The following is a 72,089-nucleotide window of genomic DNA, read 5'->3' as shown; positions in this document are numbered from 1 at the left end:
CGTTTATAAACGGTTATGGGTATGGATATAACCGTTTAGACAATTACCCAACATGTAAACGGTTATTCGGATATATGAATAAATGGTTATGGATAAATAACCGCGATTACCCGTCCGCCATAACCGTTGCCCATCCCTATACATACCTGTTAACTCAAATCTTGAGAGGGTGAACTTTCTTTCATTCTTTCTGTTGTTATCCATACAAGCTTCTATATGATGCAATTCCAAATTACCAGCATACTTCCCATCAATGAGCATGAAAGGCTTCTTAAAACTCCCATGCACTTGAACAACGTTTCGTCTTCGTCCCGAATCCTAGTATGAAATACTTCATTTAACTTAATAAAAACCCACCTCACATCTGACTGCTGCGGAAGAATCAGAACCTAGAAAACAATTTTATCCTTGGATTTCATGAATCAAAGTCGAGAAGTGGCCTCGTCTCTGTCAACAATAACTTTGTTTGTCGTCGTGGTGTTTGGCGGAGTCGTGAACCTTGTTGAATTTCTTCAATATAGGTGTCAAACTGAAGAAAATTGAGGTTCTACCATAAAATCAATTGGCAATATGGGGAGTTGAGTTGCCCAAGACCATGTATAAACACATAACAAATTTTGTCCTTCACCGATGTGGGATAACTCTTCTTCACATTTCAACTCTCAACACGCCCCTGCACGTGTGGCCTATCACGTGGACAACAAGCTCAACACACTAACTGTGAAAGCCATTTTTAACAAAACAAAATTTTAATACAAAAATATTAAATAGTTCTAACACTTGCAACCAAAATTGTAAAACTTTATTTTTTCAGTTGAAAATGCTTATTTTTTTATTTCCGAGAACTCTGTAGGCTTATTTGTAAGAATCCTATGTGGATTTAACTACTTGTGATAAAGGTGGAATTACATGTGGATAATACAACTTCAATAAGAGTTTGATACGTGGAAAACTAATGTCCTATAATTCAGGAAACACATTCGAAATGTTTGGGATGCAATTGCCCTTCCACTAACCCTTTTTCCACTGAACTTGATACAACGGGACAATAACCAACTCACCCACGATAGATGGGAGTTGGTAGCCATTGTTTCTGTACATGTAGGAGTTCCCTGCTCACCAAGAAGACATTCTTCGACATAGGGTTCTATCACCATAAGGATATAAAGGTCTTAAGTGAGTAGAAGGATTCCTTATGCAACTAACCATGTTTTCTTCAGAGCTTTTGTGTATGATTAACAACCACCATGGCTGCACCATGTAAGTTTTCTCATTATATTTGATCATGACCTAGCAGAGCATGCTAATACGAACTTGGGTTGTTCTTACATTTGGTATTAGAGCCATGTTAGTAAGCCCTAGGTCCGACGAATTAATAAGAAATCCCAATGCTTTTGCACGTATGAAATTCGTATGATGATTGCTACAGTTTTTCTATAGTATGATTAATTGTTCTAATGCCATATGCTGCTACCAAAGTTTTATTCACTGCAGGAAAGGGAATATATGGTTTGAAGATTAGACCACTATAAGCATTGTGCTTTTGTCATTCATGAATTGGTAGTCATGGTTGCTTCAGTTTCACAAACGATGATTGGTATCTGATTGAAATTCGGTATTTGATTGAAATCAGTTTCTTGATATCTATTTGATATTTATGTTGCAACCAATATGCATAAACTTGTAATAGGACATCAATTTTCTCCAAATAGAACTCTTCTTCGAATAACATACCGTCATATCAAACATATCCTCGACCTTGAGATTTATCACTACTAATATATGTAATGAATGGCTGAGAACATACCTACATGTATGCTATTTGCTCCATTCTTTTCGATAAACCCTTTTGAGGGTTTATGATGTTTTTTTGGTTTATGGTGGCAAGTGTTGTTTTTATTCCGATCTTAGAGTTGTGGTTCTCATACTTGATAAACCTTTTTCGAGTCGAAAGTCAATTTCAGGTTTTTTTGAGTTGAAGTACTGTCCCGGTAACATTAATATGGAATCATTGTCTTTGAATCTTCATGAAATTTTGAACTGGAGGGTTCCTTCAGGGAGGGTGATCTTATATCAATGTTTGTTTGAGAGATTTTGATTATGGTCTTTACTAGGAGAACACATATAAAGTATAACATTGATTAGGATCATTATTGAGAGAAATCAGCAGGCTTTAACTGCCTTCGATAAAAGCTCCAAAGTTGATCTGATCACTTTGGATTTTGGAGTCCATTTATCATTAAGCTTAGGAGGGAATATTTTGAGTGGTTTGATTTGTGAATTTGGTCATTGTATCTAATGGAATGTTAAACAAATTCGATTCTTTTAATTATTATTGTCGTTGATTATATTTTGATCCTCGGCATTATAATTCTTCAATTAATGTTTGTGAGTTCTCTATTTTTCTAGGACATTTGTGTTGCACAGTGGTTAATTGAACACAGGCCATTGGTTGAAGGGCGTTGTTGTCTTGAACTGCACCAGCTGCCTTGTACCCGTGGGCTGCTTCCATGAACTCTGTTTTGATGAAGCCAAAAGTTGATGAGCTTGGTTGACGAGTTTGGCAGTAGGGATATTCAATAATCACGCTGCAAACATGGGTGTGGTTGAATCATTTGACTCAGCTGCTGTATGAAAGTAAAGGTTGTTCTTTCATTTTATTTTGCCTTATGCTTTAAATAAAGCATGGACTTATGTGCTGGTGAATTTTACCATGTTAATGGTTCAGGTTTTATTTCAGTTATTGTGTGTATGTACAAATATATGTATGCAGTATATTGAAATATAGTGGATTGATGAAAGATTCAGACCGAATCAGCTTGGTATTATAAGCATTCCATTGCAGCTAAATAAAAGCTTGACAATGGTGGAGCACTCTAATAAGTGGGAGCTTGGAAACAGAGCTTTAAATTTGTTTCAGTATTTGCATAATGCATATTTGACGGTTTGTGTTTCTTGCCCATAGGTGTAACATAAATCTGTGTTGTTTGATGTTGCACTCTTTGCACACAGTTTGAACTTGATGTTGTGTATGTATGTTAAAGCAAAGGGGAGTGGAGATTGGGATTTATGTTGAACTTGAATATGGTTGCAAAATGATGTGAATATTGGTCGACTGCAGTAAAGTCTATGTGGTTTAAAACTCATGAAATGTTCACATTCCTTTCCAAAGAAGGGGATGTATAAATTGTTAGAAGTTTTAATCACTTTATAGCCACGTTTGTTATTGCTGCAATGTTACAACTCACTTTTGAATAGTGGGACTTAAGCTCCTTTTAGTCCTAGTTTGGATTCAACTGCCCTGTTTGAGTCTGTCTATGACTCTCTCCGTGAAATGTGGTGTCGTGCGGATGGAGACCATGGTGAGGATATTGGTCTAGAATATTACTGGGTTGCCTCTGATATTCCGAATTGGTGGACTAATGTACACGACTTCAATGGTTTTCTGGCTAATACTCTTCTTGGTTGTGATTATAATTGTTTGCAATTATAATTTTTCACATAATGCTTTTCTTTGTAAGTCTTGTACAAGAATGATCCCAACGGAAAACAACTAAGGTTGCAACATCTGGAACAAATAATCATGTTATTTAACCATTGGACAAATGTTTATTAAATCTTCACCAAAGTGAGATTTTATGGAAATTTTGGTCTGGGTGCTGTTCTATGTTTGCCAACATATAGGATGGTGGAAAAGGTGATACTGCATGCTTGTGCCGAAACCATTCATGAAGTACGTGATGCCTTTATCTGATTCTTTGGATGTGGCTTTTTTTATTAGCTTTAGCTGATGTTGTTTGGGATTTCATGGGTCACGTACTAAAATCATGCAAGTGTTATATACATTTATGTATGCATGTGTGTAAATATACATGATAATAATTATACGTATCCATTTTGCTTATGTGAAAGATATGATATGTTATTATATAACTGTTGAATATAAACCAAGTTCCCAGAAAAAGTCATTGTTTCCTTGCTCTGCGAAAGTCGTTTCATTTGGTTTGTTTGATAGTAATTTACCAATTCTAGACTTCCTTAACAGTGATATAGTGTAAAAGGAGTGCGGGCAGGAAACATTTCATGAGTCATAGTGATAAATCTATAAATATACATTTGACTTCAGTTGGTCTGCATTCAAATCTGAAATTTTGTCTAATATTTTTTGTTTTGGAATGAACTGTCTATGCAAGTGCTCCAGAGTGTTTTCCAGCAATTCGCATTGCTTTATTGGATTTGTTTTCACACAGGTTGATCCTATAACTATGAATACTAGTGATGAAAGTAAATAATCAATGATTGCTTGCCCAAGTGGGAGAATTAGTGAAAGAAAATTGGGCTTCACACTCATTAATTTATTGACAATAAGTGTATAAAGTCTAGAAAACTTAATGGGAGTTGTTCTTGGTTATTCTAATCATATTGTTTAAAAAGTTTTGTGCATTAGGTTATTAAAGCGTTATTCTATCTTAATCTATTGTGTGATGGCTGTACATTAAAGAGTTAAGGCAGTTTATGTCTCTTGCTCAAAAGTGTGACATAAACATGCATGACCATATGCACTTGTTTTTACGGCCGCTTGAGTTTTGAGGTAATTTTGAGTTAAAGATTGCTTAAGTGGTTTTGACTAAATAATCATTTTGTCATGGATGACTTCTTTACCTAATGTTTCTTGACTTCTTCGGATGGTTGCAATTATAACAATAAAGTCTTTTATGATAATATTTTCTGCACAAACATTTACTTCTTCACGAGAACTTCTTAGCAAGATTTTATAGTGCATACTTGTGTAAAAGATTTTAGGTACTAGATTATGTAAATTATGGTTTTAAAACTCATAACATGTCAATATTCTTTTCCAAAGAGAGGAATGTATGAATGGTTTGAGATGTTTTCAGGATATAACATTTTTAAGAAAATTAAGTTGACCGTTTTCTTGTCCAAAGGCTTGAAATCTTGGTTGTTTTCTTAATCCTTTACATGGTTGTTATACAATAAGGTTACATATCAAATAGTGGAAATGTGGGAGTGAGATCGACATTCTGACATGCATAAGTATTTGTGTTCTTGTTGCTCTTGTTGAATCATGTTTCTTATTTTGTCAACTAAATGCAATGAATGTATTGTACGCATTAATCAATTTCAGTGCTTGATAATGTTGCGATACTTCATCATTATTATATCTTTGGTTCATAAAGATGATTGACAGCAGATTGAAATCTGTTGTTCGAAGTGTCTGTCCAAAGACGATACATGAAGAAACCTGGGTTTTGTATGATTAAATAAAGGCACGATAAATCCATTTATGGTATAAGGAAGCATCATACAGTTTGGGTTTAAATACTTGTGGTTCTGGAGTGCATGACAACTTGGGTTCCGTTGAAGTGTGGGAGTAACAACTTGATATGTGTTTTACTTTTGCTCAGTTTACTTGCTTTGAGTTTGTCATTGTTGAATGTATGAGGTTTTAATTTATGACTTGCAATAAAATGTATGATCTTTGTTTCAAGGAACATTTTATTGAGTTTTATTATGTAGGAAAAAGGAAAAGGAATCCAGTGATTGAAGATGGCAAACCACTTTCAATCAATAAAGGTAAACTAGACAAATGGGAACGAAATGGGGTATGCATCAAGAACCGTGTTTAGAATGTGTATAAATGTATGTCATCATTAGCATTATAAGGTATGAATTTGTGGATTGTGGTTTCAGGGTGAATGCAACATTATTGTGTGCATTATTTCCTGAGATTCGAACTCCAAATGATTACTGGTCAATGTGTATAAGATGCTAGTTGCGTAGAACTCAAGTGATCACTAAGGAATGAAGTTATGTAGTACATGAAATTTCAAAACCATAACTAGTTGGCGTCCATGTGGGAGAATGTAAGAATCCTATGTGGACTTAACTACTTGTGATAAAGGTGGAATTACATGTGGATAATACAACTTCAATAAGGGTTTGATACGGGGAAAACTAACGTCCTATAATTCAGGAAACCCATTCGAAATGTTTGGGATGCAACTGCCTTCTACTAACCCTTTTTCCACTGAACTTGATACAACGGGACAATAACCAACTCACCCACGATAGATGGGAGTTGGCAGCCGTTGTTTCTATACATGTAGGAGTTCCCTGCTCACCAAGAAGACATTCTTCGACATAGGGTTCTATCACCATAAGGATATAAAGGTCTTGAGTGAGTAAAAGGATTCCTTGTGCAACTAACCATGTCTTCTTCAGAGCTCTTGTGTTCAATTAACAACCACCATGGCTGCACCAGGTAAGTTTTCTCATTATATTTGATCGTGACCTAGCAGAGCATGCTAATACGAACTTGGGTTGTTCTTACATTATTAGTTCTGTAGTTTGTTGCTGGTGTTTGAAGGATATAGGCTTATGATTTTAAAGCCCAAAAATATCAACTAGCAAAGTCCAAACAGAAACGACTACATTGGATATGAATTTGTTTGGTTTCTAAAGGGACTTCAGTTGACTTTATGATTTTTGAGTGAATTAGGTCAAACCGTAGCATACCCACCCATACGTATAGTTAGCAAGTAAGCAACAAACATCCACTTAATTTGAAACAAAATATTCCACTTTTTACTGGTAAAATAGATAATCCTAAGCCAAATTCATTTGGATAAATTTTTTAACATTAACCTAACATTATTCATTCAGGTAAAGTAGATCGATACATCTCATAAACTGCCATCCAACTTTGGAATGAAATAGGAACAACGGATATTTTCGTGTGAAGCAACACTTTAGTCATGACGTCGAAACTGCATTTTGAACATGCACCAAAAATAGATCCAACAAAAGTTCTAGGATACTCCAGCTGTTCTAATCGTTAATCTTTAATTACAATGACTGGAAAATCAAAGGGCATGAGAACCCAATGCATGAGTTGGATTTTCTTTGTATAATCCCCTCCAAAAGATATCCTAACAATAGTTCAAATGAAGTTCAAAATTTAAAGCAATTGAAGAGCAAGATAGAGAGATGAAATGGTGTTCATGCTCTTTGCGATGTGGTTTTGACAAAATCCAAACAAGTATAGAATCATACTCGTGAAGTCTAATGATATTCGATAACAAAAAACTCTCAATCTGAAAGTTGATTGCTTCCTTGAAGGAATGAGTTCTGAATCTCTGATTGAGATGTAACCCCAAGAAAATGTTGCAACTACGAACAAAGAAATCAACTTAAACATGAGAACCAAAACCACATAGAAAACCAAGTACAAAAATTTCAAAAAATAAGAAGTGAAGCAATAGAGGCAATGAGTTGAATCACCATTCAAATGTGATTTCAGTTAGGCATTTAATCAAACTTCTTATAGGCGAATACAAGCTTCGCAATTGAAAACCCACAAAGTAAAAATTATGTAAGCACCAAGGATCATATGTACCATCGTATTTCATTTCTTGCGGAGGCGCACTTATTTCAGTCTACCTTACTCTAGATAGTTTTAGAGTAAGCTGGAGGAATATGCAATTCAAACTTCTTCATGTGTAGAAATCCAGATCCATAATGGCCATGTGGTGTAGGATTCGTTTGGGTTCATGAATTTTTTTCTTCTTACTCGATATAGTATGCCCCCATGTCTTTTTCCATTACAAGTTAGTAGTGGAGGAGGACATGTGTGAATTTGCGAGTGACTTTGCTTTTAGCTTGTCAAAGCGGACTTGAATTGGTTGGAACCCTTAGGTTAATCATTAACTTGATCATGATTGTGTATCATGAACTCATAAGTTGTTGCGGCGCGTTATGCGTCGTTTAATATTAGTTCGGGGAAGAACTTGAGGAATTTTGCAGAGGATATGAATGGTAAAACGGCAATAACATTTCCCACATAGCTTGAAATTGAGTTCTGCAAAATTCTACAGAATGTTAACATCCACATATTAACGACGATGTATAAAAAGAAACTTAGTTTGCTTCGAGAAGGTACAATTTAATATGTCAAGTTGGCAGTGCTGTTCCAATGTGTTGCTTGGGTTGGCTTGCCGCCCAGCTGCTTAGCATGCCAGTTTTGGGATTGTTCTGTTTTATGAAAAATTGGAAAAATAAGAATATTGAAGCTCTGCATCATATCTTTCCAAGTGTATATGGCATGTCACTAAGAAGCCTTTGAAATTTTCGCTTGTCCCTAGATGTGCAGTTCTGACAAAAATGCAGTTTTGCCTGTTTTTATTTGAAAAATTGGAAGGATTGATCGTGTAGAAAATTATGACAGTTTGACATTATAATTTTCAGTGTCTTAGCTTTCGTGTCCAACTAGACTTCTGTCCAAATTCGTATGCAAAGTCGATTTTTTGTTAAAAATCATCCAAGAAAGAATGGTGTGATCTATGTTATATCGTGAACCATTCTTGGCGAATAGGCTATGGTGGGGCATTAAGGAGATAAGTTCTCCATGGACGTGTCTACGTGTACACCACGGTGAATATGACAGAATATGCATGTGGCAGAGCATTATCTTTAGTTGTCATTGGTTAAAGTATTTTTAGATGTCTTGAGAGTTCTTGTAGGGAAAGTAATCCTAATTAAATTGGGAGACTATCTATGAGGAAATCTACGATAAGATATTCAATCATCCTAAGATTACGTTGCCTATTTCCCAATATATCCTAATTTGACTTGAATTAGGGTTTTCAAACTTGGTTGGCAAGTAATATCTTCAGTGCGCTTAAGCCTAGTATGTCGGACTAAGAATGTAGGACTATGCTTCATGGGCTACGAGCATTTTGATCATTTTTGCTACCCAGGTGCCATGTGTCATGGTTTCATAAAATTATGGTCCCCCACACTTCAAGTGTTTTTCGATGACTCACTTGCATTTTTACTAAAGATTGATTCCAAAAACATTTACACTAGAAACGCTTTCAACCATTTTAAACAATTGCAAATGAACCCTTAGCATATTTTGGTTAAGGAATCACTAGCTAGTATAATGTGGCCTAAGGCCATTGATTATCTATGGCAACTTTTTGGTCAAAGTCTACTGAGGGTAAGTGTACAGTTTAATTGAATACTCAACATTCAAAAACATTTATTTTCATAAATAGTATATTACATTCATATGTAATTCAACTGCGGAAGAGGCACTAGCCATATTGGCAGTACAAATATAGAGAGACACACACTAATAACATATACAACAAACTCATAACAAGTTGTTGCAACTTATTCCAAATTAGAAGGAGTGAAGTTGAAAAAACTAAAAACAAGCCCCACAACATTCATCATTTGAAGTTACACTTGATAGAGAAAATCAGTGTCTCCAACATTATTGGCCAAAATATTTGAACTTCCTTTGCGCTTATTGAGGAAATTTTTGAACCAATAGGTCGAAAGTTTTGGGTGCCTTTGGAGTTCGTCAAAATCCACATAGTTAATACCAAATCGAACTGTGTAACCTTCACTCCATTGAAAGTTGTCTAAAATTGCCCATGCAAAGTATCCTTTCACATTACTACCCTTCCTGCACCACAAAATAAATAAATTATGACTTGATATCACTATAAAATGCAATATAGTCCTAAATAGTATTTCAACAAGCACTTACTTGATTGCTGCTTGAAGGTAACAGAGGTGGCGATTGTAGTAGTCAGTCCTATTGGGATCATGGAGGGCTTCCTCTAGTGATAAGGTGGAATCATTGAACTCATCAACGCCTGCAATATAATTCATTACCTATGTATTTAGTACTTTCTCTCAAAAAGAGAGATGTAGTTGGTTTTAAATTTAGATTTGGAATTACTCATCTGTATTTTGCATCAATATATACATATATATGTCAAAAATTAAAAAGTGAAATTAAGTGAGGCTTAAAAGCGTCAATTACCATTCTCAGTAATGTAAATGATTGGATCACCATACTTATTCTTCGTGTAGAGTACAAAATCGTGAATTCCTTTTGGATAAACATATAACCAGTCCGAAGCAGCCTGTAATACCATTTGAAGATATTTGAGATGGTTAGGAATTTTATAAAATTAATCCTCCAAATACAAATAACTTAACCTGAAATTTGATGTGTACCTGAGGACCAATAGGAATGCCATCACGTTCAGCTGCCATAACATAAATGAATGCGATCAATATTAGAATGTAATAATTCCAAGATATTAAATAATTAGTCGATAAAAGGTTTTCATTTGTACTCACTCATTGTAATAACATGTGGATCGTATAAGTAACTTGCAGGTTTAGAATAATTCTTAGGTACATCAGTTGCATATAGAGCAGTATAATAGTTCAATCCAACAAAATCAAAAGACCCAGTTAACATCTTGGATTCTTCTTTCGTGAATTTTGGCAATCGTTCTCTAACAAGGTATTGCATGGTGTACGGGTAGTCACCTCTTGTAATTGGATCCATAAACCTACAAAGATGTGAAAATTCCAATAATCAACTTTATAAGTCATAAAAAAACAAATATAACCCACTTGATTTATAGATTAATAATACACTTGCCATCCAAACATAAAATCCATAGCTCGATTTGCAGCATCTATATCTTCCTTTGCATCTGAAGCAGGCTCAAACCAATGTGACAGTAGTGTTATTCCTATCACCCCATTTTGATATGCCTATAAAGAAAATTCAGAAAATGATTTGATGTAGTGCCATACAAACTCCAAACTGTTTACCTCACTATACAAAAGGTTTCCTCTTGTGGTGGAACCTAATATTAGTGACTCATAAAGATTTCAGACCAAAAAAAAAAGGGAACTAACTAGTTAATTCATTATACCTGAAATTTATCTTTGTACACTTTTACAACAGCTGCATGAGCAAGGAGTTGATAATGTGTTACCAAATAGGGTTCAGTAGCCGAATCTCCACCAAGGCAGGTTGGGTCTTGCCAAGCAGAGCATCGACCCGGTGCGTAGATCCCGATTGTATATCCATGGTTACTAAAGGTATATGGCTCATTCAACGTGATCCAATGCTTCACCCGATCACCAAAATGTGAAAAACAAAGTTCTGCGTAGTCTTTAAAGTCATCGCTGTGTGTCCAAATTTCAAAAAAAAATTTGTTAGGTGTGGTACGTTTTATTTAATTAAGCAAATGATCAATATTGCACTTAAGATAAAATTTGTTTACTTACACAATACGAGGGCTTAAGAAACCACCATATGCATCTTCTAACGCTTGGGGAACATCCCAGTGAAAGATTGTCACAAATGGCTGTATACCTATTTATAACATTACCGGAACGAGAAAAAAAAAAAATAGTTTGATTCAATATTGTTTTATGAGTGCACGTTATTAAACTCTAATTATATATTAATGGATGGGATGATATATGAGATTAGATGGGATGGATGATATATGAGATTAGGTAGCTTTATCACCATTGCGAAGGAGTTCATTGATGAGATTGTCGTAGTATTCAATTCCTTTCCTGTTGACACCCCCACTTAGCGTGCCATCTAATAATTAGAACAAAATAATCAAGTGAGTTAATACCTATCTATATATCGAAATCGAATTAAGTAAAACAGGTTAATCGATGAAGTAATTGGTCCCAAATCAAGTATATGGACGCGGATGTCAACATTACTTGGTAACAATCTGGACCATGAGATAGAGAACCTATAAGCATCCAACTTCATATCCTTCATAATTGCTACATCTTTCTGTAATGACAAGAAAGGCATACATAATTATAAGAAAGAAGCTAAAAATTAATTAAGGCTCACATGTTCAATGTGCTCTTCAACTTCATAGTGGAAATTTAGGGTTTGGAGAATAATATTATTCCTTGATTGACAACCTTATAGAGGTGGTATTGATCAATGGCTACATCTCCATTGCTGCGATCATCGATTTTTTCTGTCATTAACCATAGAAGTTTTTATTAATTAGAGAATAAAGATGGTAGGAATCATAGAATGAGAACTATTATATATGTCCATGTAGTGCATGTATAGTCCATATGTATCGAAAAATATAGAGACATATACTACATGCCCAAGGGTATTTGATGATAATATGTAGAAGACTATAACCTGGATGGTCGTGGGTGAAGGTGTCCCATATGCTTGGTCCTCTACCATCTACGTTCCATGCACCTTCTACCTGAAATATGCATATGCACATTCAAACTGAAGATGTCAATATTCATGCTTGGAATCAAACCGAAATGTGCATGTGCATATATATGCTGTAGTTTTTCTAACATTGAAATCAAATTAGACCTATGTGATTATATGAAACTCAAATTAATTAAAGGGTAATTAAATAGCTAAGCCCTAGCAGGGACTGGCCTGGTAAGCTGCTGTAGATCCACCAAAGACAAACCCTGGTTTTAGAGCATCAAACTTGGTCCTGTCAAGTGAGTTACAGACAATGGGTTTATCTGGCTTAGCAGCTTTGGTGTTTGTCAATGCGAAGCCATTGAGTAGCAAGACACACAAGAGCAAAGAGCCTAACTCATGCATTGCCATAGTTAACTGGAGGGGTTTTGGTGATCGAGATAGCTAGGTTGGTTCTTCCCTGCATATTGCATGGGGTTTATATAGAGGGCTACGTACCACGTCTAAACGTGAGAATAATTGATAAGCATTTATTTACTAAAATTTGATAAACACGTGCAGGCTTTAAAAAAGTGAAGACCACTTAGAAGTCCAAAGCAAAATATAAGACGTGAGAATAATTAATAAGCATTTATTTACTAAAATTTGATAAACACGTGCAGGCTTTAAAAAAGTGAAGACCACTTAAAAGTCCAAAGCAAAATATACTTTTGTAACAATAATAATGAAATATGAATACTGTTGGGATAATACATATTTAATTATTTATACAAAAAACTAAATATACTTTTGTAACAATAATAATTAAATATGAATACGTTTGCAATATTATATATTTTTTTAGAAGTAAATAATTTCTCAAGCATGTATATAACGTAAAACTTTGGTGGATTGGTTTTGGGAAATATATCAAGGAATGGAATTAAGTAAAGACAGATATTTAAAAAAAAAAAAATTAAATTGAAAAGTGGAGAAACACAGTTCAAGATAGTGTAGGATATGATACTTTTTCATTTTTTGATTTTTTTTATCCAGTTGGGACCTCATTAGCAAGAAGTGGCGGTACACGTATGCATGGAATGGACTAGAAAAGTTAGAATTCGACCTCATTGGATCTTTTTTTTCTGAAAATATCGGGAATTCGTAAATCGTGTTCGTTTATCGTACATTGTGCAGTCAGAAATCATTTAAATATTTTAATTTAAAATTAAACACAAATATTACTTAACAAAAACTGATTGCACGATATCTGATGAACAAACTCTACTGCAAGTGACACCCATCCAAAGATAGGATTCTATCTGGATTCAAATTGTGGAGATCCTAGGGATAGAATCGCCTCACAAGACATAAACCTAACCCCTTAGCGACGATGAAAGCTTTGATGTGACTCCATTTTCCATGACAGCAACTCATCATTATTACCAAAAGAAAAAGAAGGGAAAGAGTGGGAATCTAATTCTTCATTCCACACGTGAAGTAATAGAACTAAAATGCACGTTGAATAAAAAAGTGTCGTGGCTAGTGATCTTGTGCATTCGAATGGGTAGTGCGAGGTTACAGTTTGCTAGAAGTGGGAAGACTTTGATTGGGAACGATTTTTTCAATCTAAGGGCATCTTGTCTTTGTGCACACTAGATTTGGCCAGATTTTTAATTAAGAAACTGAAAATGGTAGGATAAAAATGTCAATATAGATGGCTCCAAAGGGGTTAGTTTTTAAAATTTCTCTAATAAGTATTGTTTGGAGTGTACGAGAAATGACACAACATGAGGAGGAGATAGAAGTTCCTTCCCAAACAAGAAGGCTAAAGAGAAGATTGCTAGCACTCTATAGAATTATTTACTTACTAAAATGAGAACACTAATGCTATTAATTAGGCACACAAACTGACCACATATATTTGCAATAGTTGAGCTTAGATGTATTTTTTTGAACAAACGATATTGTCTATATTAAGGGGATTGAGGAGTGAACTAAGAGCCTAAGCCTCAAAATAGGCTAGTAATTATGGTTCAAATTTGTCTTTGATGAAAATGGAACCTAATACCTCTCAAATTCGCCTTTAGAGAGTGTGGTTGTAATGTTGTTAATTTTGTTTTTCTAAATATCTTAATTATTAAAAGAGCAAATGGTTTATTTCTCAAATATCCATGTTTTTAATGAAATACGATAACTACTATATTAAGGAATACATAATGAGATTACATATCCTTAGAGAGCAGAACTAACTTTTAAAATTCTAATTAATTAGGTATATACCATTAGAGCATAACTAACCTTTTTTTTTTTTTTTTTTAACGGACGATAGTATTCACACTAAGGGGTGAGAGAATTAATGGGTTAGGCCTTACAATGAGCTTGCCATAATACTATAGTTCAACTTCGTTTTTGTCAAAAATCGAACCAAAGATCTCTCACTTATAGGTAGAGATGAATAACATTAGACAGTAGTACTACGTGGCAGGGTAGAACTAACTTTAACTTTCAAAAAAAAAATATATAATACATAATTTCTCTTTCCTTTTTTGAAACTCTTCTGACTTCATCTTCCACAAGCCACCAGAAGGAAGAAAACCCCAGAAAAACTCTCCTCCCTTACTTTTAAATTCCTAAAGATATCATTATCCCTCGTAAACTTGGGTTTGTTAATTGGTAGATATTGGAAAGCTATTAATTTATTCTCGGACCGCCGTTGCATATATAAAGTGGCCTGAAATGCTTTAATTGTATTTTCCAGTAATAAGATTATTGTCTTTGAACAAGGGAAATAGGATTGAAGTTTTGAGTGTTGACAATTTATTAAGAAAAAAATTATTTATTGATACAAAGCCCTCCATCCCAAATCTTCTAGGTCAGTAAGAAAATAATTTATTTCTATAATTTCCGTTGGTTGGGGTTGGGGAAGATGGGAGGGGTTAAAATAAAATCTGGTTCTTTCACTCAGTGTGAAAAATTAAAAATTAAGAACTGCAATGGTGAACTGAGGAAATTGGAGGGAAACAAGGATGGAGAGTTTTTCTATTGATAAATTTTTATTTTTTATTTTTGAACAAACGGTATTACCTACATTAAGGGAGTGGAGGAGTGGATTAAGCCTCACAATGGAACAGTAATAATGTGATTCAAATTCACATTTAGCGAGAATCAAACCTAAAACCTCTCACTTACCGTAAGTGAAGAGGAATATCACTAAATCGTGGTACCAAGTGACTTCTATCGATAAAACTTAAACTCACACCTTTAAATTAGTTAAGGTTCATTTAATTCTTATTATGTATATATATAATAACAGTTTTTGGGATAAAAGTAAATTAAATATTTAGTAATAATTAATTAGCTTTAAGACTAAATCTCGACCATTTATTAATAGATAATGCTAAAGAGATCAAATTTTTAAATCACATAATGTGGATGTTGATCATTGATTCCAGATCTTGAACCAATTTCAACAGAATGCGAGGAATTTAGATCAAGAACTAAACACTCCCAATACTGTTCATTTTCTTTTGCTTTTTTATTTTTATTTTTTTATTTTTTTATTTTTTTATTTTTAAATTTAATATATATATATCAAATTTAAAAAAAAAAAAAAGGAAAACTAATAAAAAAATTTTGAAAACTTTGAATTTTAATGATAATGACAAAATAAAGGGTAAAATGAATAGTACCATGATTGACTTTTTAGTGTAAAAATATGGTTTTTCGTTAAAATGAATAGTACTGTGACATTTTCGTTAAAACTCCTTAAAAAAAGCATAAGAAAAAAATGGGGTGTATAATGATCATCATCGGCATCATTAACTTCATTCATCTATCCAGCAGTAGTTATGGCGACCTGGTCAGAAAAATTTCAAACCCAACGCCCATATTTCTATTATTTTCATGCTATCCAGCACTAGTTTCTGGCAATTGGGTTTTCTTCATTTCGTCACCAAGCTGTCTGCTGTATGAATTTTCCCTTTAGGTTCTCATATGTTTTGTTTTGAAGTGGTTGGAGATTATTGCTTTTAGTGTTAAATTGCTTGAGGACTTCAGAAGATTAGGCGGCTTTCATCAAAAGAGTAGAGAGCGAGAAGGCGCCAGAAGAAGGGGGCGAACCAGAGCGCGGAGCTGCAAGTGCGAGTCGGCCAGGTTTTTTTAGAGAATTTTAACGAAAAGCTTTTGGTATTATTTATTTTAACGAAAAATCATATTTTTACACTAAAAAGTCAATCCTGGTACTATTCACTTTACCCTTTATTTTTTCTTTATCGTTAAAACTCAAAGTTTTTAAGCCTTTTTTTTTTTTTTACACTTAACGGGTGCTATCGGGTGCTAACAGGTCTTGCAGGTTGACCTACATTAACCCGTTATTTAACGGATAATTAACGGGTTCACCCGTTAACAACCCGACCTATTAAGCACCCATCCAAATACTAATTTAAACGGGTGGCTCGGATTGGGTGTAAAATGTTAGGTCTATTACTAGGACTCAACAACAAAACTTTTTAAAAAATAAAAGAGATTATTTTTTTTATATGTCAAAATTGACAGCACACAATCTTTATGTTAAATCATGTAGAATTGACAAATCAATTAAAACTTATATCTACTTTCAAAATTTATTACATAACATTCTCCTTAGAATAGACATCTCCTTTCAAAATGCTCAAATTTAATAAATTATCATACAATTTATTTGACCAACATAAATTAATATAATTTCAATATCTCAACGTGGTGTATGTGAGAATTGAAATTTCTTGATCTATTTTGAAAAATCAACCCATATATGAGGTGTGAAAGTGTAGTTTACTCAACATGATTAAAGATATGGAATAAGGATCTTCTCTGGATCCTTTTTATGAGGATTCCGGAAATTCTTAAATGGTGTTTTTTTATTATATATCGTGTGGTTATAAATCATTTTAAATATTTTTATTTAAAATTAAACACAAACAGTACCTGAAGAAAACTAACCACACAATATAGGATAAACCAACATGATGTGAGGATTCCTAGGATTTTCACAAAGAGGATATGGAGAGAATCCACACAAAGAAGATCCGGAGAGGATTCTCATACAAAGATATGTACCAGCTGAAAAGTCTTTTCTCTCTTTTTCCTTTCTTAAAGTATCCAAACTCTACTATAAGTGACACCCATCCAAAGATAGGATTATATCTGGATTCATATTGTGGAGATCCTAGAGATAGAATCCCCTCACAAGACATAAACCTAACCCCTTAGCGACGATGAAAGCTTTGATGTGACTCCATTTTTCATGACACCAACTCATCATTATTACCAAAAGAAAAAGAAGGGAAAGAGTGGGAATCTAATTCTTCATTCCACACGTGGAGTAATAGAACTGAAATGCACGTTGAATAAAAAAGTGTCGTGGCTAGTGATTTTGTGCATTCGAATGGGTAGTGCAAGGTTACAGTTTGCTGGAAGTGGGAAGACTTTGATTGGGAACCATTTTTCAATCTAAGGGCATCTTGTCTTTGTGCACACTAGATTTGGCCAGATTTTTAATTAAGAAACTGAAAATGGTAGGATAAAAATGTCAATATAGATGGCTCCAAAGGGGTTAGTTTTTAAAATTTCTCTAATAAGTATTGTTTGGAGTGTACGAGAAATGACACAACATGAGGAGGAGATAGAAGTTCCTTCCCAAACAAGAAGGCTAAAGAGAAGATTGCTAGCACTCTATAGAATTATTTACTTACTAAAACGAGAACACTAATGCTATTAATTAGGCACACAAACTGACCACATATATTTGCAATAGTTGAGCCTAGATGTATTTTTTTGAACAAACGATATTGTCTACACTAAGGGGATTGGAGAGTGAACTAATAGCCTAAGCCTCAAAATAGGCTAGTAATAGTATGGCTCAAATTCGTCTTTGACGAAAATCGAGCCTAATATCTCTCAAATTCGCCTTTAGAGAGTGTGGTAGTAATGTTGTTAATTTTGTTTGTCTAAATATCTTATTTATTAAAAGAGCAAATGGTTTATTTCTCAAATATCCATGTTTTTAATGTAATACGATAACTACTATATTGAGCAATACATAATGGGATAACATATCCTGGGAGAGTAGAATTGACTTTTAAAATTCTAATTAATTATGTAAATATTGGAAGGCTATTAACTAACTTTTAATGAAATACGATATCATTATCCCTCGTAAACTTGGGTTTGTTAATTGGTAAATATTGGAAGGCTATTAATTTATTCTTGGATCACCGTTGCAGATATAAAGTGGCCTGAAATGCTTTATATGTACTTTCCAATAATAAGATTATTGTCTTTGAACAAGGGCAATAGGATTGAAGTTTTGAGTCTTGACAATTATTAAGAAAAAAAAATTATTTATTGATACAAAGCCCTCCATCCCAAATCTTCTAGGTCAGTACGAAAATAATTTATTTCTATAATTTCGGTTGGTTGGGGTTGGGGAAGATGGGAGGGGTTAAAATAAAATCTGGTTCTTTCACTCAGAGTGAAAAATTAAAAATTAAGAACAGCAAGTGTGGCCTATCACATGGACAACAAGTGAGTGACACGTGAGCACATGTGGCCCCCTACACGTGGATTGTAAGAATATTTTAATATTCTAAAGTTGTCCACATGACACTGTGTGATATCCCGTCCCTAAAATTATTATTTTATTTTATTCTTGACGTATTTCGAAGATTTGATTGGAACTAGTTCTTTATTTCTCCAAATTTGAGAAAAACAAAGTGATGGTTACTTTAGTCATTTCCAATTTTCTCGACCTTTTCGGTCAACTCTTGAATTGGTTAGGTAGAGTTCGATTCCATGAGCGCGTAGGCATAAATAGATCTTATTTCTGAGTCCGAATGGAGAAGTTAGAGTCGTTTAAAGTTGATGACATTTTGGTAATATTATCAAAATGTTATAAATGGGAGGGAAACCTCCAGAAAAGGAGAGGTTTTCAGAAAATGAAAGGGGGAGAGCTGCCTAACCCGTTTTAGGGAGAAATTGACCCATAAACCCACCAAACTTGACCCGCTTCTATCTTTTTCATCCGAGCTCCGTTTTGGATGATCTTGGTGTCCATGGAAAGCTCTTGACGAGCCCTAATCTCTGTGATGTTAGATTTTCCCATTTCTTTTCCATCTTTGCAGTTCGAGGTCGCAAAGTCCACGACTTTTCCGGCGGTTTTATCATTTTTCCGGTGATTCCGGAAACGATTTCCTTCGAGTGAGGTATGAAACTTCATCTACTCTTCATAACCTTCAAGTGGGTATGCTTAGTTTGTGCTTTCGTATTCATTTTAGAGTTAGGTGTTTTAGAACCCTAGAAATCCGGTTTTCTCCGGTGAAATTGGATGGTTTCCGGTTAGAATTTATCGTCGGCCTAGTTGTGAAAAGTGTTTCCCTTGTTGAGCTCTAGATACCATGTAAATTTAGCCATAGACCTATGTTTATCAAACATGATTTGGCTTGTGTACTGATGATGATCGTGGTATGTGAATTGACGTGCATATTCGAAAGGTGTTTGATTTACATAGATGGTATGTTATGATGAAAGGTGAGTGACTTTAATATATGTGAATATGAAATGGTTTTATAATCATTTTTCCTATAAATTGTTAATTTTCATATTTAGCCAATGATATTGTTATATGAAGTGGGATTTGACGTACATATTGGAAATATGGTTTGTTTTGTTTGATTGGCTTGATTTGATGAAGGTGAGGGCTAGTGGTGGACCGTTAACCCAGTGTCATGGGTTTGTTGCTTTGAAACATGTGTCAATGCTCGTTTCATTATTTCATTTCTTGTTTCGTTGAGCCTTTATAACTTGAGCAACTTGATTCATGTGTTGTTTCATTGATTGATGGTTATGCAATGTACTCCGCGATTCCGTTGAGTGATGGTCCGGAATCGTATCCTGGTTTGGATTCCGTTGAGTGATGGTCCGGAATCCTTCCTACTCCACTCCGCGATTCCGTTGAGTGATGGTCAGGAATCGTATCTTGGTTTGGGTTCTATTGAGTGATGGTCCGGAATCCTTCTTACTCCGCGATCCCGTTGCGTGATAGTCCGGGATTGTATCCACATTAGTTTATTGAGTTTAGTTTAAGATGGTTGCAAAGGTGTAGGCTTTGGATGAACAGTGTCGCCCTAATTCTACTTTCATTGTGTGTATATGAATATGGGTGTGAGATGTTATGGTTGTTTGAAATGAACTTTTGGATGTCTGGGTGACTCTCTTGGAGTTTTCAAAAGTTGGGTATTGATTTCTTATGAAAGATTTATATTCAAGGTTTATAAATTATGATTGATGGCTAGTTTTATTATTGTATCACATGCTTATTTTATTGTCCCTCACCCGAGCCTCTCAGCTTGTCTGGGTGCCTGATTTGCCAGTGCACCAATTCCATAATATTGGCATTGACTTTACATATGACAGGTCTGGGTAGATTATGAGAAACCGCTTGATATTTTGGTTCCGTTGAGTGGTCTGGAACCCAATGTTGTTAGATTCCGTTGAGTGGTCCGGAGTCCTTGCTCTTGTTCATTCCGTAAGGTGATCTTAGAATCCTAAATTCGAGTAGATGGGAATTACCCACAATAGATATTGTGAAAATAAATTAGAATTACCATGTTATTATTCTTAACCCAAATTGGGAATTATGTAGAGTTCTTTAATTAAATTCGTGAAATGATATGTTATCTCACTGATTGATTAACGTAATTAAATATTATTATTGTACTTCGTGATTCCTTGATATGTTGCAAGCTATGTATTGAGATATAATGTTGGAAGTATAGTGATTAGTATGATGAAGTGAAATGTGATTTGACTTGTGTATTGGAAATGGTTGTGACATGTGATTGAAACGCATATTGAATTGCTTGGGAGATGGGAGGTCTAGTAAATGACTGATGACCCATTGTGATGTGGATTTTGCTCAATATTGCTTTTTTTCGTTGAGTTTCGTGAATTGGGTAACTTGAATCATGTCTTGTTCCTTCGAGCCGTTGTTATGCTCCTTGGACTTCCGTTCAATTCGGTTGGGTGGTTTGGAACTGAGTTCTGTTTGGATTCCGTTAAGTGATGGTCCGGAATCCCCTTTGGAGCCTTGGTCCATTGGGTGGTCCAAAATCCCCTTTTTCCAAAGATGTAGTCTTCAACTGAATTGTGTTGCTCTAGCCTTGCGTTTCGACTTGTTGTATGTGTTATTGATGATGTGATGGTTGACATTATTGATTGATGTGATTATGGAATGACGTTGGATATAAGTGTGGTTATCATGAGTATTTTAGTTGATTAATATTTCTAGAGAATCATGTGTACTTTGTTAATTCTTAACTATGTTACACACTATGAAATGTGATTTTATGTGGAAAACGTGATGAATTACGTGATGGATGAAGTGGAAAGGTTAATCGTCATGTGGGATTGTTATGTTGGATATCATGGTTATTGTTATGATTAGACTTGTTGATAAATGTGGCTAAAGAATGGTATTGTGCTTCGTTGGTTCTTTGAAGTAATATATGTTGTGAATTGCGGTATCATGTTGCAACATAATGATTTATATATAGTTGGAGGGGAAATCATGTTTTTCAGATGGGTTTGTTATGTAACCCTGAGTCTAGTATTTTCATGCTTGTCAAGTTTTATTGATTGATTGAGAAATGTTATACCTTTCGACTTAATCGGACTGTGTTATATGTCAATTATTGTGCTTGACGAACTACGAATGGCTTGATCCCTGTTTAGGGTACGTAGGCAGTCTAACGGGGAGGTTAGATGCAGCCATAAAACATACGAAAAATAACTATGCGATTCGATTTTTGAGTTGTGCTTGCCCATATCCCAGAGGTGGGATATGATAGATACGGATTTTTTGGTGACGTCACGTGTCAATTCTGGACGTATGTCGGGATTGGGGCGTGACACACTGTCCATATGATATGTAGGGTTTAACGAATATTATTATTTGTAAATAATCATATTGGTCAAATTATGAGAAATGTTTGCTACCAAATTACGATGATGGGTGATAATTGATTATGGGCTTTAAATGGAAATAGGTCATCTCTCTGCCTCACTTATATATATTGCACATACCCATCTAATATGCACTTGAGAGTTGGAAAAACACGATTAGGGTTATTATTTGCAAATAGAGGCAAGAGAGAGAACACCTATTTCCTCCGCCACCGACAGAATCTGATTGGGATCTCATAGCGTTCGTTGTCATGGACCAAGGTACACTTGGTTGTTTAATGTATTTCCGCATTTTATTTATAATGTGAAAATCATGAAGTTTGATGATCATGGCTGAATTGATTTATGATTAACATGTGGCATCAAAGCTTGGTTGAGAGCTCTCATGATTTTCCATTTACAATTATGAACTTTAACAGAATCGGTGGTTAACAAGGGTTCAATGTCTACTGTTTTGAGGCAGACATGATTATATTTTATTTGCATGTATCGATATTATATTATTTGCACATATCGATTATGCATGTTGGGATTAAGAAATTGTAATCTTAGTTTTATTACAATTTTTGCCGAATTGCATATTTGGGTATGGAAATTATGATGCAATCTGGGCGATTCTTTTAGTTGGAATTAGTTAAAGTAATTTGAATATCTGTGACTGATCATTACTATTATAAACGTCATTCATTTAATTTGTAATTCGTCTTACGAAATTATTTGTTAGTCACCAAAGTGGCCAACTAGAAAGATAACATGGATTCAAATTCAATGATGATTAATCAATTACTCATGGTAGGATGATGCATATGAACGAACAAAACCTTATTATGTTTTAAAGGTTTGTACATGAGTAATATGTTTTTCATTTGTCATAGGTTCATAGGTTCTTAAGGGTCACCCAAAGGTAGACTAATTGCTCATATGATTGATGATATGAGTGTGGTGAGAATTGTATATTTCATTTTTGGGTTATTATACAAAATGGTCCCTGAGATTTGCATAATCACTAGAAATTGTGACATCCCACATTGCCCAGGGGAGTGGATCATGTAAGCCTTATAGGTATATTCCCATCTCTACTTAGCACGAGGCCTTTTGGGAGCTCACTGGCTTTGGGTTCCATGGGAACTCCAAAGCTAAGCGAGTAGTGCGCGAGAGCACTCCCATGATGGGTGACCCACTGGGAAGTTCTCGTGTGAGTTTCCAGAAACAAAACTGTAAGGGCGTGATCGGGGCCTAAAGCGGACAATATCGTGCTATGGTGGTGGAGTGGGCCCAGGATGTGGTGGACCCCAGGCCGAGATGTGACAGAAATGGTCCCTGAAATTGAAAATCAATAGACATGGTCCCTAAGATTGTCCATTATCCATAATTTTGGTCATTCCGTTAAAAACGATCGTTTCTTAATCAAATTCGACCCATAATATGTCAAAATGAAGATAGGAAAATGTAGAATAAGATTATACCTATTTGGAAGCCCAATGGTTGCTGGAGATGGCCGGAAAATAACATGAAAGGTGACTGGTTCGCGGGAAAACTGGAAAACTGGCCGGAAACTGGGTAAGTTTTAAACGTTCATAACTTCTTCAATACTCAACAAAATAGAGTGATTCAGAAACAAAAATAATACTTATTGACGAGACGAAGAGAATGGTACCTTTTTTTGATGGCTAACTCACCGTGGTTTGGTCGGACAACGGCTCGAAAGTGGCTAACCATTTTCGAGTTAGCCGATTTCAAGCCGTTTTTCGGCCAAACCACGGTGATTTAGCAGTAAATAAAGATACCATTCTCTTTGTCTCGTTGAGAATTATGATTTTAGTTTTTGAATCACTCAATTTCGTTCAGTATTGAAGAAGTTATGAACGTTTAAAGTTTACCCAGTTTCTGGGATGTTTTCTAGTTTTCCCGCGGACCAGTCACCTTTTAGGCTATTTTCCGGCCATCTTCGGCAATCATTGGGCTTCCAAATAGGTTTAATGTTGTTCTACACTTTCTTATCTTCATTTTGATATATTATGGGTTGAATTTGGTTAAGAATAGGTTGAGTTACGAAGCTTTGAAAATTGCCTAAAGAGTTTTTAACGGAATGACCAAAATCATGGATGGTGGACAATCTCAGGGACCATTTCTATTGATTTTTAATCTCATGGACCATTTCTATTGATCATGCAAATCTCAGTGACTATTTTGTATAATAACCCTTCATTTTTTTTATTTGTTCAGATATCCAAAGATAACGAAACCTGTCTTCTTAGAGATGTACAATTATCAATAGGGTATTATGCATCGATGATTGTTTGTATTGTTGTAGTATCTACCCAAATGAGAATATGATAATACACTTATTGTTATTACACTTGTTTTTATTACTCAAAGCGTTAATGTTGTGAGCACTTTTGAATTACAGTGTCAGTGCATGTTTCTCTTCATTCACTTGCTCTATCTATTCCTTCACTTAATGGAACAAATTTCTCAGATTGGAGTGAGCAAGTTCATTTTCACATGGTGTCCTAAATCTTGATTTAGCACTACGAACTGATAAACCTGATGCTCTTACAAATACAAACAGCACTAAGGAAAAATCTCTCTATAATGCCTAGGAGAGATCGAATAGATTGAGCATGATATTTATGTGAATGACTATAGAGAGCAACATAAAGGCTGGCATTCCTCAAGTTGAAACTGCTAAGGAATACTTGAAAAATATTGAGACTCATTTCAAGATTGCTGACAAGTCTCTTGGACCGCCAAGAAATTTGATGGTATGCAAAGCATGCATGAGCATGTCCTTGAAATGACTAATATAGCAGCAAGGCTAAAGACTCTTGGAATGAATGTGGATGATTCCTTTCTTGATCAATTTATTTTGAACTCCTTGCCTCCTCAGTATGGATCATTTCAAATCAACTATAATGCTATTAAGGACAAATGGAATGTTGATGAATTGGCCACTAAACTCGTTTAAGAGGAAGGAAGGCTTAAGTAGCAAGGAGAACATAATGTTCCTTTAGTAAGTCAAGGAGCTGAAAGAAAATTTGGAAGAAAGCCTGGAAAGGGCAAGAAAAGAGGATCACCATGGTGAATGAACTTGTTAATGCTACTCAGGCTCATGATAAGGAACAGAAAAGTGATTTATGTCGCTTATGTAGGAAGCCTGGGCATTATCAAAAGAATTGCTAGAAACGCAAAGAATGGTTCAAAAAGAAAGGTGAGCCTTTGGCTGATGTAAGTTTCGAATCATATTTAACTGCTCATATTTCTAATTCGATGCAAGGATTCTTTACGACCCAAACTTTAAATCCAAGTGAAAAATTCATTTTCATGGGGAATCGAGTCAAAGCTCCAGTTGAAGCTGTTTGAACTTTTCATTTAATTTTGGATACTGGATATTGTTTGGATTTATTTCAGACACTTTATGTTCCTAGTTGTTCCAGAAATTTGGTTTCAGTTTCGAAGCTTGACCGTAATGGATTTTTTTTATAAAGTTTGGTAATGAATGTTTCAGTTTATATAAGAATACTTCTTTTGTTGGTATTCTAATAGGTGAGCTGTACAATTTAAAACTCAATAATCGTTTTGATGAAACACTTTTGACGTTGCATCATAATGTTGGAACTAAGCGTAGCCTAAATAATGAAAATTCTTCATTCTTGTGGCATAAACGACTGGCTCATATATCCAAAGAAAGGTTAGAAAGATTAGTAAAGAATGAGATTCTTCCGAACCTAGATTTTACTGATCTTGGTGTGTGTGTGGATTGTATTAAAGGCAAACAAACCAAATACACCAAGAAAGGAGCCACAAGAAGTTCAGAGCTTCTTGAAATAATTCATACAGACATATGTGGAACTTTTGATGCTTCATCCTTTGGTGGAGAAAAATGTTTTATCATCTTTATAGACGATTTTTCACGTTATGGCTATATTTATCTATTGAAAGAAAATTTTGAAGCAGTGAATGCCCTTCAGGTGTTCATTACTGAAGTTGAGAGACAATTAGATAAAAATGTGAAGATTGTCAGGTTGGATAGAGGTGGTGAATTTTATGGAAAATATGATGAATCAGGACAATGCCCTGGTTTATTTGCAAAACTCCTTGAAAAGCATGGTATATGTGCCCAATAAACTATGCCAGGTATGCCACAACATAATGGTGTTGCTGAAAGGTGTAATCGTACTCTTATGGACATGGTTAGGAGTATGTTAAGTAATGCATCTTTGCCTTGATGATTATGGATGTATGCTCTTAGGACTCCTGTATATTTATTAAATCGGGTTCCTAGTAAGGCAGTTCCCAAAACACCATTTAAACTGTGGACAAGAAGGGAACCTAGTTTAAGGCATCTGCATGTTTGGGGTTGCCCAGCAGAAATAAGAATTTATAATCCGCATGAAAAGAAGTTGGATTTTAGAACGATTAGTGGTTACTTTATTGGTTAACCAGAAAAATCCAAAGGATATAGGTTTTATAGGTTTTACCATCCTAATCATAGTATGAGAATTGTTGAAACCGGCAATGCCAGATTCATTGAAAGTGGTGAAATAAGCGGCAGTGAAAAACCTAAAGAATTGGTCATTAATGAAGTTAGGGTGCAGATTCCTACACCTATAATTTCTAAGCAAGTTGTTGTTCCTACACATGTTAAACCGTTAGACAATGTTGAACATCAAATTAATGACCATCCGCTCCAGAATGAGATTATCACAAATGAAAATGTAGTGGAAGAACCACAAGAAATAACATTAAGGAGATCGCAAAGAGAATGGAAATGTGCTATTTCAGATGATTATGTGGTATATCTACAAGAGTCTGACATTGCTTTGGGAATAAATAAAGATCCGGTTTCGTTTCACAAGCCGTTAACTGTATTGGTTAATGATGAGTTAAAATCAATGGACCAAAATGAAGTCTGAGATCTCATTGAATTTCCTAAAGGTTGTAAGAGAGTTGGGTGTAAGTGGGTTTTGAAGACCAAACGCAACTCTAATGGCAATATAGAACGATATAAAGTCAGATTGGTGACCAAAGGTTTTACTCAACAAGAAGGCGTTGATTACAAATATACTTTCTCACCAGTTTCAAAGAAAGACTCTTTTAGAATCATTATGGCATTAGTAGCTCATTATGATTTAGAGTTACATCAAATGGATGTGAAAACAACATTCTTGAATAGGAGTTTGGAAGAAGAAGTCTACATGGATCAACCTGAAGGCTTCGCATTAAAGGGAAAAGAACACATGGTCTGTAAACTAAAGAAGTCAATATACGGAATTAAACAAACTTCACGACAATGGTATCTTAAGTTTGATAATATCATTGTATCCTTTGGTTTTAAAACATCATTGATCGATGTACGTATCTGAAGGTCAGTGGGAGCAAGTTTATGTTTCTAATTCTGTATGTTGATGACATTTTACTTGCTAGTAGTGATCTTGGTCTATTACATGAGACCAAGCAGTTTCTCTTGGAGACATTTGAAATGAAATATATGGGTGAAGCAGCCTATGTGATAGGAATTGAAATATTCCGAGATAGATCACGTGGAATGTTGGGCTTGTCTCAGAAAGCATATATTGAGAGAGTTCTTGAGAGATTCGGTATGGAAAAATGTTCATCCAATGTTGCTCCAATTCAGATAGAAGATAAGTTTAGCCTTATGCAATGCCCACAAAATGAATTGGAGCTTACATAGATGGAAAGTATTCCTTATGCATCTGTTGTAGGAAGTCTGATGTATGCACAAACTTGTACCATACCAGACATCATTTTTGCAGTTAGGATGTTAGGCAGATACCAAAGCAACCCATGAATGGATCACTGGAAAACTGCAAAGAAAGTGATTCAGTATTTACAAGGAACGAAAGACTGTATGCTCATGTATAGAAAATCTAATAACTAGAAGTTATTGGTTATTCAGATTTAGATTTTGTTGGATGTATTGATAGCAAAAGATCAACTCTTGGTTACTTGTTTCTCTTAGCTGGAGGAGCAATTTCCTGGAACAGTGCAAAGCAAGATGCTATTGCTATATCCACTATGGAAGCTGAATTTATAGCATGTTTTGAGGCTACAAATCATGAATTATGGTTATGGAATTTTGTCTCAAGGCTTGGAGTCATTGATTCCATTGCTAAGCCGTTCAGAATTTTCTGTGACAATGCTACCGCTATCTTCTTCTCCAAGAATGACAAGTATTCTAATAGTGCTAAACACATGGATATAAAATACTTGACTCTTAAGAAGGAGGTTCAGAAACAAAAAGTGTTTATTGAGCACATAAGCACAATGCTTATAACCGTAGATCCCTTGACAAAAGGACTAGGCTAAAGGCATTTAATGATCATGTTGAAAGAATGGGTCTTGGACGTAGTCCATGATGATTGTCATTTTTTATTTTGGTTATGAGAATTTGTTTAATGACAATATTGTGCTAGACACTCTGAGCTCGATAATTAAACATGTTTCGGGTGTTTCCTGTTTTCCATTATATGTATACATTTAGGAGATTGGATGAATGATAACAGGAATGTCTCTGACAAAGAGATTACCGAACCTACATATATGTTTCTCACTAACAAACTGTTTTAGGTAATTGCTAGTGTTGTGGTACATGGAAGGGACTATGTTGCTTGTTGATGTACAACCGCCATGACTCGCACTAGTGAATTGCTTAAGATCAGTATTTATGTTAACCAATTGATAGTAAGGATTATTTCAAACTTTACTGTTCGCTTAATGTTTATTTGTTAAACCGGAAAAGGAACATGTGTCACTATGGACCAAGTGGGATAATGTAAGAATATTTTAATATTCTAAAGTGGTCCACGTGACACGGTCTATATGATATGTAGGGTTTAACGGATATTATTATTTGCAAATAATCCTATTGGTCAAATTATGAGAAATGTTTCCTACCAAATTACGGTGATGGTTGGTAATTGATTATGGGCTTTAAATGGAAACGGGTCCTCTCTGTGCCTCACTTATATATATTGCATATACCCATCTAATATGCACTTGAGAGTTGGAAAAACACGATTAGGGTTATTAAGTGCAAATAGAGGTAAGAGAGAGAACACCTATTTCCTCCGCCGCCGACATAATCCGATTGGGATCTCATAGCGTTCGTTGTCATGGACCAAGGTACGCTTGGTTGTTTAATGTATTTCCGCATTTTATTTATAATGTGAAAATCATGAAGTTTGATGATCATGGCTAAATTGATTTATGATTAACATGGACAACAAATGAGGGACGTGAAACGTGTGTGGTCGTTTGGCTTCACATGAGGACAACCCGCTCTGAAACCATGATGAAATTGGGATTCCATCATAAAACTAATTGGCAATATGAAAAGTAGCTTAATGCCATATAAGCACATAACAAACTTGTCCTCTCACCGATGTGGGACAACTCTCAACACAAACAAGGAGGGTTCTTGGGCTTGTGTCTTTGACGAAGTTTAGAGAAGAACTGCTTCACTTTTTCTTAGGCCCGAATTTATTCTTCATGGAATGATTGAAGCTTGAGAACGACATTGTCGAATTTCAAAACCAAGATACGAGACTCCATTGTTTGGTTTGCATCAAAATTGCTATCCAAGTGCAACTTGATTAAGAGTTGAAGATTCGAAAATTGAGAATCTTGATGACCCAAATTGAAATCTGGCAGTGTCGCACCAAAATTGCGGTCGAGATTGCAGAAATCGCCATGCCAACTGCCATTTCGACCGGGCTGGCTAACATCATAGTTGCGAGATTCCGTTGTTCAAGAAACCATTGTTGAAATTTAAGATTCAAACAATTTGAGTGAACTCCTCTCAAGTAACTTTGATTAAACAAACTTCACGACAATGGTATCTTAAGTTTGATAATATCATTGTATCCTTTGGTTTTAAAACATCATTGATCGATGTACGTATCTGAAGGTCAGTGGGAGCAAGTTTATGTTTCTAATTCTGTATGTTGATGACATTTTACTTGCTAGTAGTGATCTTGGTCTATTACATGAGACCAAGCAGTTTCTCTTGGAGACATTTGAAATGAAATATATGGGTGAGGCAGCCTATGTGATAGGAATTGAAATATTCCGAGATAGATCACGTGGAATGTTGGGCTTGTCTCAGAAAGCATATATTGAGAGAGTTCTTGAGAGATTCGGTATGGAAAAATGTTCATCCAATGTTGCTCCAATTCAGATAGAAGATAAGTTTAGCCTTATGCAATGCCCACAAAATGAATTGGAGCTTACATAGATGGAAAGTATTCCTTATGCATCTGTTGTAGGAAGTCTGATGTATGCACAAACTTGTACCATACCAGACATCATTTTTGCAGTTAGGATGTTAGGCAGATACCAAAGCAACCCATGAATGGATCACTGGAAAACTGCAAAGAAAATGATTCAGTATTTACAAGGAACGAAAGACTGTATGCTCATGTATAGAAAATCTAATAACTAGAAGTTATTGGTTATTCAGATTTAGATTTTGTTGGATGTATTGATAGCAAAAGATCAACTCTTGGTTACTTGTTTCTCTTAGCTGGAGGAGCAATTTCCTGGAACAGTGCAAAGCAAGATGCTATTGCTATATCCACTATGGAAGCTGAATTTATAGCATGCTTTGAGGCTACAAATCATGAATTATGGTTATGGAATTTTATCTCAAGGCTTGGAGTCATTGATTCCATTGCTAAGCCGTTCAGAATTTTCTGTGACAATGCTACCGCTATCTTCTTCTCCAAGAATGACAAGTATTCTAATAGTGCTAAATACATGGATATAAAATACTTGACTCTTAAGAAGGAGGTTCAGAAACAAAAAGTGTTTATTGAGCACATAAGCACAATGCTTATAACTGTAGATCCCTTGACAAAAGGACTAGGCTAAAGGCATTTAATGATCATGTTGAAAGAATGGGTCTTGGACGTAGTCCATGATGATTGTCATTTTTTATTTTGGTTATGAGAATTTGTTTAATGACAATATTGTGCTTGATACTCTGAGCTCGATAATTAAACATGTTTCGGGTGTTTCCTGTTTTCCATTATATGTATACATTTAGGAGATTGGATGAATGATAACAGGAATGTCTCTGACAAAGAGATTACCGGACCTACATATATGTTTCTCACTAACAAACTGTTTTAGGTAATTGCTAGTGTTGTGGTACATGGAAGGGACTATGTTGCTTGTTGATGTACAACCGCCATGACTCGCACTAGTGAATTGCTTAAGATCAGTATTTATGTTAACCAATTGATAGTAAGGATTATTTCAAACTTTACTGTTCGCTTAATGTTTATTTGTTAAACCGGAAAAGGAACATGTGTCACTATGGACCAAGTGGGATAATGTAAGAATATTTTAATATTCTAAAGTGGTCCACATGACACGGTCTATATGATATGTAGGGTTTAACGGATATTATTATTTGCAAATAATCCTATTGGTCAAATTATGAGAAATGTTTCCTACCAAATTACGGTGATGGTTGGTAATTGATTATGGGCTTTAAATGGAAACGGGTCCTCTCTGTGCCTCACTTATATATATTGCATATACCCATCTAATATGCACTTGAGAGTTGGAAAAACACGATTAGGGTTATTAAGTGCAAATAGAGGTAAGAGAGAGAACACCTATTTCCTCCGCCGCCGACATAATCCGATTGGGATCTCATAGCGTTCGTTGTCATGGACCAAGGTACGCTTGGTTGTTTAATGTATTTCCGCATTTTATTTATAATGTGAAAATCATGAAGTTTGATGATCATGGCTAAATTGATTTATGATTAACATGGACAACAAATGGGGGACGTGGAACGCGTGTGGTCGTTTGGCTTCACATGAGGACAACCCGCTCTGAAACCATGATGAAATTGGGATTCCATCATAAAACTAATTGGCAATATGAAAAGTAGCTCAAGGCCATATAAGCACATAACAAACTTGTCCTCTCACCGATGTGGGACAACTCTCAACACAAACAAGGAGGGTTCTTGGGCTTGTATCTTTGACGAAGTTTAGAGAAGAACTGCTTCACTTTTTCTTAGGCCCGAATTTATTCTTCATGGAATGATTGAAGCTTGAGAACGACATTGTCGAATTTCAAAACCAAGATACGAGACTCCATTGTTTGGTTTGCATCAAAATTGCTATCCAAGTGCAACTTGATTAAGAGTTGAAGATTCGAAAATTGATAATCTTGATGACCCAAATTGAAATCTGGCAGTGTCGCACCAAAATTGCGGTCGAGATTGCAGAAATCGCCATGCTCACTGCCATTTCGACCGGGCTGGCTAACATCATAGTTGCGAGATTCCGTTGTTCAAGAAACCATTGTTGAAATTTAAGATTCAAACAATTTGAGTGAACTCCTCTCAAGTAACTTTGATTAATTGATAGTCACTTCTATAACGACTAACCTTTCCTCTGCTAGCCTTTACTTAAAGTAACTAAGACAACTTAAAGGTAACAAACCTAATAGCTCAACCAAATTTGTTACAAACAATTGACACATAGCAATAATGTGCTACTAAGATCTTGCCACGTCACATGCCACATCATATCATTTGTGATATGATTTTATTGGTCCATGGGTAATATTTGTTAGGAAGTTAGTTTGATCTTTAGCAAGCAACAATTTATATATTTTGCCCTTGTGCATAACAAAATAAGTTGAAGATATTGATTGTATTTAATAGAAATTGTTCTTACATAGATGAGTTAAGGTTTGACTGAGGTCTAACATTGGTATCGAGCCAGTGATTCCTACACTTGGTTGAAATGAGAAGGTCACCCAAATTGTTTGAATCTCAAATTTCAACAATGTTTTCTCCACTACCAACAACAGAATCTTGTAACTATGTTGTCAGCCAACCCCATAGAAATGGCAACGAGCATGGCGATTAATTCAATGTTTGTACTTAGAAGGCCTAAATTATTGGCAAAAAAACCTTCATGAAATCTTCCCAGCAAGGATAATTGCGACAAAATTCGCCCACTAAAACCATTGCTGACCTAGCCCAGAGGTTCGTCACCATCTCCAAACAAGGAAAATCCATCTTGATGAATGGTGCTAGCGACTTTGGGGCAAAATCTGTGCGATAGAAATTGGGGTGAAATGAGGGTTTCTCCCTTCTTGGAGATTATGATCGTTGTATGTCACATTGGAAAATTCACCGGAGATAAAACACTCCTCGCGCCGAGAGATTAAAGCTGTTGAATGATCAATGCTTGACTGGCTTTGAAATCAATCTTAAATTCAGATTTGACACTTGCACCTCCATAGCTCAATGAGAAGCTAATCGAGTCATACGCTAAAAAAAAAGATCATGAGCCCTGGTCCATACCAATGTTAGACCTCATTCGAACCTTAACTCGTATACACAATAACAATTGCTATTACTCAATAACTAGAATACAATCAATATCTTAACATACTTTGCTATGCACAAGGGCACAATATATAAACTGTTGTAAGCTAAAGATCAAACTAACTTCCTAACAAATATTACACATGGACCAATAAAATCATATCACAAATGATGACATGGCATGTGATGTGGCAAAAGCATAGTAGCATCCTAACAGAGTTGCCATCGACCCCCACCCAAAATTAGGAATCCGTTGCAAAGGAAGATTAGGGTTTTTTCGTGCTTTCAGCAAGAGAGAAGGGTCTCAGTTTAGTTGATCCAATTCCTAAATTTTAGCTACTCGATTAAGAAATTTAATTCCTTACGTGCAAGTAAACATAAAAAATTTATGAGTTGAACTTATTCTCTTTCTTTTCATTCTTGTTAGTCATAAGTAAAGGAGCTTTAAGTTTGAATCTCTGCTAGAATATCACTTTAATTAAAAAGAAAAACATTGTGGGTTTGTGGGCTTGCCCTTCTTCGATGTCCGTGATCCAATGGTCCACACAGTGGGCTTTGTCCCAACCGAAGTTCACTCATCGCCTAAGGTTATTTTCGTAAAAGAACAATCGTACATTAAGAAGGCTGATAGCTCCTCACTCCTCATCACCTCAAAAACAAAACCCTACTGCCTTCCTCTACGAACTCCATCAGCCAGCCGCCCAGTCTGAGCTCGCAGGTAAAATTCCAATTCTCCACCAATCTCCAAAATTTTCGAACAATTTAACACCTACCCAGTATCCAAAAACACCATGATTCATTGATTGTAAATTTTGTTTCTTTTTCCATGCTTGCAGATCTACAGCTTTTGATTTCGTTTTCAGCTCGCCCTTGCGGAAATGGTGCGCGTCAGCGTTCTGAACGACGCTCTGAAGAGTATGTACAACGCCGAGAAGAGGGGAAAGAGACAGGTCATGATCCGGCCGTCGTCCAAGGTCATCATCAAGTTCCTCCTGGTTATGCAGAAGCACGGTTCGTATTTTTGAAATCTTGGGTTTGATTTGGAATTTTGTGTTTTGTTGGGTTCGATATGTGATTTTTTATTGTTGGGTTTTTGGGATTTGTGTAGGATATATTGGGGAGTTTGAGTATGTTGATGACCATAGAGCTGGAAAGATTGTGGTTGAGCTCAATGGGAGGCTGAACAAGTGTGGGGTTATTAGTCCCCGATTCGATGTTGGTGTGAAGGAGATTGAAGGCTGGACTGCTAGGCTTCTGCCTTCCAGACAGGTTTCATTTTCTCACTCAATCACTGTATTGGGTTTTGGTCTGTCATATTATATGGATTTGCCCGATTGCGCATTTTCATTCGAGTTTTCATGCTGTAAAATGGTTATTGAGCATACCCATTTTTTGTAGTTTTTTTTTATTACGAATGCAATGTGTATATTTGCAGTTTGGATATATTGTGCTGACCACCTCTGCTGGAATCATGGACCACGAAGAAGCTAGGAGAAAGAATGTTGGTGGGAAGGTCCTCGGGTTCTTTTATTGAAGAGAGTATGAAGCGCAACTTTAGGAAGTTTTTGTGAGATTTTGGTTTCGTTTCCTTTGTTTTTGCCGAAAGAAGAGAACCCTTTTTCTCACCAATGCTGGTTTGAAAATTTTATTGTACTAGGATATTTAGTTTTATTTTCTGTTTTGATTGACTCTCATGTTATTGCAACCTTGAATGTTAAAGTTACGTGAAGCTTGCGGTTTATCTTTTGCGTTAGTGTATTGGACAAATGGTGTTCTACAGAGCTAGATCTTTTCTTTATCGGGTTATTTACAGTGGGTAGAGTCTTGACCATTATTTATGGAAGAGAGATTGTTTTGAGACTAGGAGACCTTAGTCAGAGGAATGACTATGCCATTGAAGTCATGGATAAATGTTAATGGAAGTCAATATGATCCTGGAGGTTTGTTTTTTGTGAAATCTCTAAGGCTTCTAGTATCAAAGCCTCAAGCCGAGGGCTTCTAGTATCGAAGCCTCAAGCCGAGGGCTTCAAAGCTCGATTTTGACTTGTTATGTTCATCTTTTCTCCAGGATCTGATTCTTTTTTGTGTCCCTGCATCTTTTATGCAATGTTGTAGCTGTTACAAAATGTTTGGAGCTCCAGATATATGGTATTTAGCATTTCAATTATGAGTTGATGTTAGCGTCTACTTTAGCGTTGTGATTCATTCATACTGCAGTAGAGTGGGACTAGTTAAGGTTTCTTGTAAGGTTTAGCTCGTTTAATGCGGCAGGACCAAGAGCATCCCCACTGAGGGACTATATGGGGCTGAAAAAGTGCTAGATAAAGTTCATTTTAGAGTTTCGAGGAATCTTTGAGGTTTTATAAAAGAATCTATCCTAATGAGAGGTTATATCTTTCGGACTTTGTATGATGCTATATATATATGTATATTTATGTACTAATTAGATTAAGCGATGATTTTTTTTTTTTTTTTTTTTTTTTGGGGGTGTTAGCTTTTCTTAAGTAGATTTTTGGATATGCTATTTTAAATATATATATATATATATATATATTTTTTTATGAACCCTTCAACCTAAAAAGTTCAAATTGTGACAAAGTTAGATTTCATTACTTATGAATCGTTCATTAGATTAAATTCTCTTCCCTTGTCTCAATCTCGTGCGTTGAAAGAAACAAACTCTCATTTCGTCATTTGAAATAATTTGATTTTCACCTATAACATAATAATTTACCTAGTAACAATTGGTAAATTAGTATCATACAATTTTGAAAAAAAAAAATATTTGCAAATTTGACCCATCAATGCTCATGAACGTTAAATCAATTTAAAATTTTAAATCTTATGGAATTTAAAACAATCATTAATTAGCCTAATAGCAAGAAAAATAAGTAAGAAAAAAGAATTAAAAAATAACAAAAGGAGAGAGCATAAGTGTATTCGCAAGTAGAGGGAGAGTAATAGAATTTTGCTCATATGGGTTGCTACTTTTTTTTGTGGGATCTATTGTTTTTTGGGGCTAGATGTAGCCCTATTTTATGCTACCTAGGAAAGGAAGTTGCTAGCCTCAATGATAGATCTAACCCTATTTTCCAGCTCTTTGGGAATGAAATTTCTCGTTGAGGCTGGAAATATGATAGCCTCATGAAGGATAAAGCCCCCATTGGAATGCTCTAATGATCACTTGTATAGAAATGGTCGTGGAACTGCACCCAAAGTTAGTGTCATGGACGCGGTGCAGCTCCCATTGAAAGCACATGGTGGTTAACCCTGTGCCGGTAGCGTAGTGATTTCATTTCATCCATTCTAAGCATTTATAATGGATTTGAATCCCAACCGATGTTTGATGAGGTAAATTGTGGCACGGACTGGTTTTGTAACCCGACAAGACCCACGGGTTACGACTCCATAGTCTTCAGCATTCTTCGCTTTTCTTCATCGCAAGCCTCGCCCTTCTCCTCTGGTATCTACTCTCTCCTCTCTTTCTATGGTTCTGATCAGCAATATTTTCGACTGGGCAATTTTTGTTGAAGGTGGCTAGTGGTGGTTGCAGTGGAATTTGGATTTTACTTTTTGTTTTTTTATTTTTATTTTTATTTTTAAATTTTAAGGTGGTGTGCTTTATGGCTTCTAGGTTTTTGGCTATTCCTTTTCTGAATGAAACTCAATCCACAGAATTGTTGGGTGGAATTTTATTTTTGTTCTTTCCAACTTTACAAGAGAAAATTGTAGAAATTGTCCCTCGGCTTTGACCTAATTGGAGTAGTGGTCCCTCAACTAAAAATTCATGAATAATGGTTCCCTTAAACGTACATCTATGATCATTTTTGTTTATTCCGTCAGAATTCTATTAGAATTCCGTCAAAATGAATCATGTTGGAATGGCAAGTGCTCAATTAGGCTAAAGTTGATGGACCATTTCTTCAATTGGTTAAAGTTGGGGGACCATTTCTCATTTGGTTTTCCATTTTTGCCCCTTGATCACATGCATGGCACGTGACTCATTTTGATGAAGGTCCTAACAGAATTAATGAAAATGATCATAGTTGCACGTTATGATGAGTTAAGAGACCTGGTCATAAATTTTTAGTTGAAAGACTATTATTCCAATTGGGTTAAAGTTGATGGACCTTTCTACAATTTTCTCATTTTACAAAAGCAAAATTTTTTAGCCAATCCAAGATAACAAGAATCCCCTCCACTTCAATTATAACCTGTCCCATCCTAAATATTAAGTTCAATCTCATCCGAACCACCAAACGTGTACTCCATATGGTGTAGTGATTTCATTTCATCCATCATGAAATCATGTGCTTTTCGCTTTTGAGCTGATGAGGTCCGAGTTAAAATGCATTCATTCAATTATATTTGCCCAACTATGATGATGCCCCTAGGCAATATGTAATCACACTCCACTTAGGCTGCAAAGGTGAAAGAAATTGCAAATTTCCACATTGCAGAAACCCTCAAAGCAGTACAAAAATATATGCGTACAAGTACGTTGTGGACGAATATATGCACATGCTCGGGTGACCTAACACGTGCAAGTTGTGAATCATTGCACGTATCCGGAATTTCGGTCGACATTGCCTTCTCTCTTTGGCACAAGGGAGAAGGCGATGATGACCGAAAGCTCTTAACCTGCCCAAACTCCTACCAACAAAACGAACTCCATAATGAGCTTGTGGGATCTTTCGTTTTCATATTATTTGAAACCTCACCTCCCACGTTTTCATTTTCATCTTCTGAAGCCCTTTAAATTATTAGTCCATCCATCGCAATCTGTAAGTACAAGTTGAAACCCCTTTTGCATGAACTTAAACTATTTGTCTCTGGCGTTTTAGGTTTACGGTTGAGACTGAAGCCCCTTTCACCCGTACACTCACTTTTTCTGACATACACGTCATGCAATAAATCAAGAAAAATACTCAGACTCCTTCCATGTTAATTAGTTTTCCTCTTTCCTAGCAATCACTTGTTTGTCAGCGTAGAGGAAAGTTTTCTCAACTGTAAGAAACCAAGCAGTGCTACGCTTATTATATTGTACCGAAATTATCATATGATTAGAATCATATAAATTGAAAGTTATCATACATATGTGGTGTTTGATGTTAAACATTTTTCTGTTTGCCATTTCACAGATTGATTGCAAAGAAGGAGAATAAAAAGATAGATATCCAACCACCATGAAAATTATAGATTGCAAAAGAGCCACTAATAAGGAAGCTAAGCTGTAATATCCCTTAACAATGTTTCTTCATTTCAAGTTTAAAACAACATGGAAGAAAAAATACTAAAACCTTGAACATGTGCTCTGCCAAAGAGTCCTTAGTTGCCCAAACATGTCCCAACTTTTAACAGCCACGATTCACAAACTCCTCCTTGTTGTCGTCCTCCTCCTCACCATCACCACCGTTGATCTTCCCGCCACACGTCCTCGTTGCCATGGCGGGGTTGAGCAGCAGTGGACACCTAGATGGAGGCCATGGATGGCTTTAAGAGGGAATGAGTGAGAGGGAGGTTTTGTGAGCTTTAAGGGGAGGTTTGGTTTTGTGGTAAGAGTATCTTCCAAGCATATGCTTAAGCATTAACTTGGTGATGGCCCATTCCTTTTCCACCTTTAGGTATTTTTATGGGAGCATGGATGTAACTAAAGGTGTAGGACTTCTTGCAATTTGCACTTGTCCCATTTTTCTATTCCATTTTGCTTTGTCACTTTGCTTTCGACTAACTATATTGTTTTCCCTCCCAAGACACGTGTGCAACCAAATGTGATTGCTAATAACAAACTTTGGAACAACCATGCGAAGGGATGAGATCATCTCTGGATCTCTGCCTTTGGAGTAGGCAGATCTGATTTTTGGGTCCGTTTGCTCCTGAGGCAGAGATTTGGAGATGATCTCTCATTCCCCATTATAAAAGACTCAAAGGGTGTTGTAAGTGTAAAGGTGGTTTTTACTTGAAAAGATTATTAGCAATTCAGTTGTACGTTTCCTCGTGTCTATAATCACGTCATAATGTAAAGTTGACTTTTATTTAAAGAGACCCTTAGTCGTTTCTGGTTGTGTATCTTTTGTGTTACTATATGACACAAGCGGATGTACAACCGAATACAGGGAAAATTCTCTTTGCTTGGATGACATTGAAGTGAAATAAATGAGGGGAAATCATAGATTGAAAAACTCTAATCATATAAAAGTGCTCATTCACATTGTGTTTATGATTGATAGTGTATGTATATAGGTGAGTGTAAGCAACACTGCTAACAAGCAAAAATGTAACTGTTGAGGTCTTAAGCTCGATTTCTCCTACTACAAAAAGAGAAAATTATCCCACTATATATGTCGGAAAAAGTAGCTTAGATTAGAGTCGTGTTAACATCCCACACGAGATTTGTAAGGAGTCATCAATTGATAATTAAATAAGGATTAAGGAATTAGAATCGAACCCATTACTGTCGAAAGTGAACCCCCACACACCAACCCCCCCCCCCCCAAAAAAAAAAAAAAACTAGAGCTCATAGCATCATACTTTTACCAAAGCGTTTGCTGCTTGATTACCTTCACGAAAAATATGAGCCTAAGAGTCATAATTAATAGTGACACTTATTTAGATTAAATTAAACCAGTCATGGATTTGATTAATTTTGGTTATGTTTGTCCCTTGTATAGTTGTATATGGCCAGGCAGATATATAGTAGGTATGGCTTAACATGTTGATGTTTCACAAAGCATGTGAGGCGTATCATTTTGTATTACAAAAAGGGTATTAGGACCAACCAAGTCAATTAGAGTTTGAGTACCATTTTTTTATATACCAATATGCATATATCATCTGTTTTTATATATACAAACAAAATGACACCATTTTCTCTCTGTATACCAATCATATTTCATTTGAGAGGCACCATGATTTTGTAAAACATACATTTGGATATCCATTAAACATAGCAAATGGGTCGTGTTAGTCGTGTTTGTGTCATACCTATTATCTTAACATATTATGTTATGTCAAACCCATTATCTTAATGAGTTCTTAATAAGTGATCAGATAACAACGGGACTTGTTAATAGGTTGACTTGAAACCTGTTATATTCTTGTCGTTTAGTGTTGGGTTAATGGGTCATCCAAGAAATTGTCAGGCCTAATATCCATATAAATTACCACTAACTCACTCCTTTCTCTGTCTTGCTTCTGAAATGAGTTCTTCAAAAAGCTAAGTCCTTTATTTTTATTAAGTTTGATGCAGATTTGTAGAGGGAGATTCAAACTTGAATGTAAAGACCAAGCACTTTGACTGACTGGCCTAACCTGTATCAGCCTAAAACCCCAATTTTTACCTTCAAATTTTTGTCATTGTACCCTGAAGATTGCTGACAAAAGCTAGTGCTGCTCTCGCCTTAATGAAAATATTAATCTTGAAGATGTGAAAAAGCATGAATCTTGAAGATTTTCAAAGGCCCACAATATTCATAGGAGAAATTTATGTGCAGGCTGCCGAGGCTAGCTAGATTCTCGTTGTTTATGAACCTCTATCTGCTCAAGTGTCCAAACCAACATGCAATGAGTGGAAGGTATGGACAAAGGGAGCATCAACTTGAACTAGAAAATTGAGAAAATTAAAAGGGGAAAACCCAGCTAGAAACAAAACTGATTCCTTTGACCCAATCTTTTTGTTTTGGTTAGCATCTAACTGGTGTGTTTATTATAATAGGCAAATTGCACCAACCGTTATGACTGACTTTTCTCATGTGGGTGGGTTGGAAAATCATTGGAAGGCGTTCAAATGAGGGTAGAATCATACGTTGACTGTAGATACACATGAGTCTCACAATTTTACGTTCAATTCAGACTATGCGGGGCATATTGTCATCTTTATGAGACTCACATGCATCTATAGTTAAAAGCACACCAATCACACACAATAGGAAGAAAGAGTGCAAGACTATATGAGAAGAAAGAAACTATCCTTTCTTTGCGACCATGGATGCACTCAAGTTCCGTGGTATGCTAGGGTTGTTCTTGACCATGTGATTTATGTGAGCTTTGTTATGTGGCTCATGCGCAATTACGATCGAAATCACTAATGCACGTATGTGCGACTAACCTGGTAATTCTTTAATTGTCATTTTATTATCGTCCCCCATTCTATGAAGTTGAACACATATCACACGTAGTTGTTCAATGCCTTACCAATTAAGCAAAGAGTGCAAGACTAGATGAGAGAAGACGAGTGGGCAAAGAAACATCTTCTTTATGGCATTCATCAATCAAAACAAGAAAAACAGATAAGCGAAAGTTCAACTGGCCCTGCTGTATTTAACTCCATGGATTTGGCCAAGACAATGCCTTTGGCTTTTAGCCCGTCAAAGTCGCCCACCATGGAGACATTTTCACAAACTCACCACCAGTTGTCACATTGTGGGGCCACTATTAGTTATCACGTGATTCGGTATACCAAATGCTATAATATAAGTGATTGATTTTTCTTTTCAAATATCCATAACACTTGGTATAACGAGCAATCTTTCTAACACATTGAAAATTCTATTCACCCACATAACCCCCCAATTATTATTCAATATTTGATTAACTCCACCACACCAGTCTTTAGTTTGGTTATATTGCAAATAAAGACACTGGAAGTATGTGCCGTGTTTACGCGGTTTTGCGACCATGGAAGCAGCATCGTTTGACGTTTTCCTTGCTTTTTATACACAACCAGTTGCTATATGAATAGATGAAATTAACAGGATATTTCTCTTAATTAAAAAAGTTTGGTACTTTTTTAACGTAATGTTTGATACTTTGGTTTAGTGGGATAAACTCACACATAATGCTACAAATTTTCCTTAATGAAGTGATCAAAATCAAATATTGACGATATATTGATCAAATATTAACAAAAAAATTGATCAAGCATTAATGACCTATGATCAACTATTGACGATGTATTGATCAAATATTGAAAAGTGATTATTTCAATGTTTAGAATTTGTGAATTGATAATTTTGAGAAATTTCTAAGAATACTCTTAGTTTAGCATTTAGGTTGAACTTGCAACCGGACAAAAACCTAATCCAATTCAATTGTAAAGGATTGGTTCGGGTTAGGGTTAGGTTGAAAGTTGAGAATGAATCTCATATTGATAAAAGAATGGACATTGTATGAGCTTATGAGATAGTTAGGTTACTCCTTGTATTGCCAATTTTATGGTGAAACCTTAACTTTCTTTATGGTATAAGAGCATGTTGTCTCGCATGTGAGAGCAATTGCCACACATGCTTCATGTTACCCTATTTGTATTGTCCACGTGTTTGGCTCGAAAATTTGCCACATGTTGGGGGAAGGGGAATGTTGAGAATAAACCCATATTGATGAGAGATGAGACCTTAGATAGACTTATACATAAGGTGAAATATTCTCCGTATTGTCAATTGATTTTATGATTGAATCTCAACCTTTTCCCTTAGCGTTGCAACCCCCATTAGTTGCACGCTTAGACGTCCATTGTAGAAAGCAAGAGAGACAAGGACCGACGGATAGGGGAAATTGAGAGGGTGAGGAGAGAGGGGCGGCGATGCTAGGTGATAATCGCTGGAGAGATGGACTTTGAAGTTTTATAGAATTTAGGCTACGTTTGTTAAGAATGCACTACAAAAATTAGTTAAGAGGGATATCAAAATTTGACTAGATGCAATTTATGTTAAGGTGTCATTTTGAAAGTCCCTTGTTTAGTGTATTTTTAATGCATTTGTGGTGTTTTAGTAGTGTCTTTGTTGTGTTTGAGTACTCATTGGTGGTGTCCATATAGAATCATTTGTATTCAAGACGTACACCACGTATCATAACACAAATGGAGAAAATGATATATTTTTTCTTGGTTACTCAAATATGAGGAGTACCTACTCAAAAGAGTTTTATGTAGAAGCTCCTATTCATCATTTGAATAATAAATATTATTCTTATTTTATAACATATGGAGTACCTGCTTGAATACTAAATACTTGAAAAAATTTCTCCAATAGTTCAACATTTACTATAAGACTCGTTTGTATACAACACATATTTAAGTAGTCATTAGTGGTGTCCATATAAGACTCATTTGTATACAACACATACTCCACATGTCATAACATAAGTGGAGAAAATGATATATTTTTTAGTAATGTTATTCTTATCACAATTTTATACCATATTTATTTACTATCTTAAGATGGCAGATGAGTTGGATAAGCTACATCATTTAATTTTAATCTTTTTATTAATTAAAACACTTAAATAATCTTAGGTGGAAAGAGACTCCTTATATACCATAATCATCATTTAATTAACAATCTTTTTATTAATTATTGATTAACATTTTGAAATTAAATGCTAATTAATTTAGAAGATGTAGCTGTTCACATCAGATATCACTATACAATTGTAGTACAAAAATATATTAAGAAAAGCATTATTGTATCTTTTTTCGTTTTTCCTGCTTATTTTTTAACATGTAACGTACCACTTGAATATCGGATATTAAAAAAATTTCTCAAAAATTTCAATATTTACTGGACCACATCTCACCACCACCCCACTAACCCCACTCCACGTGGCACCCAAAACCAGGTTTACAAGCTGTCAAATCCTCATTGGCTCCTACTTTTCCCCATAAACAAACAAATCTGTTTTCCCTGTACATAAATGATTGAGAGCTGCTAGCGTGCGCATGGTGTGCAGAGGGTGTAAGGGAAAATAAAGGGTGAAAGGGAAGAAGGAGACAGTGCGCATTATTATTAGCCAACCCACCATAGTAGGAGCAGGAGATTTGCTAGGTCTGTGTGAACCGCTCAAGGTCTCCCCCCTCTAATTCTGGCACCCAAACCCAAAAAAATCCCCATCTCTCTCTCTCTCTCTCTCTCTCTCTCTCTCTCTCGCTCTCTCTAAATCTCTTTTTGTTGATCTGGTATTTTGCTGCTGTTAATTTCTCTTTCTTTATGGATTTGTGATTTTTCTGGAGGAATGCTTTCTGGGTTTTTGATTTGGTTTCTCTTTGATTATGTATGCAGAGAGAGATAGTGTTTGGATTTGATTGTATTGGAGTTCTCATTGATTAGATAAAAAAAAACCCAAAAAAACAGAATGGCTGCTCCACCGGCGAGGGCTAGAGCCGATTACGATTACCTCATAAAGCTTCTGTTGATCGGCGACAGCGGTGAGTATTTTTTTCCCGAATTTTTAGATCGATTTTATGTTTAATGTGTCGATTTTGTAGCAAATGGTATGATGTGTTGGAAAGTTGTAGCATTTTTGCATTCAGATCATAAGAGTGTGGCTTTAGGCTTTAAGATTTGATGAGCTTAGGGTTTCAATCAGAAGTATATTGGAAAAAGGGGTTTTCCTTTCTGGGTAGTTTAGATCTGGTTTGATTCAGATTGAAATTATTTCTTCCTGATTTATGAGCTTCTGGTGTCAAATAATGTGAGCATTTGATTATAGTATAGTGTAGTCGAATTTATGAACGGTTGTTTGAGCTTCTGATTCAGTTTTTTGATCAAATGAAGTCGTGCATTCGTGTTTATGATTTTTCATTTTTTTTTCTTTTAAAGTTTGTGTTGAATGCAATGTCTTGCTAGTTTAGTCACGTGTATTTGCTCTTATACGTGAGTAGTAACTTATAATAGGTTGCTAACCAAAATGCGGTTTTTATGAACCACTTTATCTATTATATTATGGAGCTTTTGCTGCAATATGTTTAGATTAGCAAATACCTAACTAAGTAGTATATTGGAGACTCTAGTTCTTACTTGACACGGTCGGTAGCATGTTGACTGCTTCAATTGGTATAGGAATTTTGATATTAGAAATAATGTACTTGGCAGATAGCCAATGCTAAATTGGATACATGTCTTAATAATTTCTATTCATCTTTGCAGGTGTTGGTAAGAGTTGCCTTCTTTTGCGTTTCTCAGATGGTTCCTTCACCACTAGTTTCATAACAACCATTGGGTGTGTGTTCCCTAGCCTTAGAGTTTATTGCATCTGATAAGTTTTTCTGTTTAGAAGCTTCCTAAACCTCATGGGCTTATTTATCCTTGTGAAGCATTGATTTCAAGATAAGGACCATTGAGCTTGATGGAAAACGAATTAAGCTCCAAATTTGGGACACAGCTGGTCAGGAGCGGTTCCGTACAATCACAACTGGTAAAAATTTATTATCATAGGTACTTGCATGTTGATTTTACAAAATACTGATGGTGGTATATTCATTGCCCATGTTGCTCTTGATGGAAGATGGATTTGCATGAGATTTTCGACACCTTTTATTTTCCACTTTCAGAGTTTTTTTAGAGACAAGGTTTTAAATTCTACATCCTGAGTTCCTTACTAAAAAATTGGCCAGAAAAGTCGTAGTCTTTTGTTACAAGTGGCTTTTGAAGAAAATAGCGATTGGATCCAAATAATGTGCCTTTTAGAAGAAAAGGGAAGAGTGAGGGTCCCATTAAAAGGTGGATTATAAGCAGGCTGTTGCCAGAATGGCTCTTGGGGAACATGGGAACCCAGCAGTAAAGGAGGAAATGCAATGCTTATGGTCATATATTCTAGACTAGAAAAAGGGTATAGGTTGACTTTTAGTACCAAGCAGGCATGCTGGACAAGGTGGTCCCAAAATAAAGCATGAAACAGGCACATTCAGATGCAGAGCATCTTTTACTAGTATGTACATTGGATGACACTTAAAAAAAGAAACTGGGAAAGATGTCATCTCTTGTATCTGATGAATTCCTCAATTGGTGCTGGCTGAGCCCAGTATTTCCATGGGGTTTGCAAGCCCATAATGCAAGTTCCCACAAAGTATTTAGTTACTGGAACTGTGATCAGTTAACTAGCTGCTGCTCGAGTCTGTTACTTGCGGCAGGGTGAGGAGGTACATTGAAGTGGCCTGCGACTACCCTATGCTTTTTTAACCAAGAGCTAGAAGCCTATAAATAATGGATGAAACTTTTTATGAAAAACTTTACAATAGGGCCTGCGAGGCACATTGAAGTGACTTCATATCTTTGAATGCCCTGCTGGTGTGTTGTGTGTGCTCTATTACTTTTTAGATAATAAATTTTCTTCTCTATTAACTATTCCTTCTGTCCCAGCTTACTATCGTGGAGCCATGGGCATTTTGCTGGTCTATGATGTAACCGATGAATCATCTTTCAATAGTAAACTTCTCTCCCTTACTCCAATTTCTTACCTGTCAACATCTGCCTCTCTTCTACTCTTGGTTTACTTGAATCTGCTTTGTTTGAAAGTTTCTCACTTGGCTTGTTGCTGCTTTCAGACATAAGGAATTGGATTCGCAACATTGAACAGCATGCATCAGATAATGTTAACAAAATACTTGTAGGGAACAAGGCTGACATGGACGAAAGCAAACGGGTGAGCTTGTGCTTGAAATTTATCATGATAAGATGCCTTTTTTCAGATTGCTTCGAGTTATCATTGGGCAAGCTTGTTTATCTTGCATGTTGATGATGCTTGTTGGCACCATAGCAAGAGTTTTCTTCCTGGTCTTAGTAAATGGGGCAATTCTTATCGGGGTCCTAGTTTTGCTTGGAATTTTTTTAGTTACAGAAACATATGTTTGCACCCTTCCTGATCTTATCTTCACTCTCCTTTTAGGCTGTGCCTACCTCCAAGGGCCAAGCACTTGCTGACGAATATGGGATCAAGTTCTTTGAAACTGTAAGTAACGCCTAAGAATTGCGGAAACTAGTTGAATAATAAGCGTTGCTGTTTACTGAAAGATATTGCATAATGCAGAGTGCAAAGACGAATCTTAATGTGGAGCAAGTTTTCTTTTCAATAGCAAGAGACATAAAGCAACGGCTTGCAGATACCGACACTAGGGCTGAGGTATTTCATTTGCTTTCCGATTTTGTATTAAAAGGATATAATCTCCATTTCGTTTTTCCATTTTTTTTTTTTTTTCCCAAGCTCGCTTGTTTAAGGATTTAAATGACTTTGGTTTTATTCCGGCGTTGTAGCCTACCACAATCAAGATCAACCAACCTGACCAGGGAGCCGGGGGCGGTCAAGCTGCACAAAGATCAGCTTGCTGCGGTTCTTAAGTTGGTAACATTGTGATCAACGGGGGGGCATATTGAAGACGTACAAATGTTCGAAAAGACGAAAAAGCTAATTGTATGACGATACAATATGATGGTGCTTGTGATCTCTTTCCTTTTTTCTTCTTTTCGTATCATTCTTTCGAAACTTAGTGTGTGGAAGGTAGTTTCTTATTGTTTCAGATTTTCATCGTTTTACATGTTCGTGGTAAAGAATTGACGTGTAACCTGTGGCAGGCACATTTTTGTTTACTGCCCCATCTCCTTCCCAGTGTGTTAAAAGATAGATTGGATGCTTATTATCTGAGACTTTCATGTGTCTAAACTTGAAGCCTTTGCCACATGTTTTTATAGTCAGCAAAAACCCTCATCATAATTTGATATCTTAAGTCAGGATGTAGCGTTTATTGCCACCGGAAAACTTTGCGGACGGTATTGCCACCGGAAAACTTTGTTCCAATTTCACGAGAAGGAAACTGAAACCATGTTCACAACTAGCCAAAATGACTGCCCCAACCAGTGCCATAGCAAACAGAGCAGCACCGTAAACCTTAGTTCCGACATCACCACCGCCACCTGCTGACAGTCGAGGGTGAGGATAAGGGGAAGGGAAACAGAAAATAGCCATTTGTTTTCTAAAATTTTCAAGGGCTAATGTCGGAACCAGAGAAACCTAAATGTATGATGGGTTAAACGAGATTGACTCGTAAACTCTGCCATGGAAGAAAAAGCTCGAGCTACAAAACTGCACAAGCAACCCAATGAGAGCCATAAAGTGACAGTTGAACTGTACCCAATTCACAAAAAAGCATAAATTCCTCCATCCAATTGCCATACAAAATACTTAAAAAAGTGATTATTTCGCGCGTAAAAAGAAAAACTTTCTCCAATCTTCTATACAAACACGCCTACAAGTTCAGTTCCTCCTTTCCATAAATACGCTGAAGTTCACGAGTTGCCGCTTGAAAGGATTCTGATGAACAAACGTTTAAATAAGCGAAAGGAAGAGACAAGCTATGCTGGATACAAATTTAAAATTGATGAATGTTTAAAGTCACAGAAAGAAGAGAACAATAATTGGAATTCATTACCTCTCCAACTGTTAAAAGCCTTCTGATTGATCGGAGCACCAAACACAGTTTGAAGTGTATCAAACAACAAGCTCTCAGGCGTGCTCTTTAATTCTTGCACTATCTGATAGATGGTCTTGCCATTCTCAAAGAATATGTGATTGTTTGGATGCTTTGTTTTGCAACCAGCATGGCACTCAAACTCGTAAGCATTAAGCACCTTCCATAAACCAAATATCCACGTTGTGTCATGATAAAACGTAAACAAGAAGAGAAACATTCGGATGATTTACCTCAAGAGTAGTTTATTGAGAGGAAGACTTACCTTAGTATAATTACATGATTGACAACCACATAGATAGCCGACACCTTTGATAATCCCGCGAAGCTCCTTGTTACATAAAGGGATATAACAAGTCATTAGAAAGAAATCCTAGATTCCTAACTGAACAAAAATGGCCAAGAAGCTCAGAAGCTTACCTCACGTGCCAAGGAAACATATTTTACAGGAACCCCATCAAGCATGCCCGTAGAAATCAAGCTCCTAACATTCGACGGGAAGCTGTTTGGAGCTTGTTTCCTTGACGTTTTGACCTCGGGTTTATTCTTCGAAACTGACTCAGGTCTTGTTTTGGCTACAAAGGCAGTATTATCAACTGCACTGGCATTTGATGTGTCCAATTCCTTCTCGCACGCAGTTTCTGATGTTTGAACTGAAGAAGGATGGTATAATTGATTATAGTTACCAACAGGCCTGCCCATGGCTATATCTTGATCACCAGGAAACCCCCCAAAAGATATCATACTTGCATTCCCTTTATTATAACGGTCAGCCATTGCTACCACACTTTCATCCCCCTTGCCATAGTTGGAACATATTGGTCTGCCATGGTCATCCCTCTGGTTGTAGGCATGACCCATTAGTAAGACACTACCGTGCTCCTTATCATAGGCCTGCCCGACTGATAAAAAACCAGTTTCATTTACCCTATCAAATGCCTGATTTGTGGACAGGTTACTATTATTTTCCCTATTGGAACCATGTTCCCTTGAAGCATGCATGCCATTGTCACCGTCCCTTACCTGATTGACTTTGACTTTTCTAATTCCAGCATAGCTAAGAGTTTCAGGATCTTCTGTAGCATGAGATACTGACAAACTAACAGATCCGTCTTCTCCAAACTGGTCACCGATACCCTTCCTTAGATTCCAATTATCTGATCCGACAGGAGACACGTTCCTTTCAGCAAAGCTGACAGAGCTTGCTGTATCAGATCCAAATAACCGGTCAATGAATTGATGCGGAACTGACGGGAAGCCTGAAGCATTCTCCCAAGAAGGGACATTTTCATTTGACATTCCAGAGCTCAATTTGCTGTTTGGAATATGTACTGCTTGCTTCTTGTTTGGAAACAGCTCTGCTTCATTAGCATCTACAAACCATTGCTGAGATCGCTTTGGCTCAATTCTTGAAGGGTTGCCAAAAGTTCCATCTCCCTCATTTACATATCCGCCACTCTTTGGCATCCAAAAACCCTTGTTCTGGAAAGACTGCCAGTACCAAATACTCAATAAATGAAATCCATCGCATGCTTAAACATGCACAAATGTCTAATGATTAAGACAGTAACACTAAAAGGAAACTTTTAAAGCATTTTACTTGAATCAAACAGCGAAAAATTTCATCAACTAATCATATGCTTAATCCTTTCAACTTTGGACCATCTAAACATTTCAGAATTTTGACAATCCTAAAAGAACGACACAACACCTGGAAATCTATCTACAAACATGATATACTGATATACCAAATAAATGAGAACTTCAAGAGCAGCCGAAACAAAATATAACACACACTCTAGTCGAAATCACCCTTCTCGCTAGCCTTGTATTATTGCAGCGTCGAGGTACTAACAATAACCACACAATGCCAAAGTTTAAGAATAGAATTTCTTAATATTTTTAACTTTGAATCGTACCCCAACGAAAGAATGTTGCAGTCATAAACACCACAAGGATAATTAATTTGAAAAATAAATCACAATAAGCAAACCACACCAACAAACAAAAACCACAATTAAGCAACCACCAGCACCAAGTCCAACCAGATGAACACATTGGAGTTAGTAGGGGGAAAAAGTTACAACTTACCATTTTCCTCCTCCTACTTCACAGTAAAAATTTCCCCCTTACTCTTCCATTTCTGCAGTGTCAACACGCACGGACTGTGATGAACTCCATCTGCATATACGCACACATACACAGAGATGTTCAAAAATTAAAAATTCGGAAGCGTATGAACTTTCTGTCAATTCAAACCCTAAAAGTCAACAAAATCCCCAAAAAAATCCCCAAATTTCTTCCTACAACTGCATGAGATAACAAAAGCTATGAACCTAGAAATGAAGAAGGATATGATATTACAAGCAGCCGTACCTTTAGCCGCAGCAGGCCCATGGTCGGTCGACGACCGATCAATTTGCCGGCGAAGAAACTCCGGCGACGAAATTAAAAAATTGAAAAGTTGAGAGAACGGAAGAGAGGGGAAGTTAGGGTAGCTGAGGAGCACTCGATCTTTTCTCCGGGAAAGGAAAATAAAAATTCGGTGAGGCCGCATGCGAGGAAACTCGCGGTTACTTTGATCATCACCGTCCATGTGTGCGATTAATAACGAATCACAGCCGTTTATTACAAGGCCGGTCTTTAATCGAGTGTAGTTTCGTCTTTTGGCTTTCGCTTCCCTAGCAAATTAGGCTTCGTTTTTTTCATTTTATTTTTTATTTAGATTTTTTTGTATTTTTATTTTAAAAATTAAAGGAAAAAAACAATCCATTACACGCGTAATTTAATTCTGTTAGTAGATTTTTAAATTAAATTTTTATTTTAAAATTTTAATTAAAAGGGATTTTTGGAATTAGCCTTCTATATATAGATATGATAAAACGTGTAATAATTTCTTGATTGTTAAGAAATATTTCTGAATTACAATGCCTCTCCCATTAGGATTGAACTTTTCTGAAAATCCTAGACCATTTTTTATTAGGAGTTATCCCACATATATAAATAGGGTAAAACACTCATTCATCAAAACCACCAAAGCTCTAAGAAAGCAAAATTAGAAGCCTTCATTCGCTTTTCACCAAGCAAACAAGACCCCAAGCAACATGTCTTGCATCAGTTTCACGACACTTGAATCATCTGCTCGAATGGAACACGAAGAACTAGAGTCTATGTTTGTGGAAGCTGATCAAATAATGGTGGATCATAAACCAATCATCCAAGAACAACTAGAGTCTAAGTTTGTGGAAGCTGATCAAGTAATGGTGGATCATAAACCAATCAGCCAAGAACAACTAGAGTCTAAGTTTGTGGAAGCTGATCAAGTAATGGCCGATCATAAACCAACCATCGACTACATGCGACTGACATCTTTCTTGGAGTTCGATAACTCGTTCTTGACGCCGTGGAACTGGAACCCTAGTGGCCCTTCAACAAGTGATAGTAAATCAAGTTTGCAGACAACAAGCCAAGATTACGTTATGTTCCAACCTGGTTTATTCTTTACCCGCGGATACGAGGCTGAACTCGTTGCAGTAAGAGATGATGATCATGATCAGTATACGTACTCCAATGAGTTTACTGCAATGATTTTAAGGGGTTGTGATCTTGAATGAATAATGAACGAGACCTATGGCAAGTCAACGTAGTAGGAAGGAGAAACCATCAAGGATATAGAGATCGAGGAGCAAAGTGTAGTAGTTCACAAATTGCGATTTCTCTTAATGAATATTTCTTTTGTTACAATGTAAGATAATTGATTTTTTTTTCTTTATAATGATATTTTACGTACTTTAAACTAATAAATTTCATGACAGAAAATTTTAATTCGGAAGCTTATATAGGAAAAACACATCCACTCTAGCCAATGTAGCTATATCCACGTATGTGAAGAAAATTAAACCTTTTAATGGATTAGATATTAATCTAATGAATTGCTACGACAGATGGTAAACTCGTTGATCTAGTAACTACAATTATATTCCAATATGGAGAAGTTCGTATTGTTAAAAATCCACATTAGAATCCCTTCTAACGTGTCTAAAGAATTTGTTATCTTCCATCGACTACAAGCAACTGACGTCCTTCTTGGAATTCGATAACTCGTTCTTGACGCCATGGAATTGGAACCCTAGTGCTCCTGCATGTAAGCCAAGCAGAAAAAACCAAGAACACATTAAGATACAACCTGGTTCATTATTTAGCAATGAGTACGAGGGTAAGTATATATGATTTCTTGAATCTTGATTGTCATAATATATTCTTGATGCATAATTGCATATGTAATCTTCTAAAGGACCTCTTTTTTTTTTTTTTTTTCGGTCTACCGATTTTTTTAGAAATATATATATATATATATATATATATATATATATTATGACAATCAAGATTACATATGCAATGACACTGAGAAGTCAACAATGAGCAGCTTAAGTGAAGTATATTAGTTTACAAATTGTGATCTCTTTTTTCATGTGTAATGGATATTGGAGTTCCCTTTTGACCATGAATGTTACGCTTGAAATAATTGTAGAAATTAGACTGATTTTTTAGACTGAGTATAACGAATAATTAATTAAGTACCGGAAATTACTTGAAACAGTCAACAACTGCATCAAAATTGTTGTTATCCCTAAACCCTAATTTACATAGGGTAATGCTATCCACACCATGTTAATAGAATTTTCAAAAGAATCCATACTTTGAATATCGTTGTTCATAGTTTCAGCGATTCAGCATGTTTCTTGCTCAACGCGAATTTAGACGAAGTCGGACCGATCAATATCTTGTTATCCCTTCTCGTGGTGCTGTTCTTCTCATCATTTACCTCTTTGTTGAGGATATTGTTCTCACGGGCAATATAGCTTCCCTCTGTCATGTTGTCATTTATTGACACTCTTGACAAAGAGTGAATATAAGGAATTTGGTCCTTGTCACTATGGAGAAATTTTTTGGTGTTCCAGGTACACACACATCAGCATGACAGGTAATGTTCCCCACTAGTTGGTCTCATCTTTATCAACCACATCATGTGGCACTTTGGTTAATAAATGCTTCACAACTTTTTATGCTTATATACACCTAACGTAAGATTGATCCAATGGCTTCTAGGTTAATCTAATCCAATGACTAGTTGACTGTTCATCACCCTTCTTCTTGGGCTGGTATAGTGAACCTTAATTATTTTGTACGATATAAATTCTAGCCAATACCCAGCAGAACCCGAATTCAAAAGACGGATTTCTACAGAAAAATATTATCTGCAACCTTAGATTCTAGTATAAGGTTTAGGATTTGGAGATTTGTTTTGCGCAAACACGGCAACGTCCTTGTCGCTGGTCAACTAAAATACAACACCACAACTTCCTACAGAAACTATGGAAATGAAAATTATGCCTATTAGATTGATACTCATTTGCTTCAATGTTTTCATTCTTCTTTTGCTTATTCACTTTGTATCTGACTTTTGGTAAGGACCGAATTCGTAATTGTTGTTTGATACATAGCAAAAACAAAAACAAAACTTGAAGACTGTTGAATCCTGCAATTTTAGTCTTTGGAATAACCAAAAAGCAACCATTAATTTTTATCCATTTCTCCTTAATATTGTCTTTTTGCAAAAGAAGTAGGATCTGAATTCAAAATCATTGAGACTCGAGAGAGAAAAAAAGAGAAAAGTGGTGAGATATTATTCGTTTGATCTATCAGACGGTAGGAATTTAAAAGCATATGTATAAGAGTAAACCTTATTTAATAATTGACACATGTATCATTTTTATCATATGTCAAAAAATAGACGAACAGGTGTCAGATTCTTATGGGTTGGAAACACTAGCTCAACTAATATTACCGAACTCCGAAAAATTTCTCGTCACTATGAGACTGGCACTAAGGGCAATGCTCCTTTATTTATCTCACTTAAACCAAGTATGCTCTCGATCTTCTCAAACGCAATCACATGATGTTAAACCGTGTGATACACATGTGACCGTCAAATCCCAAACTCTCCAATCAAGATGACACACCTCTTAATTAAGAATCCCTTTGAATTTCACCACTTGATTGACTCCTTGCAGCACCTCATCCTCACTTGATGGTGGAACCAGAATTTCTTATGAGGAAAGACCTCACACAAGTAAAAACTAAACCAATAATGATTATAAACTTACTAATGCTAACATCATAACATATATCCAAATAATTAAGTAGTCAAAATTAACATATGCATAGATAATTTTATCTATTTATAGTAATTATAATTATTCTCGACGAATTTCGTATTTTGAAACCATTGCATGATGTCATCTATACTACTTGAAGTATTATTAAACTCAATAGGCAAAATTACTAAAAAAATTTCTAACCCTAAAACTCAAGGAAGAGGCAAGATAAAATAGAAACAAATATTTTATAGAGAATAATAGTGTCACAAACCTTATTGTTCTTTATTCAATACATTTGGGATTTGGAATGGCTAAATATATGAAATTCAAGAAGAACACGGGGAATAGCTCTGCCAGTGCATGAGTGAAAGACGATTTTTTTTTAATTAAAAGTGAATAATGGGTTTTAATTTAATATCATTGGTTTGTGATAATGACCATTTGAAATATTATACTTAATTTTGGGATGAGATTTGGATGAAAAGATAGATAAATGATTGGATTTTTGTGTGAAGCGTTGAGAAGGGTTGCAGATATTGGTATAATACTAATCTTGTTTTTTCAAGTTAGGATAGGCCTAGGACTACTCTAGTCCACACGTGCCTCCGCCAGTGCCCTCACTCTATTTGGTCTTTCTTATGCAGTGTGTCTTGTTTCTCACTTTAGGGCTTCTCTAACCAATACACGTCTCATTGCCACCAAATATGCCTTTTACGTTATCTGAAAGGTGATCTTGACTTTGGTATATTTACTTTCGTCCCTTATTTATGCAGGTTCGACTAGCTAGGATGGCTAGGCTAATACTCGTCTGTTCAGTTCTGGCTTTCTTGTATTTCTTAGGTTCAATCGCTTTTCTCAAAGTTCATTTAAGCAACACATTATTTCTCGACACATTATTTCTCGCTCCAGCATCGATTCTGAATATTGCACCATGATCCACGCACATGTGTCGAAACTCTTGAGCTCCCTTGGCGGTCGACATTATATGACAATCTTGGGTTCATGCTTGTATCAAACACATTGAGCTCAATTATCATTTTGTTATGAACAGATCAAAATGGGTCATGATATTCGTTACCCTTCTTTCATGGATGAACCGATTCGCATCCTCACTAAGGGCCTCACCTACTTCGAACCAAATTGTATTAACGAAGTCATCAAGTTTTAATTAAGAAGCATAATAGAATAAAGCCTTAATTAGAATTTGTAATCACTTGAGATTTGTAGATCACTTGTATATGTTTATTTAGATTACTCCCAGGAATTCTATTCTGTCGTAGTACGGATTTCTGATGTATGTATAAAAGGATTTACCCATCAAATTAAAATCATTCAGTTTTATACAAGTCTACATCCCAGCATTTAATTACACCGACAAAGAATAATTATAAAAGGATTATTCTCCTCCTGGAGACCTCAAGGTACCGTTTGGTACGTGGGACGGGACGGAACAGAGTGGCACAAGGCGTTCCGTCCCACGTTTGGTGCACCTAAAACAGGTGGAACGAGTTGTTCCACGGAACGAGTTTTGGGTGAATTTTCGTTCCACCTCACCCCCTGGAACGACTCGTTCCACATCCATGGAACGCAAAATTATAACCTCGCCGTCTCCTTCTTCTTCCTCCTTGTTTCCATCCGAGAGCATCTTTGCTCCCGCTCCGTTCCGTTCCGTCCTGTCCCGTCCCGTCCCGTCCCATTCCGTTCCGTCCCGTCCCGTCTGCATACCAAACGATACCCAAGGGCTAGTGGAACCATATAAGACACGACTACATGTTACAGGGCATAACCTCACAAGAACTACCTGACAATAATATTAAAAAAATTGAACCATTTCCCCCTGACTTTTGCCTATTGGTCGAGTGGGCATCTTTGCTCGAAAATTCAGGATTTGGATTCTCTCCTGAGCTCAGCTCTTACTCTCTTAGTCGTAGGGAATCTCGGATTTGGATTCTCTCATGAGCTTAGGAGGCTCACAGTACCTGACAATAATATCAAAAAATTCAAACCATGTCCCCCTGACTTTTGCCTATTGGTCGAGTGGCCATCTTTGCTCAACAATTCCAGATTTGGATCCTCTCCTGAGCTCAGCTCTTACTCTCTTAATCGTAGGGATTGTCGGATTTGGATTCTCTCCTGAGCCTAAGCAAAGCACACGGGCCGTTGGATTTTGATCCAACGGTTACAATTATTATAAATTTTAAAGAGTTCCTTGTTTGTAACCGTTGGATTAAAATCCAACGACCGTGTGTTTTCTTCAGGAGGATCCAAATCCAACAATCCCTATGACTAGGAGAGTAAGAGCCGACACGTACTACAATACTTATTCATTTTCTATTTTAACTCTTTTTATTTGATATTTTTTTAAGATAGTACTTTCGTTCTTCCTTGAGAGAATTGAGTTCGTTCCCTCTTTTGACCAGGACCAATCCTATATCCATACATGTTCTTTCTTTTAAAAGGAAATATACAATCTCTAACGTCTTTTTAATCCAGCCACTCCACATGAGACGATTGCTCTCCAACTGTTACTCGATGCCAATTGCCAAGCAGGTCTTTACCACTGCAATCTACGCCGAAATTCCACGGAATAAACGCTCCCATCAACTGGTCTCCAGCGCCATCATTTTCGAATCTCTTTTGCTCAATACATGTGCAGAAATGAAGCACAGAAGCAACAAATTGAATTTCACAGTTGTCGAAGTCATAAAAAAGATTTTATGATTTGGGAATCAAAATCAAAACCCTAGAGATTGATTATGAACAACTTGGCACTAATAATTCCTATGCAGCAGTATTTTTTTTTGGAGGGCTTTTGGATTCAGTTCAAAAAACATTGTTGTTTTAATTTGGGACTGGGTCTATTTATCCAATTACATGTTTTGATACCAATTTTGTGTTGGAGTTTGAGACCCTCTTGTCCCACATTGGTCAACAGTATTTTTTCACTAGCCTTTATAAAGGCTTATTCCCTTTTCTTAGTAATTAGAACTTGGACCATTTGGAAATGGATTGAAGGCTTGGACCTTATGTTGTGTGGATTAGGCTTGAATATAATATAGCCTAAATACAATTAATATTAATTAATCAAGATGAGGGCGGCCCTTGGGGCCTTGGAATTTAAAATTAATCAGATTCATTAATTTTAATTTTCGGATTAAGTTTTTTAATTAAAAAACGTTTTGATTAAAAGACACAGCTATTAGAAAGAGTTGTGTGCTTTCAAATACACTAAACAGGTATTTGAAAGGGTGTGAAACGGCCTATATATTTGCAATCACATTATCCAAGTGAGGATGATCTTTTCTTCCCTCCTTGTCTTCCGTACAAAATTTCCAGAGAGTAAACACACAAAGCAATTCGCTAGAGTTCTATAATCCAGTGTGGGTTGTAGAATTAGGTAGTTGTATCCTGGTCGAGCAGACGTTGTAGAACCACAAGCACAAGAGTGGGACGAAAATACTGTTCGAAGGACATAGCTTTTACGTTAGCCTCTACCTTCTGTGATCAAGTTAGTATCATTGATATTTTTATATTAGTTTATGTATTTATTGTATAATTTCATTCTGCACATCAAGTATATTTGGTTAATAAAATATTGGAAATCAAGTTCTGTTTAATTCTGTTATTTTTTGTTTATTTCTAAATTGTTCTCCAACATTTTGTTCTTTCAGATAAAAATATTTAAAATTACTTAATTTTGTATCATTTACTCAAATTTTGAATGTGAATTTTTTTTCATATTTAAATACTCAAACTAAAGTATTATCTAGGATTTTTTTTTTAAAGACAAAATATTAAGATTAAAATAGAGCATGTATAAATTATAATAACCTATATAGGCTACATTATTGGACAAACACAAAAATTAATTTCATAAAATTAATTTCAAATATCTGCCTACCATATAGGTAGAAAACTAAATTTGATTTTCAATAGAGGGGGGAAGATTACAAAGTGAACCTGTGATGTAGCAGGTAGAAAATTTGACACATGCATGTATATACAGGTAAGTTATGCAAATATTCTTTGTGGAGGTATAAACAAAGAAAAACTAAAATATGTGGTAGAGGTAGACAAAAAAAACCATGTGTTATAGGTAGATAATACCAGACACATGCATGTATATACAGGTAAGTTATGCAAATATTCTTTGTGAAGGAGGTATAAAACAAAGAAAAACTAAAATATGTGGTAGAGGTAGACAAAAAAAACCATGTGTTATAGGTAGATAATACCATGTTTAATTATGAGCAGCATACTGATACACCAGAAAAAAAACAAAAAGAATAAGAAAAACCAACAAAACCCAGGAAAGGAAGAGGATATGGATGAGGAAGAATATGATATGTGAAGGAAAAAATACATATAGAAAGAGAAGATATTATGAGAAAATAATAAGAAAAGAAAAGAAAGATGGAGATAGAATTAGAAAAGAAAAGGGGAGAGGGAGGACACGAAGAAGAAAAGTAAGTAAAAGAGTAGTGATATACTTGTCATCTATTTGTACCATCTCTTTTATAGAGTTATGTAGGGCCCGTCAACATGTATGGGTCTTATTTCTATTAGAGAAATGATACAATTAGACGGTAAAAATAACATTTTTGAAGGAAAAAAAAGATAAGGAGTTGATGAAGAGAATCAGATAAGCAAAGAAACAGTCATGTTCTCCTAAGGTCTTGATTTTGAGGACCTATGTATATTGGCCACAAGAGTATATACGTTTAGCTCCAAAAGATTAAAATATTTGACAACTTAATAAAATAAAACAAACTTAAAATTCATCAACTATTACAAAATTCATTTTTTTTTTGTTTTGCTTTTATTAAGAGCATCTCTAGTGGAGTTCTTAAATAGAGACAATCACCGTATAAAATGAGTATATAAAATAAATATAGGGACAAAATAAACTTTCAATGGATTGGAAAGTGAGTCCCTAAAGTGTAGGGACTTACCAGATACATAGTGTTTGTCGTTACATATAGAGAGTGTAGAGGGACAACCTTGAGTGAAAAAACAGGGCTCACAATTTTGATTGAAGCTTTTAAAGCTTTTAATTAATTAAAATATGGTTAACATAAACAAAAAATGTGTACCTTAAGTGGAAAACGAGGCTCATAATCATGATTGAAGATTTTACTATTTTTAATGATTTTAATTAATTAGAAAAAAAGTTAACATAAACAAAAACAAAAATCAAATTATCACATAAAATTATAAAAGCTTCAAAGTTAGAGATTCTATTATAAGGACTCTACCACTGAAGGCAATATTCTTTTAGGGGCACAAAGATTTCCTTTAAGCCTTTGAATGAGTACTCAAAAGTGGTGGTGGAAGTTCCTAAATGGAGATGCTAAGTTTTCAAATATTTTAAGTCTTAGATATAAATTAATATAATTTTGTGGCTAATATGCATTTGGTACTCACGGTTCCTTAAAAATATGGACATTAGGAGAGCAAGACTCGCAAAGAAAATCGAGAGAATTCCGAAATCAGTTGGAGAAATTAAAGGAAAAGACGAAACTTTTACAATTAATTGAAAGGATAATATTTAATAAGCTAATCTTAGAATTAAGGAAGAGTATCTAATTAATTTATTAGTTACTTACGGGTAAATTAAGAATGAAAGTAACAATAAGATGACGTGGAATCATAATTATTAGACTTGTTTCAACAGAGTGGACTATTCCTAATAAGGCTCACATAAAATGAACTTATATATAGTTTACTTTTTTGTGACTAAAATATCACAAGTTCGAGTCATGAAATAGTTTATTTTCAGAACAAAAATAAACTTGCATATGATAAACGTTCCTATGCAAACTCTCACAAAATAGAGAGTTTGTTGGCTTGGTGTCGCCTTTTTTTCACTTGCAAAATACAGTTGATTGCAATGGACGGATAAACTTGGGCACTTATATACAACGTTAGATCTTGAGCGAGTTTGTGCAGGTTATTTTTTCTTGTGTTTTTCTTTTTAAAAGAATGAACATGTATCAATATTGTATTGGTCCATGTCAGAGTGGGGAGCGAGCTCATTTCCTTAAGAGCCGAATACAAGTATTGTCTGTTTTTTTTTTTTTTTTTTTTAATATTAACTAGCATTTACTTACACATTTTGTATGTATGAACATATTTTTTTAGAAAATGAGAAGGAGAGGGAGAGAGAGAGAATGTGAGGGGAGTGGGAGGTTTTTGTTTTTTGTTTTTTTTATTTTATTATTTTTTATTATTTTATAATATTGGAGGTATTTTAACATCACCTCTAGGTGATGCTTCAATAAAAAAAAGTAAAATTTGGACCTGTGAAATTACATTATTGCCCATCATTTTTTTTGTGCGATAGAAGACTAATTTGTCTTTTCACCCTCTTTCGGTTGACAAATAGGGTTTTATTAATTAATAGAGATTAAGTAACATTAAACAACATTAAACAATATTAAATAACATTAAATTACATTAAATTACATTAAAAAAACATTTAACAACATGAAACTTAAATCCGAGACGTAAAATGATTGAGATTCCTTTCTAATATTATCATCAAGTATAGAGATTTATTATAAAAATAATTTATAAATCATCCTATAGGGTTCTTGTAACATCCCACACATCACCCAAGGGTGTGGATCCTGTAAGCCTTATATGTATATTCCCATCTCTACTTAGCACGAGGCCTTTTAGGAGCTCACTAGCTTTGGGTTCCATCGGAACTTCGAAGTTAAGCGAGTTGGGCGAGAGCATTCCCAAGATGGGTGACCCACTGGGAAGTTCTTGTGTGAGTTCTCAAAAACAAAACTGTGAGGATATGGTAGGGGCCCAAAACAAACAATATCGTGCTACGGTAGAGTCTAGCCCGGGATATGGTGGGAGCCCGAGCCAGGATGTGACAATTTGGTATCAGAACCAATCCCTGGCTGTGTGTGCCGATGAGGATGTCGGGCCCCTAAGATGGGTGGATTGTAACATCCCACATCGCCCAGGGGTGTGAATCCTATAAGCCTTATATGTATATTCCCATCTCTACCTAGCACAAGGCCTTTTGGGAGCTCACTGGCTTCGGGTTCCATCGGAACTCCGAAGTTAAGCGAGTTGGGAGCGAGAGCATTCCTAAGATGGGTGACCCACTGGGAAGTTCTCGTGTGAGTTCCTACTCACTGGCTTCGAGTTCCATCGGAACTCCGAAGTTAAGCGAGTTGGGAGCGAGAGCATTCCCAAGATGGGTGACCCACTAGGAAGTTCTCGTGTGAGTTCCTAGAAACAAAATCGTGAGGGTGTGGTAGGGGCCCAAAGTGGACAATATCGTGCTACAGTGAAGTCAAGCCCGGAATATGATGGGGGCCTGAGTTGGGATGTGACAGTTCTACTCATGCATCATGAGTTTAAAATTCATCTTTTAAATTATTATAAAATTTTCAAATTGTCTGCCTTTTCTGAATAATAATAATTTTAAAAAAAATCATCCCAATTAGAAATATACATACAAAATTAAAAAACAAAGAATGCAAATATAGCATAAGTATTACGAAATATAGAATACAAAGTCTCATAAAATTAAGAACAAAATATGTTCCCAAATGATCACGAAAACAAATCCAATACCTCTTCTATATTTCAATATAAACATCGAATCAGAAAATAAAAGATAAAAATCTGACTATTATCTGTAGGAATAAATATACATCAAAACTAAAACTATATGTATGTCAACGCCAACGGAGGAAGAAAAATATAAATTAAACATGTAACAAATTAAGAAATCAACTGCAGCTTCGTCAAATCATATTGGTGATAACCCGGTGGTGCCAAATGTAAATCCAAATTCAAGTCCAGATTCAAGCATGACACCCTTTTGCTGCTATTCGACTTCTTCAAAACCGGCATCGGCGGTGACGTCTGAGTCCGAACAGCCGCAGCTTGAATGACGTCCCTATGTCTCCTCATGTGTCCCCCAAGCGCCTGCCCAATCGCAAACTCAAGCCCGCAAATCGGGCACTCATGCGTCTTGGGCTTAACCGGCGACCCCGGCGACTGTGCCAAATGTAAAAGGTTGGCAGCCCCACCGGGCATCAGCTTCGGCTTCTTGTGACTCGCTCTGTGGCCTCCGAGGGCCTGGAACGAGGGAAACTCCCGATTACACGTCTTGCATACGAAAACTCGGTCTTTTTTCGTGTTCTCGTGTTTGATTGGGGAGGAATCGGGTTCCCTGGACAAAAGCATTAGGCAATTGACCAAGTCTAAGGTCTCGTCTTGCCTGCTTCTCTTCATGGCTGACGGGTTTAAGGTTTCGGGTTTAGGGTTCAGCTCGCAGGAGCGAAGCGAAGAAGTAAGCTGGAAAGGAAAGATTTGGAAGTGGATGAGATTTGTGTGTGTGTTTTCGAAACTTTTAAGGTTGTTCTTGCTGATGCTCGAAGTGGATGGAATGAGAGTTGGGAAGGTAGAGGGGACGTATTTATAGGAGGGAGGCATGTTTTGCAGCCTTGTGGCGTACGGAGTAAGCGAAGTGGTGGAAGTCTTGGGGGTTAAGTAACGGAACAGTTTGGATAATTTTGTTAAAGTGTTTTAAATTTGAGTTGTGATTGTGATTAGCGCCGTCAGTATTAGGTTCCGATGGCGTCACCGCGTTGCTGTACTAAGGCTTCCCGAAGCGGTCGTTTTGTTGAGGCGATCGGTTGGAACTCTGGAATGTTATATTTTTGTTGGTCAAAACTCTGGAATTTACCCAACGTTCTAGGTCGTTTACTCTGTATCCATGGTCACACGCATCCAAGGCGCGTGTCCAACATAACCTAGTCTTTTTCTTTTTCATAATCTCTTTGGGGTTTACAAATAAGTTTTAAATGCAGGTGTGCGGAAAGTTGAGTGGTAAAGTATTTATAAATTTTTAATATTTAATACTGTAGTTTTTCATGAACAATTTATAATAAATTGAGTATTTGTTATTATTTTTTTTGTGAAAATAGAGTATTTATTTTCGTATTAAATCTATGATAATGTAATTTATCAAATATAGACAAAAATACCCTTTAATTTAAAAAATATCTATTTGGGCTAATCTCAGTTTACTACAAGTTTCTTGGTTTTTCAACATTTCATACATCAAGTTTTTTTTCATTCAAGTCTGGTATCTAAAGTTAAAATTTTAGAACACTTTCATACATCTGTTAAGTTTCCATTAAAACTTCCGTTAACTAATGACGTGACGCTTAGATGGACAATGACTTGGCCCCACGTGTCAATTTGAACTCACTTAAAAAATTAAAAAATTAAAAACTTAAAAAATTTAATGTTAAAAAATTAATTTTTTTCCTTCCTCTTCCTTTCTTGCTATGTTCCACAAATCTCTTAGCCTCAGCATCAACACCTTTCGACTACTGCAACCCGGTCCTCTTCATCAACGGGAACCGGTTACCACTCGCCCCGACCTGACGCCGCCTCGCTCGAAAACCTAAAAATTGTTTCTTCTCGCTGCTCCTCGAAGCCGATGATCTCTCACTAAAGCAAGTGAGACAGAAGTGCCGACGCAACCGATGGGTTGTTGGGAATTGGGCGGGGAGGCTCTGCATTGTGGTCGGCGGTGGCTGTCATTTTTCTCTCTTGGTCTCTGATTGGGACCCATTTCCGACGGCTCACGGGGTTGGGTTGTGGGTAAAGGTTGGTGGTTGTCGGGTTTTCAAGAGAGACAAAGGAAGAAAGGAAGAGGAAGGGAAAAAAAAAAATTTTAACTTTTAATTTTTTTTAATATTTAAGTGGGTCCAAATTGACACATGGTGCCAAGTCATTGTCCATATAGACACCACGTCATTAAAGGTTCTGACCGAAAACTTAACGGATGTATAAAAGTGTCCTAAAATTTTAACTTTAGGTACTAGACTGGGATGAAAAAAACTTGATATACGAAATGTTGAAAATCAAGAAACTAATTGAGACTAACCCTATCAATTTTTATAAAGACTTTTAAATATAGTCAAAATTTCAATTTTTTTTACTTTTTTTTTTTTTTTTTGTCGAACAAAATTTCAGTTAACTAGACTTGAATATGCCTTCAGTTTATTTGAATAACTAGTTGTTAATTAAAAGCTCTTCACCAATTGATAATAAAGAAAACTAATGAAAAGGGTTTAAAAACTTTGAGTTTTAACGATAAAGACAAAATAAAGGGTAAAATGAATAGTACCAGGATTGACTTTATAATGTAAATATGTGATTTTTCGTTAAGGTGAACAATATCACGAGCTTTTCGTTAAAACTCCCATAATAATATGGTCTACCAAAAGGTTTTCTGCCTATCGTGAAGAAAATTCAAACTATAAGAAGGGGAAAATTTTATGGATATCAAGAAAACGGACCATGTGATATATTCATTTCTACAGGTAACAATAAATGTGGTCATTTAAAGTCGATATGTCCTTATTGGTATTCCTTTTTATTTATTAGTGGGAGATCTTAGGTTCGATTATCGCCAAAGTTGAATTTAAACCACATTATTGCTAACCCATTATGAGACTTAACTTGCTCTCACACCCGTTTAGTGTAAATAATATTGTTTGTAAAAAAAAAAAAATCGATATGTCTCGCTCAAAATATATCAATAAAAAATAAACCTACGTTTATAATTTTAACAGAATAATAATGTCTCGTATTCGGAGTGCACGTCATGGCACCTAGCTTCATACTCTTCTGAGTTCTGGACGCGGAAAGTCTATCCAACATAATTTTGTTTACTTTATCTAATCCAATTAGTCCTCATCAACGTATAGCATATAAGACCAACTCTAATGGTGGACTAAAAGCTAAATTATCCTCCAAAATTTCCTCCTAAATCCACTCCAACCCTTGGGCTAAATGCTAAATGCTAAACCAATGCCAAATTCCCCCCAAAATTTAGCCCAGAAATTAGAGTAGACTCCACCCAATATTTATCGAAATTTAAATTTTTTTAGATTAAAATGTTTATAAAATTAATTTACGATAGTCTACATATTTATTTATTTTTTTAAATTTAAGTTAACAAAAAAAAAAAACCTAAGTTCATTCTTTAATAATCCCGGGCTAAAATTTTAGGCTAGAACGGTTGGAGCAGAAAAGCTGTTTCTGAGCTAAAAACTAAATTTTTCGGGTTAAAAAATTTGACTTTTAGCCTAACCATTGAAGATGGTCTAAGTGGTATAAAAATCTACATCACAGCGCGTGGACAGAGAATGCTGAGTCGAGTCGAGGTTCGAATGTGAACTGCGAAAGCAACTAAATTCTTAAAGAACAAGCGAGTCAACAGAAGAAAAGAAGCTACTCGCTGAAGAAGGCACACAAATAACAGATGTCGACGGAGGAAACGTGCAAGCCAAGTAGCCAAAGTAGTGAGTTATCCCTAGCTAGTGGGTTACTAGAAAATCTACGCGGTCCATATCCATCAACATCCACAGTGGTTGTGCTTGCGATGCTCCTTCAGTGTGAGCTTCCTACTTTCACACCATTATTTTATGTCATGACATCATTCATCACGCCTTTCCTATTAAGTTTCCTTCCTGCTTCAAGAATCTTCTTCCACTACTCCGTCATCTATAATTTTATATCAATTTATGCCTTAATATATGTTACAATTTATATTCATATATCATAGTTTATGTGAGCATTACCATTCATCTATGTCATGTTATATATAAGAATTTTACTTTACTTGTCTACGTGGCAATATGAAGAGTAGAAATTTGCTTCTTTAAAATTTCACTCCAACTAAACTTGATTAATTAGGGATATTTGGAAGTGACTATAGGAAGGTCAGAATTATTTCTGGAAAGATGCACATGAGAAGTATTTCTCCAAATTTTTTTCGAGATATTTTGTGGAGAAACACCCCTTATTTGATTCTCTGAGAAATAATTATGAATCATTTTGCAAACAGGACCTAGTTTACTACATTTCTATTAAAGTTGCCTTTATTATCTAAGCTATATCTTCTTCTAATTTAGCCCAATGTTTAGTTTTAATTGAGAAAATTAGTAATATAAGTTGAAGATCGAGAAGGCATTCTATACCCAAAAAAAAAAAAAAAAAAGGTTTTCTAAACCATAAAAAAAGTGCTTATTAAATAAAAAATGTTAGGGAAATCAAAATTTTATATTATTTTATGTAAACCATATGATGTAATGGTCGATAGTTGATTTCTTTTTTAATAATTTAAAAAAATAGACCAATCATCAACGACCAAATCACATAACCTACAAAAAAATAATGCAAAAGTTTAATCTAACTAACATCACCCTTTACAAATTTGTAGAATTAAAACATGCTCGCAGATTTGACATGCATGTTAGTTGTTAAATACCCTTAAATACTCGACACCATGTCATACCTTATGTATTTGACTTTCAGTTGGCTTTTCAATGTCAGAGTTGGTTAACCAAATCTATTGCTCAAAAGCATATGAAGAGAAGTTGGTGGTACTTGTATTGCGATTTCTTTAGCTGAGACAAACATGTATATATGGAGATATAGCATTCTCCGTTATTAAAGTCATATCCTTTTCGTCCATGTTTAGTGTTAGGTGTGCTATGCCTACCTGAAATTTGGTCAAAGATAAGACAAAGTCTTGGCATATAATTTCATTGTATACTTATCAACTTTCTTTGCCTTCGAGAGTTTCTAGATTTTGCATGTGTCATCTTCATATTGTCCAGTTTTGAATTAGTTTTGTATCAAATATATATGTTTTTCTTTTCTATGCAACCACTATGGAGAGATGAGAAAAATCGATCACATAACTTCATAGAAGATAAATAATCTTAACTACTTAAAATTACAATTGTTTTGCTTTATATATTCATCCACTTAGTCCACTACCTAGAAACTCCACACACAAGGGCTGAGTCACCCCCAGGCTAGAATGGCTCTAGCCCAGTGTAAAATGGTAATGTTATGTAGACTACATTTGTAAATAAAATTCGCAAATTAAGTGATGTGTCACTATTGACCCTAAAAACTACCAAGCCTACGTGGCGCACAGACCGAGTAACTAATGAGCTAACTACGTCCTTCAGTTACGTGTGGGGTGTGCCAACTCGTTGGCCAAGCTCGGCCGAAGAGTGAAATATGTTGATGTGGCATTGGGCGCGCTGCTGACTTCTTGATCTCACGACTACGGCTGAGGAAGGAACACGTCTCAGCCTTCAGGTTCTAGAGCCTAAAGACAAGGCTGCTAGTTATGCGAAGTTCAAATATCAAATTCGACTTTCAATGTGCCGAATGTAGTAACCTGTAACACCTCACTTCGCCGAGAAGGCTGATGAGATGACCTCTACCAACAAGGACTCGAAAATCCTTATTCGAAGCAATACTGTTTATCCAAACTGAAGGTGCTCCTTGATCAGCTGATTCTACGGCTCTAGTGCTGTTTATCCAAACTGAAGATGTTGCCGATTGCCTTCACGTACAGTGTTGTTTATCCAAACTGAAGATACGTTGGCGGAAAAAGAAAATAAAAATCTCAAGGTGTTTGAAAAGTTTACGTAGGGCAATTTGTGTGTTGAATTGGAGGTGCTAAAATTTTGTATGCGACTCTATATTTATAGCATCCATACTTTTGCTTGGCACGGCCTGATAATTTTATAGAAACCAATTGAAACTCAAACACGTAGTTACTGATCCATGGCATAGGCTAAAGCCTATCTTCAGATGGCTAACTTTTCAAAGATAATAAAAGCCTAGCCAGGCTTATCCTATCATGACCAAAAGCCTAGCCTGCATAGGCTTTCTTATCTCATCATAATTCCATCACCCATCCATGTATCCTAATCCCCGTTTAATGAATTTCAAATTTATTTTAAATTCATTTCTGACTACTTGTCAATCTGTCACCACCACCACACGCGAGACATCCCAAATCAATTTGAACTGTACCGCTTGCATGGGGATATAATCCACATCCTATCTATCATGTTTAAGAATATGCCAAGATAATTCATATTAAAAGATAATTATTATGAGAAAAATCATAATATTATCCTTTAACAATAACAAAATTATCTTCACTTTTCTATCCAACGGTTGCAAGCTATGCTCACTCAACGGTCTTGATTGCACAAGCCGATGATGTAATTTTGGGTCCAAACAGTTACCAATAGGAATGAGCATGTTTATCAACTCTAGGTAATAATCTAATCATTAACTTACATGTCATTTAGTTTACAAAATTTTGTCTACTTCCATGTCATATAATTTACAAAATTTTGTTTACAAATTTAATTTTCTTAGAATTACCCTGTCCAAAATATGGGTGATTGAGATTCTGGTGCTAGTTTTTATAAAGTTGATTCATTTACTGAAAGTCAGTCCATTCCATCCAATTAAACGCATAATAAAGGAAGGGGTGTGATATCCACACACCTCTTTTTACTTCTCACATACCTTTTTAATTTTCGATCATTGGATCAAATGAATTAAAGAAGATTAATGAATATAAATTAACAAATGATGTGTAAGAAGTAAAAAAATATGTATAAATATATAGCACATTCCTAAACGAAAAAAAGGAAAAATTATAATCCACCTTTTGATAGTGTGCTTTAATAACTGTGGTTTGATAAACGTGCATGCTTCAACTCACACATACAAAACATACACAGTAAGCCACCTATTCCAGTTAGTATTTTATATTTACATCGGCAAAGACGGAAGGCATTATTTTAATCCTCTCGCGAGTCTGTAGTGTGCGCTGCGTCGGTCGTAAAGATTTTGGTGTTCAAACCTTCTAGATCTTCCAACGCTTCCAACGCTTCCAATGCTTATAATTATAGTTGGCTATCTGTTTGAGCTTCTTTCAAAAGGGAATCAGTTCCAAGCTTAGAAATTCAATCTGTGGGATCAAAGTTTCTCTAATAAAAAATCATTGCAGGTTCATATGTGTATTTTATGTGTGAATTTCATCGAATTTTATATATTACTATACTATAAAGTCACTGCGTTTATCTTGAGATAGGTAGCATACCAACTTTAATAACGTTACCACCATTAATTCCTTCGATGCTTACTCGGGGCAGGGTCGACTCATTATCGAGAGAATTTTCCAAAACAAAAGTTATATTATATAAGTTTCTTCTTTATCATGTATATAAAATTTGCTGTGCTCCTGTTTGAACACTTCTACTGTAGCTGGAAACATGAGGCGCATCCACATAACAGCGCGTGGACAGTTATAGATGTGGTTGTTTTTGAGTCAACGGAGAAAATGTGCATCCGAAGTAGCAACGTATGCTTCTACGTATGTATGTTGCAATGGTACGTTAGGGTTAGGGATAGGGTTAGGGTTAGGTTGTCTTACTATAAAATCTACGCGGTCTATCTCCGTCGGCATCATTGTTGTACTATGTGGAAGAGGATCCTCTCCTAAGCTAAGGATGAGAATCCTCTGACCACGAAATCCGGACCGTTCAAATATAATCTAACCATTACAATTATTATAACTTTTAAAGGACCCCCCTGTTTGGAGCTGTTGGATTAAATTTGAATGGCCCGGATTTCGTGGTCAGGAGGATCCTCATCCTGAGCTCAGGAGAGGATTCTCTTCCATACTATGTGACCTTCCTTCCTTCACACTATTATATATTAGTCTTTTGTCACATGCGTGTTTGTCAATTTATTCTTTGGGTAAATATCAGTTTATAACCCTCAAGTTTCGTAGTTTTCAACATTTAGTACATGAAGTTTTTCGTCCCAGAGTCATACCTAAAGTGTTAATTTTGGGACCGTCTCATACATCCGTTAGTCTTGCTGTTAAGTTTTCCGTTAACTGATGACGTGGCACCCATGTGGACAATGACTGGGCGCCACGTGTCATTAAGTGGTCCACGTGGAAATTAATAATTCAAAAAGCGTTTTCCCGTCCAAATTTAAAATATTAAAATAATTAATTAAATAAAAACAAAAAAACAAAAAACATAAACAACCCAAACCCTTCGTTTTCCCCACCCGACATCCCTCCATCCTCTCCACCCCTCCACGGCTCCACCCCTCCATCCCTTCCACCTCACCCAAGCTCTCTTCTCCTCTCTGGCCACGTATCTTTTCTCCCGACACTCTCGGATTCTCTCAAGCTCTCTTCCCCTCAGCTCTCTCTCATCTCTTGGCTCTCTCTCAACTCTAACTCTTTCTTACTCTAACTCTCTCCTTCTCTGCTTCACTACACCGTGAGCACCACCATCAGCTTCAACCATTTGTCACGGTGAACAACCTCGGCCACCCCGAATTATGAAAACCCAGATAAAGCCCATGCTCGAACCCAGGCTAAGGTTTCTTTTCCCTCTCTTTACACCTTAAACTCTTGCTCTAGGAAAATTGGGTAAGTGTAAAGAAATAAGTTCTTTTATATTTCTTTCTTGATGAGTAAGGAATACAACTCAAAGTATATATACATTTGTCTAATTAGGCTTAGTAACTAACTATACTTAATTTAATCTCTTAACACAAAGATTAGTTACAAAGCTGTTATCATAAAGAATACAGCTGTATAAGACACTTGTACACTCTACACTCTACTAACTATGAGGTATCCCTTTACACCCCCTCAAGCTAATCGGCGGGGGACCAAAAGAAAGCTTGGACTGGAGATACTGGAACCTGGCCTTGGACAAGGATTTTGTATGAATATCTGCAATCTGATGTTCAGTGTTAACATATGAAACTTTGATTAAATCAGCAAGAACAAGCTCCCTGATATAGTGGTAATCAATCTCAATGTGTTTCATACGAGCATGAAACACAAGATTTGAAGCCAAAGAGATGGCAGAAACATTGTCACACCACAAAGCAGGAGTATGAGAAAGGGGAAAGATGATATCCTTGAAAATTTTACAAATCCATGTGATTTCTGTAGTAGTAAGAGCAAGAGATCGATATTCAGCCTCAGTTGAAGATTGTGCAACGGTTGGCTGCTTTTTAGCACTCTAACTAATAAGATTTGAGCCCAAGTAAACACAGTAACCAGATGTTGATCTTCTATCAAAAACGCATCCTGCCCAATCAGCATCCGAGAATGTTGTAAGCTGCATATAACCCTTTTTAAACCAAAGTCCTTAATCAACAGAACCTTTGAGAAACCGTAGAATGCGTTTGACTGCTTGGAAGTGAGTATCGCGAGGACAATAAAGAAATTGACACACTTGGTTTACAGCAAAAGAAAGATCTGGTCGTGTCCATGTTAGGTATTGAAAAGCACCAACTATGGACCTATACTCCTTTGGATCAGACAACAGATTTCCGAGATGATCTAATTTGGCAGTGCCA

General features: G+C 35.9%; 5 protein-coding genes across 7 annotated transcripts; 2 read left to right on the top strand and 3 right to left on the bottom strand.

The window, feature by feature from the left end:
* Window positions 1-9,069: 9,069 nt before the first annotated feature.
* LOC137743284 (beta-glucosidase 12-like) lies at window positions 9,070-12,491 on the bottom strand. Its single transcript, XM_068483151.1, has 13 exons — window positions 12,290-12,491; window positions 12,032-12,101; window positions 11,797-11,855; window positions 11,584-11,659; window positions 11,375-11,452; window positions 11,128-11,215; window positions 10,770-11,025; window positions 10,490-10,605; window positions 10,180-10,397; window positions 10,054-10,085; window positions 9,857-9,959; window positions 9,578-9,686; window positions 9,070-9,493 (listed from the first exon to the last, which is right to left on the bottom strand). The coding sequence occupies exons 1-13, from the start codon at window positions 12,467-12,469 to the stop codon at window positions 9,265-9,267; spliced, it is 1,614 nt and encodes a 537-aa protein (XP_068339252.1). The 5' UTR covers window positions 12,470-12,491; the 3' UTR covers window positions 9,070-9,264.
* Window positions 12,492-34,047: 21,556 nt separating this feature from the next.
* On the top strand, window positions 34,048-35,160 carry LOC137742138 (small ribosomal subunit protein uS8z/uS8w). Its single transcript, XM_068481901.1, has 4 exons — window positions 34,048-34,137; window positions 34,256-34,430; window positions 34,528-34,688; window positions 34,855-35,160. The coding sequence occupies exons 2-4, from the start codon at window positions 34,298-34,300 to the stop codon at window positions 34,951-34,953; spliced, it is 393 nt and encodes a 130-aa protein (XP_068338002.1). The 5' UTR covers window positions 34,048-34,137; window positions 34,256-34,297; the 3' UTR covers window positions 34,954-35,160.
* Window positions 35,161-44,112: 8,952 nt separating this feature from the next.
* LOC137741602 (ras-related protein RABE1c-like) lies at window positions 44,113-47,833 on the top strand. Of its 3 annotated transcripts, none has more exons than XM_068481298.1 (9): window positions 44,113-44,259; window positions 44,474-44,619; window positions 45,341-45,413; window positions 45,508-45,608; window positions 46,553-46,618; window positions 46,738-46,835; window positions 47,079-47,141; window positions 47,220-47,312; window positions 47,444-47,833. In XM_068481298.1, exons 2-9 carry the CDS (start codon window positions 44,547-44,549, stop codon window positions 47,525-47,527), a joined length of 651 nt encoding a protein of 216 aa, XP_068337399.1. In that variant the 5' UTR covers window positions 44,113-44,259; window positions 44,474-44,546; the 3' UTR covers window positions 47,528-47,833. The 3 variants fall into 3 exon arrangements, with proteins under 3 accessions (XP_068337399.1, XP_068337400.1, XP_068337398.1); XM_068481299.1 differs by having other exon boundaries at window positions 44,133-44,239; XM_068481297.1 differs by having other exon boundaries at window positions 44,148-44,370.
* Window positions 47,834-48,329: 496 nt separating this feature from the next.
* Window positions 48,330-51,168, bottom strand: LOC137741601 (uncharacterized). The gene is made up of 6 exons (XM_068481296.1): window positions 51,031-51,168; window positions 50,746-50,835; window positions 49,075-50,145; window positions 48,920-48,985; window positions 48,616-48,814; window positions 48,330-48,497 (listed from the first exon to the last, which is right to left on the bottom strand). Exons 2-6 carry the CDS (start codon window positions 50,746-50,748, stop codon window positions 48,433-48,435), a joined length of 1,404 nt encoding a protein of 467 aa, XP_068337397.1. The 5' UTR covers window positions 50,749-50,835; window positions 51,031-51,168; the 3' UTR covers window positions 48,330-48,432.
* An 11,283-nt stretch (window positions 51,169-62,451) lies between these two features.
* On the bottom strand, window positions 62,452-63,242 carry LOC137743827 (zinc finger protein ZAT12-like). Its single transcript, XM_068483760.1, has one exon. The coding sequence runs from the start codon at window positions 63,078-63,080 to the stop codon at window positions 62,565-62,567; it is 516 nt and encodes a 171-aa protein (XP_068339861.1). The 5' UTR covers window positions 63,081-63,242; the 3' UTR covers window positions 62,452-62,564.
* Window positions 63,243-72,089: the final 8,847 nt, after the last annotated feature.

Source organism: Pyrus communis, chromosome 8, assembly GCF_963583255.1.
Source record: "Pyrus communis chromosome 8, drPyrComm1.1, whole genome shotgun sequence".
Classification (NCBI taxonomy): Eukaryota; Viridiplantae; Streptophyta; class Magnoliopsida; order Rosales; family Rosaceae; genus Pyrus; species Pyrus communis.
This window is presented reverse-complemented; position numbering and strand designations above follow the sequence as displayed.

Coding starts and splice junctions, on each gene's coding strand:
- LOC137742138 (XM_068481901.1), top strand. CDS start 34,298: ATGGTGCGCGTCAGCGTTCTGAACGACGCTCTGAAGAGTATGTACAAC. Junction 34,431..34,527: donor CCTGGTTATGCAGAAGCACG/GTTCGTATTTTT, acceptor GGATTTGTGTAG/GATATATTGGGGAGTTTGAG. Junction 34,689..34,854: donor GGCTTCTGCCTTCCAGACAG/GTTTCATTTTCT, acceptor GTATATTTGCAG/TTTGGATATATTGTGCTGAC.
- LOC137741602 (XM_068481298.1), top strand. CDS start 44,547: ATGGCTGCTCCACCGGCGAGGGCTAGAGCCGATTACGATTACCTCATA. Junction 46,619..46,737: donor CGATGAATCATCTTTCAATA/GTAAACTTCTCT, acceptor TGCTGCTTTCAG/ACATAAGGAATTGGATTCGC. Junction 47,142..47,219: donor GGATCAAGTTCTTTGAAACT/GTAAGTAACGCC, acceptor TGCATAATGCAG/AGTGCAAAGACGAATCTTAA.
- LOC137743827 (XM_068483760.1), bottom strand. CDS start 63,080: ATGAAGAGAAGCAGGCAAGACGAGACCTTAGACTTGGTCAATTGCCTA.
- LOC137743284 (XM_068483151.1), bottom strand. CDS start 12,469: ATGGCAATGCATGAGTTAGGCTCTTTGCTCTTGTGTGTCTTGCTACTC. Junction 11,856..12,031: donor CTTCACCCACGACCATCCAG/GTTATAGTCTTC, acceptor GGTTAATGACAG/AAAAAATCGATGATCGCAGC. Junction 11,216..11,374: donor CAATGAACTCCTTCGCAATG/GTGATAAAGCTA, acceptor TGTTATAAATAG/GTATACAGCCATTTGTGACA.
- LOC137741601 (XM_068481296.1), bottom strand. Junction 48,815..48,919: donor AATCATGTAATTATACTAAG/GTAAGTCTTCCT, acceptor GGTTTATGGAAG/GTGCTTAATGCTTACGAGTT. Junction 48,498..48,615: donor GGCTTTTAACAGTTGGAGAG/GTAATGAATTCC, acceptor TTTGTTCATCAG/AATCCTTTCAAGCGGCAACT.